This window comes from Osmerus mordax, chromosome 11 (genome assembly GCF_038355195.1).
Source record: "Osmerus mordax isolate fOsmMor3 chromosome 11, fOsmMor3.pri, whole genome shotgun sequence".
In the NCBI taxonomy this organism is placed as follows: Eukaryota; Metazoa; Chordata; class Actinopteri; order Osmeriformes; family Osmeridae; genus Osmerus; species Osmerus mordax.
This window is the reverse complement of record NC_090060.1, coordinates 3,380,770-3,443,836: the sequence shown is the minus strand read 5'-3', so window position 1 is coordinate 3,443,836 and position 63,067 is coordinate 3,380,770. Positions and strand designations below refer to the sequence as shown.

The 63,067-nt window shown below is 44.7% G+C and overlaps 2 protein-coding genes across 4 annotated transcripts in view; one reads left to right on the top strand and one right to left on the bottom strand.

Moving 5' to 3' along the window:
* Positions 1-3,699: 3,699 nt before the first annotated feature.
* Positions 3,700-50,121, top strand: gdpd5b (glycerophosphodiester phosphodiesterase domain containing 5b). 3 transcript variants are annotated; one of them, XR_010877799.1, is made up of 17 exons: positions 3,700-4,001; positions 19,474-19,648; positions 35,843-35,946; positions 37,920-38,013; positions 38,275-38,334; positions 38,531-38,629; positions 38,965-39,058; positions 40,450-40,595; positions 41,869-41,951; positions 43,434-43,584; positions 44,070-44,291; positions 44,434-44,591; positions 44,753-44,900; positions 45,349-45,431; positions 47,569-47,681; positions 47,957-48,241; positions 48,472-50,121. XR_010877799.1 is itself a non-coding variant. In XM_067246780.1 (16 exons), exons 2-16 carry the CDS (start codon positions 19,532-19,534, stop codon positions 48,555-48,557), a joined length of 1,746 nt encoding a protein of 581 aa, XP_067102881.1. In that variant the 5' UTR covers positions 3,700-4,001; positions 19,474-19,531; the 3' UTR covers positions 48,558-50,121. The 3 variants fall into 3 exon arrangements, 2 of the variants coding, with proteins under 2 accessions (XP_067102881.1, XP_067102880.1); XM_067246780.1 differs by lacking the exon at positions 47,957-48,241 and having other exon boundaries at positions 44,765-44,900; XM_067246779.1 differs by lacking the exon at positions 47,957-48,241.
* Positions 50,122-62,769: 12,648 nt separating this feature from the next.
* hspa13 (heat shock protein 70 family, member 13) overlaps positions 62,770-63,067 on the bottom strand; it is a 4,884-nt gene continuing 4,586 nt past the window's right edge. Inside the window, exon 5 of the mRNA XM_067246135.1 lies at positions 62,770-63,067. This exon is cut by the window's right edge and continues 1,689 nt beyond it. The gene's annotated coding sequence lies outside the window, so the exon portion shown is untranslated.

Below are 63,067 nucleotides of genomic sequence, written 5' to 3'. Positions count from 1 at the left end.
CCACCTAATCCCACCTGCTCAACCCCTTCACCTCAGGCTCTGTTTGTCATTCAGCAGGAGCTCAACATGGACATTTCTCAGCACCTGTAAAGAATGGGCTCGGCATGGGTCAAATTGTCTCCAATGGGAATTATCAAACAGGTGGTTTGGTTTACGTCTTCTTTAAACAAATGTTGTTTGTGTGAAGTGTGAATAGCTTCTAGATGAAGACGAAGAAGAAATGTGAATGTCTTGGTTTTCATCTGGAAGGTTCTTTGATGGTACTAGAGCTCTTTCATTAGCCTACACAGGGTTAAACAGCAGCATGTTATAGCATAGTTTACTAATTAGTCTGATTTTATTTATTGATCTGAAGTTGTACATTTCCATTTTTAACAAGTGCTTTAATGCCTTTAAACTGGCACCTGGGCCAAAAGTATTACCTGAGCCAAAATAACTGTTAAACGTTCACATGGACTCTGTGTTGCATTAGTTTTTCCCTACTGTTTTGTCAAACACAGACATCTGGCAGTATTTCAGGGATGGAGTTTTAAGAAGAATCCTTTTGATACTGCCCAATGTTTGATGAATTCAGCTACAGCTTCTGTCTGCACAAAGAGCAACATAAGGGATCCATTGAGATGGATTGGGTTGCCATGCCCGTGATGCAAGACCTTAGTGAGGTTTCAACTCTCCTGATGTAACCTCAACAAACGCAACAAAAAGAATTGGGTGTAGAGTTACATTCTCAATCAAGAACATATAGCCAACAGCAGTTTGGTTTACAGTGTCAGATGGCTTGAAGCTGTCACATCAAACTTATTTTGACTTCCTTATTCTTTTATTAAGTTTTGCACCTCTTGTGCTCCACAGGATGTGCTGAGCTGGCAAGTCACATTCCTTTTAGACTGATGAGTGGAGGAATCCCACTTGAAATGGCATGCCCTCTGGTGTTCTATGCAGGTCATCTTCTCCTGGGACAACAAAGTTAGTGTCTTACATTGTACGTATTTTACTGTGGGAAAACATTTGCACTATTTTAATTGAGGTCAGAATCTAGCTACAGTAGCTCATTAAAATCATTTTAATGAGGTTTGGTTTTATTAATATAATCTTTGGAACTGATCTAATTTGGCTGCGCTAATCTTTACAGTAATTATAATATAATTAAGCACAGTTCTTAAAGTAGAACAGATGATTCATCTTTTTCATCCACTGGCACACATCTTCAAAAGAGGAATTCAAAAGACTAAACTTTCTGAATGATTCCTTGCTCTAACTACGTGACATTGTAGGCCTACAACCACTAGATGGTGAGATTATCTTACAAAAACACATGGGACGTGACACTGAAAGGTTCTTGAGCGTGGAGGGATAATCAACATTTATCAATATATGGATATACTGTATGATGCATAGTTTCTATGGTTTAACATGGTTGCTTATTCATCATCAGAATTACAGTTGGCTATATTGACTCCTTAGCTATTACTTGTGATATGATAAGATTTACGTTAAACTTATATGAGTACTTATAGGATACTGTTGCCCACATTTCCCAAGTATACTGTATACAACAACATGACTGTATCTCTTTGTTGTCTGGACAGTTAAACAACCCAGTTTAACCTGTGTCCTCATTACACTCTGACTCTTTTCATTCCACTGGCCCAGTTCAACTCCTGCCCCCCTCCTGACCCTGGAGTCCTCACAAGCTGTTACCCCCTCCTGTGTACCTATAGAGTTAGGTGGCTGAGTGGTGAGGGAATCGGGCTAGTAATCCAAAGGTTGCCAGTTCGATTCCCGGTCAAGCCAACTGACGTTGTGTCCTTGGGCAAGGCACTTCACCCTACTTGCCTCGGGGGAATGTCCCTGTACTTACTGTAAGTCGCTCTGGATAAGAGCGTCTGCTAAATGACTAAATGTAAATGTAAATGTAAAATGTATATGTGTGTGTGTGCTTGTGTGTGCGTGACTGTGAATGCTCGTGTATGCACACACACACACACATATAGTCCTATAATCACACATGTGTGTGATTATATGACATAAGAGTCAAGCTCAATTGCAACCCACCCCCAAGCCCCTACCACCAGTATCAGACCCCTGGTTTTGCCACCTCCCCAGCACCACCCCTCTCCCTCCCTGCTGGTTGGCCTTTTTGAGAGGGAGCTTCAGACTGAAGAAACCAGCTGGTGGGGATGACTAATGCCTGACTGAGGCGAGAGGGAGCAGGAGGTCTGCTTCAGTTCCATCAGACATGAAATGTCACAGGAAGTTCAATCTTCTGAACATGGTGACTCCACAGTTCCTTTCCCCTCCATGCTGAGTGCACGGGAGTCGAGTCTCTGTGTTTGAAATGCAAATAGATTCCGCTGGCATGCTTAATTTCATGGAGGAATTAATTGGGTTTCTATTATTCATATTCCATTACTTCTTCCGGTTGTTCATTCTCTGCCTAATTGTAAATTAAACCACATAAATGAACAGATGAATGCATCGACAGGCCTATCCTTTAGTGCTACGAACACCAAATCCAGTGCCAAGCATAGGATACACGGTGGATCCATTTAATGAATCAAATACAATTCAAGATTCAACCCACGTCAGATTGAATTTCTGACAGACTAAAATAGAAATCTCTGCAGTTTCCTTAGAGATAAAAGTAACTTGATATTGCTTTTTTCACCCAGTCTCCTCCCACCTTACATCCTGTCATTCTAACCACCATCAGACAGGTGACAACAATGAATCAGAATAAAATGCAACAATCTTCATCGAATTAACTGTGAATGTAAATTGCTTTCCACATCCAAGCATTATTAAGTAAAATATTGTATTTGATTCAGAACATTTTGGGTGCTTTGTCTAGGGCCTACTACTTGTAGAGTGCAATATTGCATGAGACAGTTTCTGGAACGAGAGTTGATTTAAAACTGCTGTGCACCAATGAGATTGTTTGTCACTTTTTAATGTCCCTTTTTCACTTTCATTGCTATCACAATGACCAATTAAAACTTCATATGCTTATTGATTACCACTATCATCAACAGTATATTTCACATAATACAGTAAGTGACTATGAACATATTTTACATAATTAATAAAGGAGCTCGGCAGCTGGTCAGAACAGGACATATAAGAGGATGGCTGTGGAAACCATGGCTACTGGATTCTGATTATAATGCTTTTCAAACAAGTGCCAGAGCTCAACACAGTAGGACTCATTAAGCCACAAAAATTCTGGTTTAATGATGAAAGGGGTTGAGAGGTTCCACCCCACTCATTCAAAAACAATTGGATCAATCAGGGTCAGTGTGTTTACGCAAAAACGTAGCCTATAGAGGTTACAAACAATTCGATAGCCAGGCTTTCTTGTGCAGTGTCTTGGGGGCCATAAGGTGTAAATAAGTCTTTGTGTGGAGTGTATGAAGGTAGCCTACAGGGTGCATTGATTTTCACATTGCATACCATTGTCTATTTCAGTCAAATATTTTGACAATGACAATTTTGAAAATGTCTATTGAGCCCCAAAGCTTACTTTTACCAGAATCAAGCAATAATTAAGGTATGGAACAAGTTTTGACCGTGGGTTCACGCTCTCCTCTATACCCTGGTACCTTAGTGCAGGTCTGCAGGAGAGCAGGCGATAAAAGAACGAACTCCGCCCACTAGTCCATTCCGTTGAATTACTTGCCCGGTGTTCACGGAGAAGGCATGCTCTTGCCACAGACAGGAATGAAACGGTGGTGGAATATTTACTGAGAATGTGTGGTAGACGGATACTAGCCCTAATGTGCAATACGCCCTCATCGTAGAACTTAAAATAATATTCGCTTTTTTCTACAAGTTTGCAGAGCAAATTTTATTTGGTCTTTAGTGTTTGTCAAACCTTTGTTGCCGACCCACCTAACTAGGCCACCTACTGACATCTGACCGTCCCCATGTGTCGCTTAACGGCTTTTTTACGGACTCTGACTCACACCCTGAAACAGTTTCGCTGCGAACGACTCAAATAGAAGGTAAGTTTTGTCAAATAGATTATCGTGCTGTACCAGTAGGCTACAGCTTAAATCTAGCTGGTTGTTGTTTGACTTTACACACGAATAGCATCAATCACAATAGCCAATATCGTTTCATGTTGGCAACAAAAAAAACAAGACATTTGTTCAACCAATATTGTAGGCTACGAGGAACTATTGCCTAATTAGGAATGCCATTAATATATATTTGTAACTTTACTCATTTAAAATGAATGTAGCCTATTGGACTAGGTCAAGTATTGTTTCTTTTGAAGAGCCGCTTCACCGGTTGTCTCTCGTGCATGGTCATTCATTAAATATTTAACTGAAGTAACGGGAACGCCCGACATTGAAGAAATGACTCAAGTAGGCTATTTCAATTACAAATGAACAAGTAGCCTAATACATACCTGTTTCGACTTCTAACTGGTTTTATTCTCACACCAGTTCAATGGGAATGGATAGTCTATGGGTGTTATCCTCAATAGTTTACGGATCACCACATTTGGCGTTCAAAATTAATGAATGTAGATTCAATATGACAGTCACTATGAAGTTAAAATAGATCACAACGTATATAGTTCAGTAAACTACACCCACAACAGTAATCCGTATACTTTTATCCTGTGTTTCTGTTTACCCACTCATTCACGCTCACCTTCACACACCTGGATAAGGATGGATGCTCCTTGACTATGAGTTGACTCATAGTTTGTTTGACCCCAGGTGATTGCCTTTATTTTCGTACATATTCTTCAGTCGATACTGACACACATATTTCATAATGTAATATTTGAATACATTGATTAAAACAAGATAATCTTTGCTACAATATATGATTAACTTGACATGACACTATGAGTACAATTAGTTCATGTGCGGGGTGTTTTGCTTAACATATTACATTAATAGTAACCGGCCCTTCTTGGCTAACATAATTGCTCTTTAGGCCAAACACAGTCAGAGGAATGTTTATCCCCACACAATGTGCCTGACAACAGCCAAGATCTGCTGTCTACATCTATCTAAAATAAGACATATCGCTACGGCAACCAAGTATTTCCCTCAATTCAGCTGAGATTGTTGGTATTATCCTGTGGGAGCGGAAGATGGTGAGAAACAACCTATTATTATGGTCTATCCCGGGTGACTAAAGGCAACCCACCCACTATCCACATTGCATCCTCCCTCAGGACACCCAGCCCCTATGATTCTTGTTCTGATGACTAATGTCAGTCACAGCATGCCAAGTCACGCCTCTTTGTCTATCACTAGACTAGAGAGCAAATAACATGATAGGGGCTCTGATCACTGTAGTTAATGTACTGCATGTAGATGTGTGTGTGTGTGGGGGGGGGGGGTGTCCAACAATATTAGATCAAAAAAGGAGTGACTGGAATGTAAGGTTTTTGTAATGGGCATGCTGTATTGAGTTATAAGGCCATATTGTTTGTTGGTTCGCTTTGGGGACATTCCTGTGTGAACTCTGTGTTGTTTCTGCGAGGGAAGGGAAGTGTGCCTGTCTCAACTTATTAGTTCTGTTAAGTTCTCCATTGTACTAATAACGTTTAGTTAAAATGTTTGGAACATCAGTGGCATTGGCATGTTACTTGGGCTCAGTAGTTGGAGGGGAACATCAGCTCTGTTCACAGCTCAGCACAGCAGGGGAGCTAGGCTGTTATGTCACAGTCCCTCCCCTTCCTGGACTAATAACAGCAGTTATTCAGAATCAGGGAGACTTGTTTTGGTTTCAGTCGGAGTAGTATAGTAGAAGTGTGTCAGTATTCTCACATGGTGATTCACACATCCATCAGCATTTTTAGATACTCTGTCAGTGTGAAATGCTTGTTCTTTTAAAATAAGAACATGTTTCTTTCATCTGTGAAGTCTGTTGGGTTCTATCTCTTTGTTTGAGGTTAAAGAGGGGAAAACTAAGAGACACTCAGGCCTAATCCCAATGTCCCCCCTTAAACCCTGAACCCTCACAGACTTACTTGACAGACTAAGTACAAGAGGCTGCAAGGGCAAAAAATGCTATGAATAGGAATGGGACAGCACTTTGCGGCATCATCGTAATGTTGTTGGATAAAATCTGATTAAAGCATATTTGGAATTGATCATCATAGGACAAACTACACACAGTTCTGGCAATATGAACAATCAGTGAGCTTTGTTTTTAAACTTGCATATTAAACTTTTATTTGTAACTATGTTTACGTCAGGGTTGGTTGCTCCTTCCATGCTTGTTTGTTTACCGTTCTTCTTCTTTCTTGTCTTATGAGGAAGGTTTTTCTCTCACTTACAGGCTTCCCCTGGTAACCCTCGTGTTTCACGTCACAACACTGAATTGTGGGCAATTCCCTCAGACAAATTCTGCAGAAATGCGGACTTACGAAAAGGGTGCATAAAGGGCTCAAAATGTCTTCGCAACAGCCTTCGCGTGTGTCTGACCTTGATTCAGCCCCAGCTTGGTACACACGCATGCCTGTGCACGCGCACACACACACATACACGCACATGCACACACACCGCAGTCACCTGCATTAAGAGGACATAACTCAGTGTGATGTCAACAGACACAGATGGCTACCTAGCATCCATTGCCCAAGAACACCGATGGCACCTGGACACAATCTCTTTCTCTCCTCAGATAAGTAAAGGACTTAAGGACAGCATATTGAGTTAAGGCCCCGTCTGCTTTTGTTAGTTCGCTTCAAAAGCAATGGCTTACCCTTCTGTCTGCATGCCACGGATGCTTTTGTCAGCTTTTTCCTTTTCAGGTCACAGTATCAGCCCCTGTGATCCAACCCCAGACATTTTACATTCCCCTAACCTACCGAGCAGGCAGACCAGGAAAAGATGGACAGTATAGTGGTTTTAAGACTTCTGGCACTGTTGAGCAGCATGAGACAATGAGAACATTGTGAAGTAGAGTAGGCTCATTTTTATGAGGGTGGAGTGTAGGAAATAATAGTGTGCAACATGAGATGGGTGAAAGTACTTTGTTCAGAGGACCGGGTTTGAGGGGAGGGGGCGTCTTTTTTCCCTTTCACCTGAGAAGCGTATTCATGAGTTTTTTTCAGTGGTTCTTTTCAAGGTTGGTTACATATTTGGGTCAGTGAGTCAGTTGTGTAGGGTTCTTGGTAGTTCTTACCTGCTGGAGTATGTTAAATTTGGGGTTGGGCGTCAGGATTTAGTGAAGGTGTGAATAGTTTTTGATTAATATTTAATATAATAAAGTTTTGTGTAACAAATCCCCCCGCCCCCCGGTCAGACACGGGCCAACCGACCCCCACAAATTGCTTTCTAATCTGTGGGAAACACTGTATCCTGAGATCGCCACAAAAGCACTGAAAACCCTGCTTCCATTTCCAACATCCTTTGTGAAGCGGGATTTTCTGCCGTGACAGAAATCAAACAAAATCACGGAATAAACTGGATAGGAATGCACTTCGGGTGTCACGACCGATCGAAAGCTAGCTATACAATATAACGATGGAAAACCAGGCTATGAAACGTAAGATGGTGCTGAAAAATTGAGACAAAAAGACATCACAGTCACTAGACAAAGTTTTACCAATTGAAAAACGGCTATGTTTATTTTACATTAAGCTCCAAAAACTATTTTTTCGCGCTCGCATTAGGTGTGGAAGTCGCTAACTAAGATAACATCAAAGCCAGAATGTGCATGCATTAGCAGGGCAGCTGTGGTGGCGTAGGCATATACGGGGGCCGGTTCTGGTGGGCCAGTTTGGATCAAAGTCCAGGGCCTATCTTTCCTCCCAGTCCGTCCCTGCCGGTCCGTGGTGCAAAAAAGGTTGGGGCCCGCTGATCTACAGGATACCCCTCTCTTGGTTAGTGCTAATTGTTTTAACCCTTGTGTTATCTTCGGGTCATTCTGACCCATCAGTCATTCTGACCCATCAGTCATTGTGACCCACCGTCGTATTGCGACAACTTTACCGCATACAAAAACAAAGTGAAGCATTTTCTTTTAACCGTTGGGCTGTCTCAGACCCCCCACATTGCGAAGGTTAAAAGAAAATTATTTTTATTTGTTTTTGTATTGGGTAAAATTGGGTAAACACAACGATGGTTCGTTATGAACCTTTGGGTCATGTGACCCGAAGGCAGCACGAGGGTTAATAATCTCAGTCCCACAACGACTAGCTCAACAGCGCAAATACAGGGAAAACAAAGCTGACTGATTTATTAGCTAACTGGTTTGGTAGCTATTTACTGGAGCTGGCAAACACATTCTGGGTTTTGGAGAACTGGATTATCTCCTACAGAAGAGCACATCCTAGCAGCAGGCATAATACAATTTTCCTCACCTGGAGAAGCCATCTGTCCTGCGCCTTGCTCCCAGATGAGGACCTGACTCCCGGGCCCGGGCCGGTAAATTAGTTTTACAGCTATGCTAACTGCTAGACTACCAATATGTGGGAATCGCAGGAACTAACCAGTCAAAGGGCGTACAAAAATACAGGGTGTTATCACAGTGTGGAAATATATCTAGCAACTTGTTACCACCCTGGCCTTTGCCTATGGCGTTTCTGGAACTGTCTTGCCGTTTTAGGTAGCTAGCCTAAGAAGTGAACAGCTTCTATACTGATGTTCTATCATAGGTAATCACGCACGGGTTTGTGATGTGACATTAGTTACTTAATGACATTTGTGACTGTAGCTAGCTAGTTAGCCACTGTCAGCTCCACAAAAATGTGCACAATGTCTTAACTGGGCAACAGAACCTTCCACCCGATGCAATCAAAGCTTTAGGGACCAAGACGAACATTTTGACACCAACATTGGGTATGCAGTGCAAACATTTACGGAGTTTTAAGGATGGGGAAAATAATCAATAAATAATCTTATATGAGAGAATATAGGTTGTGCCTCACCAATGGCAACACACCCATTGAGCCAAAATCTGTCTACCCCTTGTCAGTTTCATCCCCAAACTTCACGGTCCATTATTTTATAATAAGCCAGTATAGAAACAATTATATGGCAGAGTGGTGCGAGATGACTATTAAAATGTGTTTCTTGCTGTGCGCTGTAAGACTGTCACTAATATGTTATAAAAGCCAACCACAGGGAGCTTCATCTTCCCAGGAAATGTCCTACTGTATAACAAAACTGAAACAGCAGTCAATCTTCAAAAGTTATCATCCCCAGACAGAAGAAAAAAAAGAAAGGGTTTTCTTGCAAAGCACAGGCGTAATTTCCCACATGGCCTACACCTGCCGTCAGTTCAAAGACACCAGATACCAGGCAGACAGGAGCCAGTCTACAGGCCAGCCAGACTGTGTTTAAACAGAACTGCTTCTGGCCAAGCGCACCAGCCAAGCATGGATATTAGACTAAGCCTGACAGCTCAGGCATGATGCCGGCCTCAGACAAGCCGTCAGCCATCCTCTTCAAAGCAAGTTAAGCACAATAGACCATTACTCAAGCGTTCTTGGAAATGAACATAGTAGTAGCCATTACACTTTCTTGAATTCTCCAGGGGACACACTCTAAACTTCAAGAAAATACTTGGTGTTCAGTTTCACAGTGTGAAGTGTTATATACGGACAGTTGAAATTGTTGTGTGTGTGGGCGACTTGGCAACTGGTAATCCCAGTCCTGGCCTTCCCTGTCGCCACGTTGGCTAAATGGCCTCCCCTGCTGTCTTTGATGATCACCTCACCGAGGCCAGACATTCCACAGTGAGCCATAGCACCCACCCTCCTAGCTCCCTCACCCTGTCTCTGTGGAATCCTAAATCACAGGCTTTCCACACCGCAACGGTGTTGAGACGTCTGTGAATATACGTCGCACCCACACAACAACAGAGGGGACATCTCAGCGTGTCACCCAGACGTTGTGACTCACTGCAGCGGGTCATCCTTTGGCAAGCTGTTCAAAATGCTTTCGCTTGTTGGGTTTACTCTGGTTTGTTTGGAGACAGACCAGCGATAGCTAAACCCAGCAAGTGCTGGCTTTTGAATTGATTTAGAAAGCATATGCTATTATTCCGATACATTGCCTCTATGTCTTGTGTTTGGGATACTTCTACTTGTCAGTGTACAAAATGCCATTGATAATGCTATGTTGCAATGCATTGCATTGAAAATGATTGCTTGGAAATACAATTTGCGTGCCTTAGCAGTAAGGATGTTCATGATAGATTGCTTGGCTCCACCCCAGGGGAGGCCACAGCCTTCCCCGAAGCTACAAATGTACAGTATTCCTAAAATCTATTCCCAAGGCTTCTATTCCTGTATTTGTATCTGCTGACTTAGTCACTCTCCTCAGCTTGAATCAAGACCTCTCGACCTGTGAAAGGAGACCGAGGTGTATCTCCTCCTTGGAGATTCACCCGTTCCACGGTGAAAAATGAGATGGCTATCGCTTCCCGACACCTGACCCACTTCTATTCTCCTGGCACATCTAGTGTTCCATCACGGCTCCAATGAGTGGGTGACAGCCTCCTTCTTTAATCTCTTTGTTTCATTCATTTAAAATGAAATGAATGACTATAGCACCCCCCACCCCTCTCACGCTCTGTAAAATGAAAACCTGAAATGATCACTATTTAGATGTATCAGTATGCTTACCCATTTTGTCTGTGCAATGAACTGTTTGGCAGTTTATTGAATTTTTTTACAGGACATAATTCATGAGTATTGTAGTAATAGCCACCATGATGGGAAACTCTTGGTTTTGTTTTACTAAACATCTACTGGTAAAATGCGTACATGATCACTGTTAGTTTAGGTACTAAGAGTTTGTCTGTACACACTTATTCCTTGTGCAGTTATTACCTTTTGATGCTAAATAGAAAATAAATTGATTGCATTCACCTCAAATCCTGGCAATAACCTATACCAAAACACTTATAAACTACTGTTTATGTAACTTATTTAATAATAATTTATTGTAGTAATATTCTAACGGTTACATGGTCTGGCTTTGCTTGTGGTATCTATGGTTTTGTCAGTACAGGTGTGGGGGGATAATAGACACAGCCTCTGAGCAATGTCGTTCAATGTGGAATCCAGCTGGATTTAGTGGTGAGCAATGTTGGGTAACTGTGTCCAAAACAACTCGGTCTCTGCTATTATTAACCCCCACCCCTCTGTGAACTTTGCTTTCACATGCTTGCATTGAATGTAGTGTAGGTGTGTGTATCGTATGTGTGTTTTCAGTCCCCTTTTGCCTTCTTCCTTTTCAGAATGTAAATAGATTAACTTGTGGATAGTTTTATCATACTGTCGTTTCATAATCCACATTCTTAAGATATGTTTCCATCAGGGGAGTGTTTAAAAAAAAAATATATATATATAAAAAAAAATCTAGAAAGGTTATGCTGAAATGAATCTGCAGTCAGTGCAAAATTCTTCATTTGGTTCTTTCCGTTTATTTTTATGGACCCACAAAGTGAACTCCTCCCTCTGCTGAGCTTTGAAGAATGTTCTCTTGGCTCCTGAGTGTTTGTGTGGATAATATTTGTGGAGAAGCCTCGATGATTAGTAGCCCTCTCCTAGATCTTTGCTAGCTCTCTAGCTTTCCACTAGATGTTAAAAGGTCATAACGGAGAGTTGCTTTATTGCCCCTGGGGCTGCAAGCCTTGCTGAAATTTATCTGCTGTCGAGCCTGTTCCTCTCACTTCAGTCTGTCACCCACAAGGACATGCTACTGTATTTGGCTTGTCAGTTTTTGGCTCCAGTCTGGGTCCACCACATAGTTGGTAATATGTATTTATCACTTCCATTGCTATAACAGCAGAACTTAAGGGGTTTGTTGCAAAAGGGTTGAAACACTAGATTCATTTCTTTTAACCGTTTAGCCATTCTCTTTCTCTTTCCATCAAACTATATGTAAAGGGTTTGTTAGCCATCTAATGCTAGCTGTTTGCCATAAATGTATTTCCTGATTGCAATAAAATAAGACTCATCAAAGGCCAGGTGAAATGTGTGTTGGCATTTTTGGAGGCCCTGTGTAAGCATTTTAACAGCACCTCTCCTAACAAGGTCAGAAGGTTCGGCTGCCTGCATTTCTCAATAAGTTGCTGTTGGACACTGGGCACCTTTGCAGCATTTCACCTCTGTGATTTAGATTAAAGAATTCACAAAAGCAGGTGACCTTTAACAAGATAGCTTCAGGTCTTGATTCACGGATTCTGAATGATTCCCTTCATACATTTATTCAGAATGGCCCTTCTCGTCCAAAAGAATAGTAAGGTATTGAGGTATTTTAGGGGCAAACTATATATTGTGTTAAATACAGTGCTTGAAGTGGGGAAAAAAGGTGCCGGTACTCTCTTGCATTGGCAAATCATTATGAAATTTGAGATTTCTACAGTGAAAAACAAAACTTGAAAATATTGCTGGTACAACAACAATTTATTGTTATTTATTAACAACATAAATGCATAGCCGCGGGAACATATATTATCAGGGGGGTGCTGGGGGGTGGCTTAATGTTGCGGGGCGGCAGGGACGGACTGGGAGTAAAAATAGGTCCTGGACTTCAGATCCAGACTGGCCCACCAGAACCGGCCCTCGTATACGCCACCACAGCTGCCCTGCTAATGCATGCATAGTCTGTGTTTGTTGTGATTGCTAGTTCGGGAGTTCGATACTTAATGCTTGCGCGCATAAAAAAAAAAGCGCAACTTTTTTGGCCTTTAGTTGAGCGCAAAATAGTTTTGAGCTATGTGTAAAATAAACATTGCCGTTTTTTAATTGGTAAAACCTTGTCCGGCACCTTTTCTTGCCTACCGGTACGCAAGAAAAGGTGCCGGTATGCTTACCGGCCCACTTCGAGCACTGGTTAAATACATTGTAACACATTACATAGTAGATTGTGTCAACTCACTACTTGTGACTTACGCTATAGTGATTTATGTGTATTTTTTGTGTTTGTGGCCTCTGAGAGATGCCCCGTCCATACCAATACATAAACCATTAAACTTCAGGGCGCATGAGATTTTTTAATTGTTTTTTTGTGGCCCATTTTAAGAATAAAAAAAGAACTCTGGCTATGCCCCCTTTTCTGTGGCACAAATATTATGCCCCTCCTCTTTAATAATCAATTAGTGGCTGGCTAATGATTGGATGTGGGAGGTCCATCACCCACCGTTGTCCTAACAAGAGAAAATCAATGTCTTATATCGATCATTCAGTCATCTATTTCCCAAGGCTTCTCGCTGCGTAATAAATACTAGCTCCAGGTACCAGGGCACAAGCATCACTTTAAAGCCAACTAGAGATCAGTATCGCTTTCTCAGCAGCAGTTCCTTAACGCCCTGGTTGGATATCCCTTGCTACCAATCACTCAATGTATGAGCTCTGCTACAGCTCACAGCTGCATTAGCCCACCAAAGTAAACTAAAGTCTTGACCTTAGCGTTAATGTATGGAGAATTCACATCCAAAGACAAACGTTGCATTCAATATGGGGTCATCCAACCAACTTCGTTTCAGTAGCAGAGTCATCTCCAGTTTGCTATGGTGATGAGGTAAGGACGTGTCGACTCAACCAGAATCATCTCCAGTTTGCTATGGTGATGAGGTAAGGATGTGTCGACTCAACCAGAGGAATGGGCTCAGCTGTGTCTCTCACCATTGTTTAGCTGACTGAGTGACTTTCAGAGGGTGTTTTTGTGTTTAGGGAGAGGACAATAGCGGGTTATGTTTAGCAGCCCTGGACAGGGTATACAGGGAGCATACTGGGATGGCCCTTCTGCTGTCTGTCTGCGTGTAGAATCACACGCCACAGAATTTCAGCTGTCTGAGTTTTATGACTGGTGTCTAGTGGAAGCGGTGCGTTGGAGTTGTTATGGGGTGGGAGGGATTCTTCTACAGTACAAATGGTTTTCCTTGTTGGACTATCACAATTCCATTCAAGGGTACATGGCTTTGTAAAGATGCTCACATTGTTTATAAGCCTTCAGTTACTGATGTAATCCACAGCCCACTTGTGTAGAGAATGCTCCATTGAGTATCTTACAAGGCCGTAATCATAATACATATTGGGGGGAACACATCCCCCCCCAATATACAAATCTGGTCAAAATGTCCCCCACAATATATTGATATAAAAATATAAATGTGCTACGCTACGACAGGCAACCACGCACGCTGTCCGAAATTATTTAAAAAAAATTCCCCCCCCAATGTTGACTCCATGGCTACGGCCTTGGTATCTTAAACCTTGTACGGTAAGGAACATTATCTCCTCTACTAGCCAATCCACACTTCAAACCCTGCTGAAGTGGACCAATGTTTGGTTTGAGTGAGCAGACATCATCAGCCCCCCATGCTTACATGACGTACCTCAAATGTTCAAGATCCCATTTTCATTATCTGTGGACTTTCAGAGGTTCAGTGATGGACAATGAATTAACATTTGGGAAACCTAAAAAATCCCAGTAAGCAATACCTCCCCTCTGACATTAATAACAGTGCTGCTTGGCTAAGCCATTGCCTCTTATAGGTGATTGGTTGATGACAAAATAACAGGAGCTTAAATATAAATGCCTCCCATATCACTTAATACAGCACTGTAGTGTGTGCTTCACCAGGCAGTGCTTTGGGAGTGTGAAATATACACTCAATATTCCACCCACTGCCCATGAAGTTCTGTTAAACTCGCACTGTAAGGTTTAGGCACACACACACACACACACACACACACACACACACACACACACACACACACACACTCTTCTCAGCTGGGTTGGAAGTAGGAGTGGAGCAGCAGGCCGTCCAATATGTTATTTGGCTCATAAAAATGTGGTTCCTGGTGAGGAAGATTAAGCAAGAGGGATAAGGTGCTGCGTTAGCATGTTTGGTGAGGTGACGGTTAGTAGGGGCAGGTGGCGCACACACACACACATACACGTTCACTCTTGACTGGGGGAAAAAAAGCCATTTGAATCAAGCTGTTGATGAGTCATGGAAGAGGGTCAGATGACAGAAGAGGTGTCACAGCTGACATGACACAACCGTCCCCACAGCCCCGGTGATGCATCGTCAACACTGAGCTGGCTTTAACAATGATGATCTGATTACTAAGCTTGCTGGTCGTTCTAATGGGCTTTCATCAGGCTTATTTGTTAAGGCAGATCTTGCACAGTCAACTGTAGGGTTGAGTCCCTGAGTCAGGCCTCTATGGAGATGCATGGCTTTGGTGTTCATGGCACTTGCTGTATGAAAAATGGGGACCAGGGGGTGGCTTCTGATTTGGTTCCATTAAAAGACTAGCAAGGAGTGTTTACAGAAGTGAACTAACAATGTTTTACCCTCATAGTTTAGCAATCGGTGCTACACTTTTAAACAAAATCCCACTCAAAAAGGATTTCTGTCTCAGCACTTTACTGTAGGTTCAGCTCATTTCTGGAGTGTATATTTTCTTAGCTAATAGCCTTGGGAGAGGTCTCCTTAACCGTCCAGCCTCCACCCTGAACCCAGAGACCTGGGAGACCTCTGGTCAGGCAGACGGCCCGTGCTTTGTGGACTCAGCCTCCGCCTCCACGCACTGGTTCTGAGAAGCGCCCCCTTCTCTGAGAAACTGCTGAAGCATTTCCTACCCTGCAGACTGTTTTTCTCTCCGTCTCTTTGATTGGAGGAAATGAGGCAGCAGAATAGGAGTTGCCGACCATTTTGGGACCTTCCTACCCCAAGTCTGTCTCCCTTGATATTAAGACAGACTTCAGTGAATCGTGTGCTGCCCTGTGACAAATATTTTGGCATCCACAGGTTTTGTAGCACAAGAGCAAGGCTAGTTTTGGCAGCCGTGAATAACTAGTGGCTCTTGTTGGCCCACGCGTCTTATGGTGGCTAACTTCAGTTTTTCATGGTCATCGTTACATGATATTCAGGAAATCTGTGTGACTTCGGGTAGCTTTAAGCTGTAAGGGCATTTCGTTTCACAAGTTCATTTCTAAAACACATTAACCTGGATAAAAGTCTCTGGGCGGCTTCACAAATTCTGTCAACACTGTCTCAGTTACTCCCCATATTGTTCCTCACATATTAATGATCTGCAGTGTAACATTTGGGTTTGTGTGTTCAGTTCAGATGCAGTCTGCCAGGATTCTCTGGTAAATTTTGCCCATATTCAACCAGCACCTGAGGAGGAGAAGGGCTTTAACACTGAGGCTGTGAGACACACAAGGTTTACACCTCCAAGGTGTTAAACCAGCGGTGTCAAAACTCATCCCTCGCTATGGTAATGTGGGAGATAAAATGAAATTAATGTTTTGATGAGCATGTTTTGAAAAATCACCTTGATGTTTCCTTATGGAGGATATGGTCAATTGTGTAATAGTAATTAGGCTGTAAATGATTAATGAGTAGCTAGCCATCCTTTGTTGTTGTTGTTGTTGTCGTTATGAGACGTCTGCATGTCCAGACAAGAATGATTTGTCTGAGTTTACACATCAGCAGTTGTTAATCCCTAACGTTCCATGACCTTCTGCTCAGTCATAAAAGTTGCAACATTCGTACAAAAAGTTACTTTATTGACCTCAGGGGTCATTGTAGCATTTGTATATGGTGGTACTTTTTTTTATTAGTTGACCACTGACGGTTCCCTTAGTAAATTTGGTCGGAAAGCCTTTTGTTGGCTGAGAACACCTGTTTGGGAAACAGTATTTCAATTAAACAAATGGTAAACTGGAAAAACAACTTTGTTGCCTTTAGGAAAACTCATTCCTTCCATTGAACAACTGCTATTGCGCAATCAGTTGAATCTCTCTGGCTGTGTTTTGTGGAATCCTGACTACTTTTTCCTGTTTATAAAGAAAGTGCGTAATGTAACTGTTCCAAGGAAAAGCCTGCATCATTTAAAGGCCCCGTAAGTAAGTTTTGCAAAACTAGCCATTTTGGCTTGAGTTTGAAAGTATTCAAACCAAAATATACCACCCCCTCCATTCCAAGCCACTCACCCAAAACACATAAACCTGCTGCCTGACTACTGCAGGGAGATGGGTAGGTAGACAGACAAGTAGCCCTTCCAATCATTGCATATGGTCCGAATGCCGTCCAATCATTTTGTTCAGTCAAAACTAACTGATTTGTATTTATTACAGTCCTGTGACGCCCACAGATATCAGATTTATATAAATGTTATACTATCAACCCTTTAGATGTATTGGTTGCTATCAGGATGTGACCTTTATTTCAGCAGATATGACAGTGCTTTTCAACAACATTACCTACCCTGCCTTTAACCTGTTATTGCGCAATCAATTGAATCTCTCTGGCGGTGTTTTCTGGAATCCTGACTCCTTTCTCCGTTTCTAGAGGAAGCGTTTTAAGTTACTATTGCAAAAAAAAGCCTGCATCATTTAACAAGACTGTGAATCAGTCCTAATGACCTGAAATGGCTTTAAAATGTATTCCTGATTTCCTTTTTAGACACAATCATTCTTACTGTATGATCCTGCCCAGGGAGAAACTCCATATCAGTATTACGTGCAGGAGGATAGTAGCCCAGAATTGCACAGGAAGACAGGATCTGGTTAATTATGCAGTGTCTTTTTCTCTCTAGACCTTGACCTTACTGTATAAAACCTTCTCTGGATACTGATCTTTGGACTAGCAAAGATCCAGGGATGGGGGGGGGGGGGGGGGGGGCTGGCTTTATTCATGAAGCAATTAAACTGTACACAGTCAACATCCTCATATGAGGTAGAGATGTGCCACAGGCATTCTCCAGTTAAGGTGTGATTGGAGAGCTGTACCACGGAGGAATTACTGTTCCAGCTAGGGGTTTCAGTGGCGGGGCTGTGCCAGAGGTCTAAACCCAGACTCCCAATGAGGTGTGACAGGGTCCCTGGGAGCAGCCCCACCCTCCTCACAGGAGACTCTCTAATGACAGGAAGCATAGCCCCCCCGCAAAGATGCAACATGCGGCCAGTCTGATTGCTGCCTGATGAGGGTATTTAACGTTTAAATATGCTCAGCCTGTTTCCTCACTAAAACAATCCCAAAGGCTACTGCTTTGAGGAAAATACAGTAAGAGATTTAGTCCAAAATCAATGTCAGTATGACGCCCCAAGAAGACCATGTTGCGCTGTTATAAACTGTGTAGCCTCAAGTATCAGTCAAGTAATCACCTTGTGTGTTTGAGCATTTACTTCCTTCATACATTTTTATCAGTGTCTAGTTATCCATGCTCCAATTACCCCATGGTGGGCTCACAGTCGGTTACAGTAATCCGTTAGGTAATCAACCTGCCATATCTCGCTGAAAACCCACCAGGCGCTGCGTGCTACACCACGTCCCCGGAGTCACGTGACACACTTGTGATCAAAGACGGCGGGCTTCTAACGTCATTATCGCTCTTAGGTTTGATTGGAAAGAATGCGGCTCGCCGGTGTGCAAGGCCTCGCTGCGTCCCTGAGTGCCGTAGCTGTGATGGGGCCATCTTCAAGCCCAAGCCAGCCTGTATCCGCTAGGCACCATATGCGCATCCTTGAGGCATGCCGCTGACAATTAATAGGCTGACAGGAGTCCACCTGGGGCCATGTCGACCTAGACGGCTGCTGACCAAGGAAGTTTCATCCCCAAGCGTGTGACAGCGACTTGTTTTTAAATAAGATGTTCAATAGAATCTCTCTGCGTTGTCCTTTTCGATTGTGACTTGATTTGATTTTCTCCAACCTTGAGAGATATTGATGAAGGTAACATGACGGCCGGAGACAGTTGTCACTGGAGACGGACGCAGGGAATCTGAATGTGCTTCTTTGTGTGGTTTCAAAGCTAAGGTGCTTGTACGGTGTCTGGTCTTAACATGTCTGAAAGCCTTTGTCACCTTGTCTTTGTATGCTTTGAATTTGGTCAACACATTTTACAGCTGAAGAGGATAATAGATAACCTATGAGGCTTGAAATCTTAAATCAAGAGATTCTGGATATCTGCAGGAAATGCTCCCTCTCTTTGCAACCTTATTCATATTCCCTTTTCATTGCACACAACTGCTCTGCTCAGTAGCCTCTTTTATGTTGACAAGATTCACCAGACAGTGTTTCCCCTACCATCATATTAGGGGGGCTCCCCGCCCCCCCCCCCTTTTAGATAAAAAAATCAACAACAAAAAAAGAAAAAAAGAAAAAAATATATATATATATGTTGCCTGATCACAAAATATGTCATTTAAGGTTACCTTTCCTATAAAACAGGTCTATAGCTTGCTCTTTTATTAAACAAACTAAATGGCCTTATGTTATTTCTTATTTACACGACGGCGTGTCATTTACATTTAGTCATTTAGCAGACGCTCTTATCCAGCTCTTACAGTAGGTACAGGGACATTCCCCCCGAGGCAAGTAGGGTGAGTCCCCCCCCCCCCCCCCAAAGCTGTAAACCTAGGGGAAACACTGCCAGAATATCCCAAGTGCGCATTAGTTCTGTGTTTGCTATGTTTACTTATGATGTTGTAGACACACTGCTAACTGTGTTCCCTGTGCCTCCCAGGATCCCAGCGGTTAATGGGATGTTAGTGGCGTGGAGGCGGGGCCAGGACTGACGGAGCATGGTGAAGCACCAACCCCTGCAGGTCTACGAGCGTCAACTGTGTTTGTCATGTCTAACTGGGATCTACGGATGCCGCTGGAAACGCTACCAGCGGTCACATGATGACACCACCAAGGTGAGCTGGGCAGGTTTTTATACCGGTCCCCTTTTTTTTCCCTGTAGGGAAAACGTTTGGGATCAGGTTAAGGTTTTCTCTTGGGAGATAAAACCATGTGCCTTGTGTTTTAGAAGGTGGCCTGGGGTTGTGTGAGGAGTCAAGCGAAGGCTTGAACCGTGAGCAGCATGTCGAGGGTGTGATCTGAAATTCGTGCTCAGGCCAACGCAGGGGGTTACTTGTGGACGTTTTTGTTTTGCACAACACGTCTGGAAAGTATTGATTGGGACGGGAACATGATCTTACGGTATCAGCCATTGCTTGGCTTATACCATACACCTCTGCTCCAGTCCACTCTACCTCTTAATGCACTCACCCAATTCATTTCACTAGCAGAGTGGAGGGGGACATTACGTTTTCACACAGTATGGTTTTCATAGGGATTTATTTGCCCTTTAGCCATCTGTTTCGCTTCAGATTTTGGGCTGCTGTCATTTAACAGAGGATATTGACCACATCGCAGCAACCACACAGCTGAATATCTTTCATTACCTAATGTATCATATGAGCCTCAATGATGGGATTTCCTGCTTTTGATGATAACCCACCCTCTCCAACGGAAATGGTATTAAAACATGTCTGGATGCCCTCTAGGTCAAACAGACATAATTTCAAATATAGCTGCAAGCAGCGATGCGGGGTCCTCCGCATCCTCCGGGAATCGGGCTAGTAATCCGAAGGTTGCCAGTTCGATTCCCGGTCATGCCAACTGACGTTGTGTCCTTTGGCAAGGCACTTCACCCTACTTGCCTCCGGGAGATGTCCCTGTACTTACTGTAAGTCGCTCTGGATAAGAGCGTCTGCTAAATTACTAAATGGAAATGGAAAATGGAAAAATATTATAAACACACTGTAGAAGATCAAGAGTTGGACAACAAGAGAGCAAAACTACTTCATGTTTGGCCAACAACAATAGGCTGAATGGGGATTTGAACTCATGTGCATAAGGTTACAAGTCAGTCTCTCTATCCTGTCTGCTACGCACCAACTGTGGAGATTTTATAAAAAGAAAGGACAGAGTATTAGCTTTGGTCAGCTTTGGGACAAAGGTGAAGAAACGGTTGACATTTCAAGGTAAAATTGCGAATGGTACTTCAGAGTGATGTCATCTTGAACCCTATTAGGTTTGAAAAACCATCACTCAAAATATAATTGATTTATTTACACAAAGATATTGAGGCAATGTGGACATTTACATAAATTCACCTCTTTCAGCCATTTAGATTGCATTTCTTATTCCATGTCACCTTATATAAAGACATGTATTCTACACATCTGTTACAAATTTCAAGTCAATTGCGTCTATGGTTCATGAGGAGAAGGGTTTGAAGGTTGTACCAAATTTGGACAGTACAGATAAATCTATCATGGCGGACCTGAGTTTTTTTTGTTCCCCATGAGAAATAAGGCAAGTATACCAATTTACAGGCATTTTGGAGTAATTGGGCGCTGGGGAAATCACATAGACTTTGGGCGTGGTTTATAGCGCCACCTATGGGCGTACATGGGTCACTAGCCGTCTGGGAGTAGTGATTGACCTTGTTGTATCATTGGGCCAAATTTGAACAAATCGGGTCAAGGACTTTTTGAGCTATTGAGCCATTTAGCGTAGAAGAGGAAAAATAATAAGAATACTAACAAAAACAATAGGTTTCCTCCTACCGGAGGAACCCTAATGATTTGTAATGAAAATAGATCCTCTAGCCCAGTGGTTCTCAACCCTGTCCTCAGGGACCCCCTGCCCTGCATGTTTGAGATGTTTCCCTGCTTTCACTTGATTCAAATAAATGGCTCGTTATCGAGCTCTGTAGAAGCCTGGTAACGAACATACATTTGAAACAGGTGTGTTGGAGACAAGAAAAATCAAAAACATGCAGGACAAGGGGTCCCACAGGACCAGGGTTGAGAACCACCGCTCTAGCCAATAGGAGCTCAGCCTTAGGAAACCATATTTTCCATTGGTCTGTGCTAGCTCACTCATGACTGTGGCACTGTTTAGGAGTTTATATCACAAGGTTCTGATGTGGTTACATATGTGCAGTTGGCTGAGTGTACGTGTGCTCACTGTAAACTCTCCACAATGATTTATAAAGAGCAATCTAATATACAACCTTGCCAAACTATCCATTAAATTGATAACCTTGAGTTGTAGCAGTGTCTGACGTAGCAGTGCTCCGTCCAATGTCCTGTTGGCTCTTAAGCACTGATGACAATTGATTTGCAATTAAGCCCTTGCAGGCTCAAATTCATCTATTTGTGGCTGTTGTTTGAAAGCCTCGATATCTACCAGATGTCTACTAAAATCATCCAGCCTGTGACTGAGATTGAAAGTTCATTATTGTCCATCAAGTATGTAATAAAGGCTTATGGGCTTTAACCTAGTATATGAGGAATTGTTCAGACTCGGCTATAGAAATGTCTGTTTGCAAACACAACATAGTTCAGTTCCTCAAGGGTGTGACCAGCGTTACCTCGGGCTTGCATCATTCCACGAGCCACGCGATGCAAATGAACACAACTAAGTGCCAGTTAAGTGTCAGTGTTTCTATTAATAGAAACAAGGGGGCATGTTTAACGAGCCAGGCATGGTGTCTACAGGAAGAGTTTATCAAGGTATTGAGGCCTGTTTGCCTTCCGGAATGTTCTTTGTGCGTGTTGTTGGAGGGGGTCAGAGAGGATGATCAGGCTGGACGGAGGCCAACCAAAAATGTAGCGCATAAAGATACGGGTTTTTCATCCTCATCCTGAAAGGAAATCGGATTCCTGTGCTCTGGTTTCCTGTTGTGCTCTTGTCTTTTCGCCTGGTAGATGGGGTACCGCCTCGTCAGCATTTCTTGGCCGTCAGCGATGGCCCCTGGAGATGTGTAGCTCTTGACCCGCTGGGAGTAACTGCCAGTCAGCTGTCCATGCGCACACTGATGCCGGATGTAGTCAACCTCCCATGGTGCATTGCTGCGGCCCCAGCCAATCTCCTCTGCCAAAATGTGACTACTGGCTTACTCTCTAATCTCCAATGGTTTTGGTTGTGCCAGCTAGAAGGATACATTTAGGTACTGTGGTCACAGAATTACGTCAATGTCAGGGCATAACAACGTCACATGAATTTAGCTCCTCATGAGCCAGTTTCTGCAGCCTCAGCAATCCTAGAGCAAATACACAGGTCATGCGGTACACTGACAAAACAAATCTTGCCTTCACTCCCATAGTCAAGGTAATATTAAAGACCGTAGTTGGGTGTGCTTTGCCTTCGGCAAGGGCACAACCTTTGTTCTCTTACATAGTTGGGTGTGCTCAAGCCTTCGGCGAGAGCACAACCTTTGTTCTCTCACATATATATTATAATTTTTATTTCTTTTTGCCCCCCTAAAACTCAGTCAATATTTGGCCTACATAGACAACGTAGGTGTCAAAAGTTTCGTCTTGGTAGCGATTGAGTTGCTTCTATTGGAATTTACGTTCCGTTGCATGGTTTAAGCTTAAGTTAAGTTTTTGTGGCGAAAAGTGAAGCTAACGGTGGCTAATTTGCTAGCCACAGTCACTGACGTTACTAACGTCACTGCGTCACTAACGTCACGAAAACACGCGTGACTACCTTTGCCAGAACATTCGTTTAGCATCTGTTAACTTGGGGGATAGCTAGGCTAACTATAGCTTTACTGCAAGGCAGCTGCAGAAACGCCACAAGAAAAGAGGCCAGGGTGATAACTATTTACTCATTTTACTTTGTGATATGACACACAATTGTGATGTGTAATGTACAATATAAGCTGATATTATTAAGGAAGTACATCTACTTTCGGAAACAGTAGTCTACTATTTCACTGAAGTATTAGCATCATGACATTAGCCTGTGTTGCCCGGGCAACACATACTACAGTGGTCTATGATGTATCTGTTTTCAATCGTTAAAATAAACATTCCTCACATATACATTTTCGTTGTAGGATTTATTCTGACATTAGTAAACGATTTGTTGGTGAAATTACCATTACCTGTGGTTTCAAACCAGTGTAGCTCACTGCAACGCTGTAGCTTACGCGAGACACACTACAAAAACATCTAGCTACAGTACCACAGCTGTTTAGGAAGTCAAACGGCGACAGAAAATGTTCGGCACTCCCCTTACTTAAATCAAAAGTCTATCTAACTACTAACCTGAACTTCATTGCCACAGCCTAAACGTTGTCAATCTGTTCATGAAAATAATTAATTTCAGCCTAAACCGTACAACGGAACGTTAAATCCAATTCAACCAACGCAATCGCTACCAAGACCAACACAGCAGTAGTCTAGTACTGTACCGTAGTACAATTTACCGGGGCAGCTTCTCCACACAGGGCTATATCGCATTTTGCGTTGTTACTGACAATGATAGCTACCAGTGAGCTTTTTATGAATGAGCAATTTTCCACTAAATAAATGTCAAGCTTATTTACGTTTTGGGGGGCATATTTTCAGTTAGCAGATGGTACCGTTGGAATCGCGATTCCATCTTCTACTGCCGGGTAACGTCGTAGAATAATCTTCAAAGGGGTTGTTTATTCATGAATGAATGCAATATGAGTAGGCTAAATGCCTGAAAATATCACGAGAAGGGAAAACCTTAAAATGACGTTTAAATCATAGAGATTAGGTCAATTTTTACACCGGTCTGCACTAATGTCACGAAAACACGCGTGACTACCTTTGGCAGAACATTCGTTTCGCATCTGTTAACTTGGGGGATAGCTAGGCTAACTATAGCTTTACTGCAAGGCAGCTGCAGAAACGCCACAAGAAAAGAGGCCAGGGTGATAACTATTTACTCATTTTACTTTGTGATATGACACACAATTGTGATGTGTAATGTACAATATAAGCTGATATTATTAAGGAAGTACATCTACTTTCGGAAACAGTAGTCTACTATTTCACTGAAGTATTAGCATCATGACATTAGCCTGTGTTGCCCGGGCAACACATACTACAGTGGTCTATGATGTATCTGTTTTCAATCGTTAAAATAAACATTCCTCACATATACATTTTCGTTGTAGGATTTATTATGACATTAGATTACAAGTAAACGATTTGTGGGTGAAATTATCATTACCTGTGGTTTCAATCCAGTGTATCACTGCAACGCTGTAGCCTACGCGAGACACTACAAAAACATCTACACAGCTGTAGGAAGTCAAACGGCGACAGAACATGTTCGGCACTCCCCTTATATCGCATTTTGCGTTGTTACTGACAATGATCGCTACCAGTGAGCTTTTTATGAATGAGCGATTTTCCACTAAGTAAATGTCAAGCTTATTTACGTTTTTGGGGGCATATTTTCAGTTAGCAGATGGTACTGTTTGAATCGCGATTCTATCTTCTGCCGGTAACGTCGTAGAATAATCTTCAAAGGGGGTTCTTTATTATGAATGAATGCAATATGAGTAGGCTAAATTCCTGAAAATATCACGAGAAGGGAAAACTTAAAAGGACGTTCAAGTCATAGAGATTAGGTCCATTTTTACACCGGTCTGCCAAATGTATTCGTTTTGATTCAGCCTGTCAGCTGCCTCTTGCAGGGGAAATGAGAAGACATCATATTTCATTCTACACTTCACTCGTATTTTGAGTTGTAAATGAGCAGCAAAAAAAGATGCTTTTAAATCTATGTAATCTTTATAAATAATAAGTAGGCCCGATGCATTTTTATATAAAATATACAGACCCCTGTGGAACCGACGCAAGCAAGCACACCCTACAATTTCCCCAGAAATTGTATCCTCTCTAGTTTTATTTATATTATTATTTTTTATTTTTGCCCCCCTAAAACTCAGTCAATATTTGGCCTACATAGACAACGTAGGTGTCAAAAGTTTCGTCTTGGTAGCGATTGAGTTGCTTCTATTGGAATTTACGTTCCGTACGTACAATTTACCGGGGCTTCTCCACACAGGGCTATATCGCATTTTGCGTTGTTACTGACAATGATCGCTACCAGTGAGCTTTTATGAATGAGCGATTTTCCACTAAATAAATGTCAAGCTTATTTACGTTTTGGGGGCCATATTTTCAGTTAGCAGATGGTACTGTTTGAATCGCGATTCCATCTTCTACTGCCGGTAACGTCGTAGAATAATCTTCAAAGGGGGTTCTTTATTAATGAATGAATGCAATGAGTAGGCTAAATGCTTGAAAATATCACGAGAAAGGAAAAACATAAAAGGACGTTTAAGTCAGAGATTAGGTAAATTTTTACACCGGTCTGCCAAATGTATTCGTTTTGATTCAACGATGAGGCTGCCTCTTGCAGGGGAAATGAGAAGACATCATATTTCATTCTACACTTCACTCGTATTTTGAGTTGTAAATGAGCAGCAAAAAAAAGATGCTTTTAAATCTATGTGATCTTTATAAATAATAAGTAGGCCCTATGCATTTTTATATAAAATATACAGACCCCTGTGCAACCGACGCAAGCAAGCACACCCTACAATTTCCCCAGAAATTGTACCCTCTCTAGTTTATATTGATTTGATGTGACACAGCATTAAAATAAGTGAATAATTTCATGAATGTCCCCATTAACTGATACCAGTAACTGAGATAAAACGGGTGAATGATTGAACAAAAAAGGTGATTCATTCCATTTAAAAAAAGATGTAAAATCAACCAGTGTGAAACTATCTAACTAAATGAATTTGGTGCATCAGAGGAAAGAGAACTTCAGAGGCTCCCCAGACTCTTGTCAACTGGTGTTTTACTTCAGTCAGGCTGGCAGTGGGCCACAGCTTCAGTGAGTTGGCTTCTGCAGGGAAGGACTGGCATGCAGCCGGAAGTACTATTCCTACATTTCCCTTGAACCCTTATCCATAACGCATAACATAATTCTGCATAGGTCAACATTACAAGCATTGTTGAATCTAATTGGACACAGGTACCAGGTTTGTGTGTCATTGGACCATTATTGTCACTTGAACAGACTTTTCTTCATGTCTGAAAACCTCATGTTTCTGCATCTTTTAATAATCCAAGTGCACAATCTGTTTTACCAATCAGGGACGGGCATCGGTTACATGTGACGATGGTGTCACTGGCTCCAGTGAGCCAGGAGAAACCCAAGGTCTCACGCTGAAATAGAACTCTCATAATCCACAGAACAGGAGGCCTCCTTCTCTCCTCATCTTTGTGTGCTCTGCTGAACAGCACAGCGAGTGACACGGGTTGTTTAAGAAAAGTGTATGAATAAAAAGTCTATACATTTAAAAGAAGGCCAGCCACGTCATTCACTGCAAGTTGATCTTGCCTCAGTAATAATTGAAAGTGTTTCCATTTAGCCAGTCTTTACCTGACACAAAGGCTCCAAATTTAGGGTCATGTATGGCTTTGGCCTGTTTAAATGTGCGCACATGCATGTTGAGTGAGTGTGCTTTTTCTCTGACCTATATTGGATGGGGCTCAAAATGAGAACAGAGAGTGTTTAGCAAGCAAGATGGGGAAAAGGATGCAGTCTTCTGGCTTTGCACTTTCCTGTTTCCCCAACAGACTGAAAGGTCATCAGGCTTTGACACCTCGACAAAAAACGCTTTCCACAGGCCGTTCATCCCACCAACGTAACCCAGACTGAAGGTTAACAAGGAGGATTTTGTTTTCCTCCGAGACTGGAGGCTAGGAGGTATGCTTCAGCACACATGATGAGCAGGTGGAGACCAGAGGCAGAAGGTGCAGGCGCACATCTAGACACTCAGGCAGAGGAAGTGTGTGTGTGTGTCCGTGTGTGTGTGAGAGAGACGGCGTGTCTTTGTGAATTAATCCCATCTGATGTGCGATGAGAAGCCGCTAGCTGGAGAGATGAGGGGGCGGTGGTTGTTGTAATCACAACTGACCAAGAGCTTTGATTCTTGGTTCATTAAAAGGATGATGAGGTGTGGAGAGTCGTGTTAGTGAAGTGGATTATTTGACAACACCAGTTGATGGTTATGTGAAGTTAATGGGATTTATTGGACCCCTCATTAAATGTGCATATTTGTATACAAACAATTCTTCATTTGAAGTCATGAAGTTGGTGCCATTTAGTTGTATGGTTATTTCCAACTGCCAAAGACGATTTGACACATTTGTTTATTTACCTGTCCATGTGATTTTAAATGGTCCTGGATGCCAGACAGGAGTCTGGGTGGAGGGGGGTTGTTGTTATCTTCCAGATCTTTCCCTCGCCAAGGTAAAGGGAAATGACTATTCAGTCTGTCAGTTCTAATCCCTCCTCATCTGTCTGCACCCAGAGTTCCCGACAGGAGGGACTTTGTCTACATACAATAATTGCCCACCATTTTGAGGAAGAATAATTCCATGTAGACATGTTATTAAAGTCTGTGGCTCCCGCCAACAAAACAAACAACAGAAGGTCAGCATTTGCTTCCAAGTTGGTTGTTTTCAAAGTTAGGATTTATTAAGAAGTTGTTTTATCATGCAGCATATAGCCATAGCCAGTTACTTTTTTTTTGGTGTGGGGTGTGTGTTTTTAAAGTGGGTTATTTGAAATTGTGCTGAAAATTAAGTTTCCATTTTAGTTGGGTTGCTTCCTTTTTGAATAAATCATAGCTTCGGAGACTAAATTACATTGTGAAGATCCTGATGGGAAATCAAGTTTGGCATAAAAAAAATATTTGTATCACATTTGCGTCCAAGTAACTCATGTAATTGTTTGTTCAAGGTTTCAAGAGACTGGTTTTCATGACGCTGTGATTTCTCAAAGGACATGTTCTTGTGTGTTTTAGTCAGCAGGCTAACCAAGGTCTTTCATGTTTACTTGACCTGTCGAACTCTCAAGATATGGGTGAGTGCCCAAGGACTGCATACTTCCAACATCTCAAATAACAAGACTTTTGAAGTACAAAAGAGTTGAATGTCCAAAGCTGCAGAACCCTGCATAACCGTGTAGTCTCAACGTAATTTAAACCTTCGACATAATGAAGCATCTACATATTGATTAAAGCCGAAAACATAGGTCAGCTAAGTAATGTGCTTCATTTGGACTATACATTTCTTTACTCAACCTTGAATATTCACCCTAAAAGTGTTCAAGGGTATGACTGTATCCTACAGTACATAAGATGCAAGCAAGTAAATGCAAGCACGTTTTCTTCTTTGGTCAAGACAGCCTGGTGTAGCTAGGTGTTAACCTGGACAGCTGGTTCTACAGAAGGGAGTGACCTGGCAGCCCTCGAACCCTGGACCTCCGCCAACATTGTTGGTCTGCTGGATAAACAAACAAACGATTGGCCCCTCCCTTCCCAGAGGAGAGATGGATTACAGGGGGGGGGGGGGGGGGGGGGGGGCTGGCTTCACCAGCTGTTACCTTGTGTTGTGTACCTCACTTTCTCCATTGCTGTCGCTCTGGATTTGTCATATTCATTTTCATATTCTGACACATCCCGCTTGGAGTCTTAGCACTTCAGGGGGGTATTCCAGAAAGCAGGTCATGTGACATACCCGGGTAAGTTAACTCCCCAGCTGACACCAAGCGTTGTAGCAACATTGCCAGTAGGTTGCTGCAACATTGTGAATCAGCTGGTGGGTTAACTTACCTGGTTATGTTGCATAACCTGCTTTCTGGAATACCCCCCATGACTATTAAAACAGTGTTGTTAAATTATTTGAGCTCACGCGTATTGCACGCACACATTTACAAGTGTGCCTTCAGGACTCGTGGCATCATATTTGTGTAAATCTTTATTTCACCCTCCCCATATCTTGTATGTGCAGCTTTGCTGTTCCAAATGGAAGGAATTAAATTGTGAAACTAGAACAGATTGATTATTGAGTTGGTCTTTGAAGGACTTGTACAGGTGGGTGGAATGCTCAAATTTTATCATTCTTTAATGTAGCAAAGTGCAATGTTAAGTAGAGGTAGACAAGCTTACTTGATACATGCTTGCTTGTAAAAATGCATAACTTCAAATCTAATTGTTTGCAATTAGCACGATTCTTCAATCCCTTTCGGGCACGGCTTCACACACACACTCTACTGGGTATGCTTTGATATTTAGTCAATGCTCCCTGAACAAAGGCATGCCCCTTTATACAGTATGTCCACACGCATTTAGTTCAAGAGGAATTCCCACGTCCTTTATTGCACGCTTGATTTGAAACACCAAGCCCTTAGCATAGAACAATGCTTTTCCCTCTGCTTAGCTACCACAAGCCACAGTGACATAAGTAGGGCAGGGACCCCTCCACTGTGTGTGTGTACACTGTAGGCTCTAGTAGAACCACATTTAAATATTCATGGATATTTAATGATTAGTCTGTGGGGGGTAGAGGGTTCTCAAGGTCATCTGAAGTTTGTGCAAAGCTGTACATTTGTGCTAAGCCACTTATTTTTGCCCGGTTATGTATATAGTGTGTTAGCCTAGCAAGACTAGCTCATACAAAAAGGGCTAAGTGCTTGATCAATGTCTCCCCTATGCAGCTGTCTTAATGAGGCTATGGGCTAGTCTAGTCCATATTAGCATGGTCTCTTAACAAACAGCTGAAAGGACTGCTTGCAGTCATGGTTTTCATACAGGGAGGTGGCATCCCCTCATCCAATCATACCTGGCTGAATCAATGGAGACAGCAGACAGAGAGTATTGGAAGAAGAGCTGTTAGCCATGGAAAAGGCCTTTTTGTCGTTTTGAGAATGCTGCTCAACATACGATTGTGCTTAGAATTATTTGCATTGATTTGAACCATTTTGTATTGGTCATCATCTTACTGATGAAGGTGGGTTTAAAAACACAGATGCCAAACTGAAATCCCATGCATGGCAGGGGTGGATTCCCATGGACTACGTAACTCCTCTTTTGGGGGGGATTTGGATGATTCCAAATTTATTTTTGAGAAGAATTACCTCTTGATCCTTTTCATCCGTCTATTTTTAGTCTGTTCTGTTGGTCTTCAGGGCTTAGCTATGAGGTTTTCCATTCTTCCCTCTAGCCCCCTCTGGTACAGCAGTTTTCATTTCACCCTGGTGGAAGAAATGATTTTCCATATCCCACTTCCACTTGGAGAACACACAGCTGCCCAAGAACTGTCCTTGTTCAGCCTGTAAAACTCTCAAAGCTTTTGTTAAGTCAACCCTACCCCCCTACAATGCCATTTCCTCATACTTATGCATTGGAAATGAGGTGTTTTGGCAGGAAAGCAGCTTTGAAGGCTACAGTACGGCATCAGCACATACCTCAAGCCAACCCTCCCCCCCCAAAAAAAAAACTGCTTAAACCTGTACAAGATGCATTTCGTCATCACCAAGCAGGCAGAATCACGCCAGACTCCCCTGACTGATTAACTCTCAAACAGGAATGGCAGGAAGGAATGAGTGCATCACAAGATGTCTCATCTCCCTCTAAACCTGTGATCCCCTCGTCTTATACATCATGCTGGGAGGCAGAGCAGGGCGTTGATTGATAGGTCAGCTGTATACTTAAAGCACACAACCTCTGGGCCTGCCACAGTCATCATCCATCTTTATCCTCCAACCAGAGGGACTCACCTGACAGGTGAACAATGTCCTCTCTCATGGTTCCCAAGGTCTCCCTCATGGTGCTGGTAATCATTAAGCACCATGGGAGCCACAGCCAGAACAGGCTAATCGATGAGCAGAGCTGCTAGCCTCTCGCTGGCCTGCACCCCTAGTCCAGGACCGTTGAAAGATTCAAGGAGATTTGTGTGGCGTCGTAGGTCATCGCTTCATCCCACCTGCTGTCCTGCCCGTTATGTTTGTTATTGCATTCGCATTCCTTCATCCAATTATGTTGTCTGTTTGAACGTGTCCATGTATGTTTGTTGCCGCTCCCGAAAAGGGGGGTGTGACTTTCTATGAGAACATGGAAATACAATGTTATTTTGCTGCTGCCCAGCAACAAAAACGGAGATTGCCAAAGTATCAGAAAAGTCTGGTTATTTGTTGCTAGATAAGATTTTATTTTCACTAAATTGGCAACACTGCATTTGGCGCGGTGATGTCACAGACTGTTTCAGTTCAGTGGCTGGACCTGAAGTATAAAATTTACTGTTTTATGAGTTGATGCAACTTGTTATTGCCTATATGGGTCATGTTTATTCATTGTGCTGTAGGGTTGTGTTTAATTCTCTTTGAACTATTTGCTGCTCAAAATGCGTCAGTCCTGGGGTGCGTCAGAGGTTTTGGGTCATACAGTGAGGGATTTTTTGTTGTTGTTGATCCCCTGCTGATTTTTTACGTTTGCCCATTGATAAGGAAATGATCAGTCTATCATTTATATAGTAGGTTTATTTGAACAGTGAGAGACAGAATAACAACAAAATCCAGAAAAACGCATGTCAAAATAAATGCACCAATTGTCACCTTCTCACCAAGCTGCTTGGCGATGGTCTTGTAACCCATTCCAGCCTTGTGTAGGTTTACAATCTTGTCCCTGACATCCTTGGACAGCTCTTTGGTCTTGGCCATGGTGGAGAGTTTGGAATGATTGATTGCTTCTGTGGACAGGTGTCTTTTATACAGGTAACAAACTGAGATTTATGATTTTTTTTTACTTAAAGGGAGTGCTCCTAATCTCAGTTTGTTACCTGTATAAAAGACACCTGGGAGCCAGAACTCTTTCTGACTGAGAGGGGGTCAAATACTTATTTCACTCAAATGCAAATCAATTTATAACAATTTTGACAGCGTTTTCTGGATTATTTTGTTGTTATTCTGTCTCTCACTGTTTAAATAAACCTACCATTAAAATTATAGACTGATAATTTCTTTGTCAGTGGGCAACGTACAAAATCAGCAGGGGATCAAAACATTTTACAATTATAATTGTAACAATAATCCAATTTAAAAATGATTTATTAATGATCTGATCTGTGGGACAGTCAATCCATACAGCAGCACAATTTCAACAAAGTAACAAATGACAGCAAAGTAGCAAGGCTTAGCAGTTGATATGTTTCGATACTTATAACAGCTTGGAGGACGTACTGTGCGTTTCATAAATCAGACCACACAGGAGGAGAGAATTTAATTAAATGAGCCCTCTGTGGAGCACTCAACATTAAGCCGAAAGGGAATTAAAAATGCCTAGCTTCATCGGTGATTGTTTCATGTAGCTGCGGATTACAATGTCAAAAGAAGGCTTTCTTTTATGATGGCTGTGATCATATAAACATAAACTACCATTTAGTTTAAACACATCACAATTTGTCCTGACTAAACACATTTAATTTCAACAAATCCAATTTCTATGAATATGTAAATGCAAATGAGGACCAGAACGATAAAGTTCAGTGCATCAAGAGACTCTTCCATCTTCCCTGCCAGCACATGCTTAAGCCCAAATCTCCCAACCCACTGAAACCCTCTGCGTAATCCACAGACCCACATGTGGCTCTTTGCTCCCCAGTTAAAGCTGCTCTCTAGCTGCTCTGCATGATCACATAACCCCACCCTCTTATCCTCCCTACCCATTACTGGCATCACACTCACCGTACCCCATTATCACAGCTCACCCAAAATGAATCCATCAGCATGAATATTCATGCCACTTTGTTAGGAGTTTCACATTATTACTGAATGCTCACTGCTCCTATCTCTACATAGAGAGGAGGAGGAGTGTGTGTGTGTGGGGGGGGGGGTATATAAGTACTGTAGCATACAGGAAATGTACAACTCACAGATTGAGTTTGAGTTTTGGTGTGTTTGTATACTGGATAAGGAGTATGTGTGTTCAGAGGAGTTGTCTGATGTCCTAGCCGCTAGGCTACACCTCACAAGACACAAGTTCAGCAGGCTCATTTTTATGCCGGTGCGCAAATCCCGATGACAAGCATCTTTGGTAGTCAGTGAAGACTCCAATCTCTCAGGGCTAAGGGTTATCAATTCATGTGGGTTTAACATTTCCGGTCAAGGCTTAAGACTTGCGGTTTTAAGCTAAATGTTTTGCTGAATAGGTATAAAAATTGTCAGGAAAACGTTTTCTGTGTGTATGTTTGTCTGTTAATAGAGCTTGACAACTGACTTGGTTCATTTGCTATTAAGTTAATGAAAGTTATTACTTCTTAATGAGGACACTTGTCTACATAGGTCAGCATCTTAATGGAAGTTCTTCTGCTGAGCATGAAATTTACCCTAATTAGGGTTCCTGCGGTAGGAGGGAACCTACTGTTTTTGTTAGTTCTCCATGAAATGGCTCAATAGCTCAAAGTCCTTGACCCGATTTTTTCAAATTTGGCCCAATGATACACCAGGTCACTTACTAGTCCCAGACCGCTATTGGCCCACGTACGCCCATAGGTGGCGCTATAAGCCACGCCCGAAGTCTGTGATTTCTCCTGTGCTCCATTTCTCCAAAATGCCTGGATTTATATACTTGCCTCATTTCTCATGGGGAACAAAAAAGCCTCAAGGACCCATAAGGTCTGCCATGATAGATTTTGCTGTACAGTGAAAATTAGGGTAAACCTACAAAACTGCTCTCCCCCTGATCCGTAAGTCCAACTGTCTTCAAACTTGGTATGTGTGGAATACAATCCTCCTATAGGGTGAAACGGAATACAATGCAAAATGGCTGAAAGGGGTGTATTTATGTAAATGTCCACATTGCCTCAATATCTTTGTGTCAATAAATCAAATATAATTTTGACTGATGGTTTTTCAAACCTAATATGGTTCAAGAAGACATCACTCTGAAGTACCATAAACAATTTCACCTTGGTATGTCAAAATATGATTGAATTACAGCTGTTTAAACTTAGGCCGAATCCAACAATGCTTGCCACAGGAGAAACGGCTTACTTTGTTATACAGTAACTGACCATGCTATTACCCATTGCTGAGATTAGTTCAATGGGCTGAGATGGTATACTGCTAAGTGCAAGGTCATGGGTTCAAACCCTGCCACAGCTATTGGGCCTGTCACAAGTGTGATTATTTTTCAAACCTTAAGGCTCCGTCACACCTTAACGTTCTGGTTAACGTTCTCTGAAAGTTCTAATCGTAAAATTTCGAGCGTTCTAGGGCAAGGTGGACACATCTAGCGTGTGATTATAACGCATGACTAGCGTGGGACTGACGCATGAGGAGCGTGTAACAGCGACCAAGTAAGACACCCCTGAAAACTATTATCGTGTCACTGGGTCGCGACGACGTGTGACGAAAGCAAACGATGAAAACAAAGTTTGCTTTTCGCAAACGATGAATAACAACCAAGTAACGCTAGGGTAACGACTGATTAACGATAGCCAAACGCGTGCAACGTTAGTCAAACGTTATCCAGCGTTTAAAATTAAACGTTGAAGAACGCTCGTCTCCATGAGAACTTTTGTGCATGTTCAAAACTTTTTTTTTTGGTCCAGCGTTCTCCGACGATTACCAGCGTCACCAGCGTCCACACAACACTCTTCTGGTGCTATACCAGCGCTCTACCAGCGACCATGGACGATTACCAACGTTTCTTCTAACGTCATAGAACGTTGACCAGAACGTTATGGTGTGACGGGGCCTTTACAGGAATCCAGATTACATTATTCTGTAGTACCATGCGCAATTTCACCTTGATATGTCAAAAGATGACTGAATTACAGCTGCTTAAACTTTGTCCCAAAGCTAATACTCTGCCCTTTCTATTCATAACATCTCAACAGTTGATGTGTAGCAGAGAGGATAGAGAGGCTGACCTGCAACCGAATGCTCGAGTTTGAATCTCAATTCAGCCTGTTGTGGTTTGCCAACCATGAATTGATGTTGCTCTCTTGTTGTCCAACTCTTGACCTTCTGTCTACAATGCACATTTTCATGATATTTTGCCATTTTGAGGAGGAACCCGAATCGCTGCTTGCAGCTATATTTAGAACATGTTTTTACTGTACATGGTGTTCTTGTTTTAATAACTTAAATAATGTACGCTGTTTGCAATGTTTGCCTATACTGCATTGGAGTGTAGGAAATGTCATTTACAAAAAAAAACACATTTAGTCTTGATCGATGATTAATGTAAATGACTAATGATTTGTTGGTGAAATGTAGTGTGAAGGTCCCATTTGCAGAATCGCTCAGCTTAATTGCAAACCTGACATTGGGTTTGGAATAAAATGGGAGAATTAAGTCTTAAGTTTGTAATTGTTTGAAACCTTCTGTCCAAACTGAACGGTGTGTGTTGTCTTCTACAGTGGGAGCTCCTGTGGTCCCTCATCCTCCTCTTCACCTTCTCTCTCCTCCTCGTCTGGTTCTACTTCTGGTGGGAAGCTCACAACGACTACAATGAGTTCAACTGGTGAGACGCCTCCTGACATCCAGTCTCAATCTGAAATACTTCTCTGCTAGTAGTTTCAATGAATAGTTCATGAGGGTGCTGTTCCCTCGGATGTTGTACCGTCCTTATCCAGAGTTCCCAATGCTGTCATCTTTCATCCACAGTTTCCACGAAAAACGTTTCAGCAAGCACAAGGTTCCCTTTCTAAATTGATTTCAGACTAATTCCTTCAGTTGTTCATTGACGCATCTGAACATGGAGCATAAGCACATATTTGTACTGTCTTTAAGATGGGTGGGATACAATTGTGTACCTTATGACTTCAACCATACCACACCATTTCTTCTCCGTCCAGTGTAATTATGTAATGTTCTATGTGATGTTTTACAGTGGTGTTTAATTAGATCACATCCTACTGTATACTGTATGTACTGTAGTCCGCCTCCATAATGTAATAATGAGTGATGTCAATCACATAGTTCATGGTCGAGATACAATCGAGATACCTTTGTTCTTGTCATGGTGTGGTGAGTTAATCCTGTCACCACAATAATACATTGAGCTGCATTTGCTGTCAATCCACTCTGACACACTGTCAGGTCAGTGTGTAACTGACTGTCGGTTCTGACAGCAAGGGAACACACACACACAGACGCATCTGTGTTTCTTGTACAAGGTGCAATTTGCTCTGTCTGTCACCCAAGGTCATTCTGTCTCTCTCTCTCTCTCTCTCTCACGCACACCACCTCTCGTTGTCCTGCCCCTCCCCCTGCTCATCCCACGTCTACACAGTCATCTACCTTCTCCTCCTTTTCATTTTCCTTCTCTCCATTTTGCGCTTCATCCCTCGCCCTCCCCCTTTCTCGCCCCTCTTCCGTCGTCTTCCATCTTTTCCTCCTCTATCTCTCCGCCCCCAGGCCTCCCTTTTTTCCATATCTATCTCTCGTGCGGATTAGCAGCAGTTGGAAAGGTCCTGGTGTGTCACTCTAGTTTATTCAAAGGGGAGCCATCATGGCGTGGCTTTGCTGCGTCGTCAGTGGAATCACTGATAAGGCTGGGAATGTGATTAGCGGTGTGTGGGGTGGGGTGAGGGGCTTATTGCCCTTGCTTAACCCCAGCCCTAACCCCTGCTGCTCTACAGCTGTGACAGCACAGGCTCACTGAGACCCCCTGTCAAACTTCCCAGCTTGCCCCTACGTGTGTGTGTGTGTGTGTGTGTGTGTGAACGTATACGTACGCGTGTGAGACAGCAAGGTGACTGCAGGATACCTTCTGTTCTCCCTCTTTCCCGACACCCCCTTGGCGCTTTAAACTACCACAAGGAAAGGCCGTCCTTTCAGAACGAGACATCAATCATTTGCTCACCGTTAACAGAACGATGACATCACCACCAAGTCCTTGTTTCTTGGCGACGGCCTCTATCACGCCTCTTTTGTTGTCTTTGACTCTGCTCCAGTCCTTTTATCAGAACAATAAAGACATACAATCCTGCCCAAGGGCGCCTGGCATGTGTCCCCTGTGGGATTTGAGAATGGCAGCATTAACTGTCTCACTGTTATTTATCTCCTTTGCCTGTTTCTGCACCCATTTGAAATCTCTGGGGTTTGTACTAAGATATTGCTGGGGGCTGGAGGCTTTGTTTGTTTTATAGTACCAATTAAATAACACTGATCTGCTGTCACTGATCTGCTCCTAACCAGGGTGAGGGGGAAATGCACAATTTAAGGCCTTGCATTTTCATATTCAGGCGACGCGTACTGTACCCATTCTGTCTACCACAAAACTCTTCCGGTCTACTTTCTCCCTAGTCCTATCAGAGCACACTACTTCTCTATTAACTCTCATGTACCGGCACACGCTCCGATGAGACGAGCACCACTTCTCTCTGCTGCTGGTTATGATGCCACAAGTTGCTCTCCTCTTCTGCTGTGAGACAGTATTGTGTAACTCGGGTGTCTTTCTCTCTCTCTGTCTGTCCTCCCTCTCTCGTCCAGGTTCTTGTATAACCGCTCCGGGGAGTGGAGCGATGGGACGGTGCCCATCTTGGCCACCACAGCCGCAGGCTTCACCTACATTACATTTTTAACGGTGAGTCATGACGCCTTAACCGTTCACTGTGAGACGGTCCTGATACCGAGGGGACCGGGCCCTGGCCTGTTACGGTTAACCTGGCAGGGTTCTAAACTACACTGGCAGCTGGCATATCTGTGCCAGGGTGAGCTAGCACAGGGTGTGCTAGCACAGGGTGAGCTGGGGTGGGATAGCTGTGGCAGATGTTGACCTGTTTTTGGAGAGAGCCGTTGAGGCCATTTTCGCCATGTGAGTGAATGTGTGTTTGTCCTCTTTCAGATTTTAGCTCTTTGCCACATAGCAGTTGGGCAACAGCTGAACCTGCACTGGCTCCATAAGGTACGGTAACGTCAACCATGTGTTCCTCAGTAGCCAATGGAACTCTTTCTGAACCCCTCATGTACTCCTGTGTGCTTGTGAAAGACATGCCCAGAGGTGTTGAAATTTGTTCAAACGGAAGGTTTGGCACCAAAGGGATGTGATGCAGCGTGTGTGACGGCCTGCATCACCCAGCCTTTCCCCCTCCCCCAAACAGATAGGAGTGATTGCTGCACTTCTCACCACCATCATCGGGATCATATCTGTCAATCAAACATGGGGCCAGGAATGGGATATCATCCCCATATCTCTTCAGGTTAGTAGGACTGTGCACATACAGCTGCTCCTTACAACTCATACACAGTAGAAAATCAAGCTTCACTATCACAGAACCTGCTTCGATATCATAGAACGATAATAAAGCAGGAGCAATATTTGTATTATCAGATGGGGGGGGCTAGTTTGAGTGTGTGCAACATCATTACCGAGGAAGAATACATTTTGAAATATATATGTGAGAGAACAATGGTTGTGCTCTTGCCGAAAGCAAGCACACCCAATTAAGCACGTTCCTAATGCAATATCATCCGACTGCAAGCCTATGACTGTTGTTTGATGTGACTAACTGTGCCCTCCTGTTCCTGCGTTCAGGCCACTGGTCCTTTCCTCCACATAGGGGCCCTGCTGGCCATCACTGCTTTGGCCTGGTTGGTCGCTGGCCAGGTCGCCCGTGCTGAGAAAACGAGTAAGCCCACCTCACTTCAGACAAAAAACATCTCAGATTACTGGTGATGTTCCCAGAGCCAGCCTTTTTCAATGATCCCACGAGGCAACCTTGAGAATGAGAAAGCAAGTAGACCCTGTGTCACTGGCCGCCATTCTGGCACTCTCCACCTCACTCACCTTGATGTTGGAAGATTGAGCCAAAATGGCGCTGCGATTGCAGGCGTTGAATGATTTGACACCAAGTACATGAGGGTATGAGCTCACCCATGGAATTTAGGCATGGTCCTTCTGACATTCCTCTGGTGCCACGTGATGTGGTGGAGCCGGGAGGTTTGTAGCGCCAGCTTCAAGGGCTGTTGACGTAGCTTGTTAGGTACGTCTGAGTGACTCCATCTGCACTTTCCAAACTGCCATGGCATGCCAGTGACTGGATTTCACATCAGTGCTGTTTTTCCAGGCACCAAGCACTTACAGCTAGTGATTATTTAATGCGAGTTCTGTATGTTAGACAACATCAGATGCACATGTTTGCTTTGTTACAATTCAGTAGCTGTGGATTTGTTTCACTGATGCACAAATGCAGTATGTCCTGGCCTACTATCATTTAACCAGGTATGACTGCAGATGGATGCGTATTGTCCATAGAAGTGAGCTTTCCATATGCGCATTCGTTTTGCATAATAGCAGAAGCAGGCTCTGCCGTCTTGGTTTATTCTGAGGTGAGATGCTCTCTGTCGCTGTAGCTCGACCCGTTAGCTGGAAAAAGGAGACCCAGTCTGAATACCAGAGAGGGGGGGGGGGGGGGAGAGAGGGGGGGGAAGGGGCGAGGTTTAAGGCCGTCAGCTCTCCTCCGGTAACCAGAGTTCATCTGACACAGTCAACCTAGCCAGAGCGCTGACCTTGAAATGAACACCAGTGTGTGTGTGTGTGTGTTTGTGGGTGTACTGTGGTCCACAACGTCATTCATCACCTGTACTCTCACTAAGGTGGGGAAGCTGTGCTGAAAGAGCTTGTCCTGTGGGCCTCCACCCACATGCAGTATCCCCACAGTATTCAACATACGAGTGGTATGAGCAAGGTTTGCTGGATGGATTTTCTCAGCTTGCATCAGGCACAATCAGTACATTTCTGTTGTCCCTGTCATGGTAAAATAGTCAGATTCATTGCATCATCAAACATGATGGCAATGTCATCTTATTTCTCGAGAGCCAATATGTAGGTTTTATGTCTCTGTAACGCATGTTTTCATCAGGTCCTCTCCCTTATATGTAATCATACTAAAGACAGTAGAACAGATCCTGCATCAGTAGCCCTACTGGGATATACTCAGTGAATGTGGACCCAGATAAAACCCATGTTGAGAGCTAGTTCAAGACCCATCCCTCCCCTCCCTAACTGTGTCTTCCACAGGGTTCCAGATTGGAGTCCTGCTTCTCTACCTGGGGGTGCTGCTGGGGCTCTACGTGGCCCCCCTCTCCATCACCTCCCCCTGCATCGTGGAGCGCTCCCGCCTCAAATCACGCCCCGACGTCATTGGCCACCAGGGAGCCCCCATGGTGAGTCAGCTGACCCAGCCCCGACCTACTGCAGAGCCGGCACCTCTGACGCTACGCTCATGTCCTTCCAGCTCACCACAGAGTTCGCTATCCTTCTCAGAGGGCGAGACAGAAAGTACAGTATGCACGGCCCACGTTGCACCTCTCCGTTCATTTTTCTCACTCCTCCTGCCCACTTTACTACCCTTGAGGCTATTCCACTGTAGAATATTAATGACCCAGACAACCTGGAAATAGACCAGGAATGGATAGCTCCATACAGTACATTGTCTGCTGGTATACGTCTAGGCTGCCAGGGAGAGCTACATGACACCACACATGGATTATGCGTCCTGAACACATCAGATGAATCTAAGGAGACCTTGAAGGCCCACTTGATATGATCTGAGAGCTTCCTTTTTGTTCTCTTTTGATTATGTTAACCATTTCTGTTTTTCGTTATTCTTATTGTATGATTTGAAGCTTATTTAATGATCTGCTGTCTACTTTTTCTACATGCTGAATTTGAGTAGCCATTGGCTAGGTTGTCACCAGAAGAATAAGTTCATTTTGATTGACAAGTTTTCATTAGCGATGAACTGTAGCCTGACTGACTACACGTGTCACGTCACATTTGACACAAAAACTGCTTTTTCCACAAACCGTCCCCACAGCACACTAACAAACTTGTACAAACGTGTAACAAAATGCACAGGCACACCTGAGCAGCTATGAGAAACGCACATCGAGGAGCACAGACACGCTTCTCTCTCCAGCTTGTCTGGGCTTGTCATATTGTCACTGGCACATCAGCAGCAAAAGAAGGAATTAGAAACCGTTTAGAATGGTGAGAAGTGGGGGTCCGGGGTTACGTGACAAACTCCATTTCCCAGCAGCACTCTGCACATTGATTTCCCACATTCCTCCACACCCTTCTCCAGCCTTCTGGTTGACCTACAATACCACTGGCTGCTATCGATTTGCCTCATAGATCCTTCCTGCTGTGTCTCTGCTGTGTGTTGATCAACCAGCAGTCTACTTGAGTGTGAGCTCATCACCAATGGCTTGAACTGGGCATCCGTAAACCGAGAAACCGAGATGACCTTGTTTTTGAATATAGCATCCTCAGCCTGACCTAAACAACGGGTGCAGTGTAATAGACACTCCATTGCTCCTTTGCTGAACCTCTCTCTCTCTGTCTCTATTTCTGTCTCTCTCTCTCTTCCTCTCTCTCTCTCCTTCTCCCCCTCTCTCCCCTACCCCTCTCTCTCTCTCTCTCTCTCTCTCTCTCTAGCTGGCTCCAGAGAACACGATCATGTCCTTTAGGAGGGCTCTGCAGATGAACGTTACTGGGCTGGAGTCTGACGTGGCCATCAGGTAAAATACACACACACACGCTTGTGTACATACATAAAACATGCCTTCTCATCTCTTACTTTCCCATCTGACAAACTATCTGCAACCTACATCTCTCGCCTCACCTGTCTACCTTGCGCTTGAACTGTATATACACACACGTGCGCTTGCACACACACGCACAGATGGAGAGACGGCTCGTTCAGCCGGATCAGTAGCCGCTCAGCGGGGAGGGAAGTCCAGTCAGTGCTGACTGATGCAGGAGGTCAATCCAGCCCTGTGGCCTATGCTGGGCCTTTTTGTCCAGGGTTACACCTACCCATCACCCGCTCGTTTCTGTACCGAGGCCTGACATGGCCAAGCGGCAGATGAAGAGATTAGGTGCTGGACGCTTCGACTTAACAGGAGATGACAGGATGAACTGAAATAGAAGAGTACTTTTTTGGATGTGTGTGTGTTTGTGTGTGGAAGGGTAGGGCAAGGGGAGGAGAGAGGGGGGGGTGCACTTGTGAGTGCATCCCCCCCGTGCATGTGGGCGTGGATGATTTATGTAAATTGTGTGTGTGTGTGTGTGTTTTGACTAGCTGAGGCGGCATGCGTTTTAAGTGTGGTAGTTTGCATCCTGTTGTGTGAGTGTGTGTTTCTGCAGTATGTGTGTGTAAAGTATGCGCGTGGGCCTCCGCGCAGGTTGTATGTAAAAATGTATGTTTGTGTGTGAAGTATCTGTACGTGTTGTGTGCGTTTGCTTGCATGCATGCGCGCGCATGCATGGATTCAGTGTGTGTCTCCATTCCCTGTTTGTTCTCTCTGCGGCCCTAACTAAGACGGACAAGGGCGGGAGACATGAGCCTGTATGACTTGTGGTCCGAGCTGGGATCAGAACTGTCACTAAGTAATTAAACCTGATGACAAACAGAGGCAGCAGCCCAACCACAGATCAGCCACAGTCACGTGAGAGACACACACACACATCTCCACACGCACACACAAGTCCAAGTGCATGCACTTACTGTACAGTCAAATGTGCTAGTCCACACGCTTCCAGGGAAACGCACCCAGTAGTGCACACAAACAGATGTATAGGAGATTGACATGTTGAAGAATGAAGAATGCATGTCATTTGCATGAATTGGAATGGCAAATAGCTGGTCGTTTTGTTTCATGGTTAACAACTTGAGGGGACGGAAAAGCAGCAAAAATTATTTGGTATTCAAAGTAAAAGTGCAAAAACATACTGGAAGTAGCACAGAGTTTAGCCTCAAACCACTTGTCTTTTGCGCGTCAGTCGGACATGATTCAAATGTGTCTTCCTGTGGTGTTTAGTTGAACAATAGAACACTGATGGTAAGGAAAATGGCTTGTCTTTTGAATAAGGCCAAGTTATCCCTTGGGATGTAGTTACTTCTCCATTATGATTTGCCATTGAACTATGACCCGGAGTCCTTGGGGCGTCCTTGAGGCATTCTGGGATTTGTAGTTGACTCATTTCATCCTGTCCCCCAGCGCGGACGGGGTGCCTTTCCTGCTGCGAGACCGCACCCTGAGGAGAACGACAGACGTGGAGAAGGTCTTCCCTGACAGACAGATGGAGGATGCCTCCTTCTTTAACTGGACCGACCTGAGGGGCCTCAATGCTGGACAGTGGTTCCTCAAGGTAGTACCCCCCCACCCCTCACTGACACCCCCCCCACCACCACCCCCACCCCCGCAGAAGTGGAGAAATGGTATGCACCAGATGCTTCCAGAGGCTGTATGCTCGTTCAGTTTACATTAACGACGCAGTCCTCCGAAGGTTTGGCTCAGTTCCATTCCACTCAGCTAAATGGACATGTAGTTGATGAATTAGAGAAACAGTCCTGTGGTTTTCAAATAGGATTATATCACCTCATGGATTTCCAGGGAAACCAACCCCACCCCTTAAACACACAAGCCCCCAGTCAGCCAAAGATATACTGCTGTGTTACAATTCCCCTTCATCCACAAAATGACCAGGACAGACTTTGTTCCAGTACCCAATATCCCTCTCATTTTCCATCGCATCTCATTCGAACCAACATCCCAAGAAACAAAGTCTGACTGCTTTTCCAGAGTATTCACAGCGACTCATTTTGTGTGTGTGTGTGTGTGCGCGCCCTCCAGGAAGACCCATTCTGGACGGTGCATTCCCTGTCCCAGCGGGAGCTGAGGCAGGCGGCCAACCAGAGCATCTGCAGCCTGGAGCAGCTGCTGCGGCTGGCCGCCCCGCACAACACCACCGTGGTGTTCACCCTGAGGAGGCCCCCGCCCAAGCACCCCTGCCACCACAGCTGGATCAATGACACTCTGGAGGCCGTACGGCGGGCGGGGGTGCCCCAGAACCTGGTGAGAACTGGCCACACTGTGCCCCCGGACTAAGATTTGTGTCCTAGTTTGAATGCTGTAGCCTTGATGAGGATTAGAGTTTGATAAGGGGATGATGGGGATGTCCCGCATATAGTATTCTTATAAAGTTGTGTGTGCGCAGGTGATGTGGACCCCAGATGAGGATCGGGGCGTGGTGAGGAGGGAGGCTCCGGGTCTGCTGCAGACGTCCATGGAGAAGCTCCCTCCTTCAGACCTCCAGCAGCAGGGCATCAGCCGACTGCTGCTCCGCTACAACCAGGCCAGCGCCCGGGACATAAGGTGGTCGCACACGCGCAATCACTAATCTACACATACCTTGAAGATGGATGTGATGAGAGCTAAGGGTTGTGTGCTATTGCGTGTTTGAGCATCAGGGAGTGTTTGCTTGTGTGTATGTGCGTGTCAGACGTGTTTAACTGTATGTGCTCTCTGCCAAGCAGGGATTTCTCTAGGAGCAACATCAGTGTGAGCCTGTACACGGTCAATGAGCCCTGGCTCTACTCTGTGCTGTGGTGTAGTGGGGTCTCCTCTGTCTCCTCTGAAGCCCCACACATCCTCAAAAAGGTGCCTTACCCCATCTGGCTAATGGTAAGACACACACACACACACACACACAAACACACACCTGTACACAACAACACACCCCACGCTTGCTTTACATACACATAAAAACCCAGCCACACACATACATGGTTGTAAACATGCACAGAGGGCCTTCCCATGCCCCTCTCTGTGATGGCATAATGGGCACTAGCAGGGAGCTCCCAGGCTGGGGTGAGAGTGTGGCTAGCATGGCATCTGCCAGCCCCGCCTGCTCGCAACTTCAAACGGAGAGAGAGACTCACACCGAGTTCCATATGACGGAGCTCATGTACATTTTGCGCCCACTCAGTTGGCACGCGTGATCAAAACACATTTAGTCCGACATCCTACCTAGTTATATAGTATCCACTGTTACTTCATTTTCATGCTCTGTTTGTTTTGTGGACGTCGACATCTAGTGGTATAGGCTGATTTATTGTCCGTGTCGTTCCAGAGTCCAGATGAATATTGCCTGATCTGGGTGGCAGCCGACCTCATCTCCTTCGCGGTAGTTATAGGAATATTTGTATTCCAAAAGTAAGTGAGCGTTTTCAATATTATTGCTTAACAGAAAGGATTTTGTGTGTTGAACGATAAAAGGCATCAGGGAGGAGGAATGTAGACAGAAGAGCACAAGACTATGAAATATGCTCTCGCTCTCTTGCTCTCTCTTTCTCCTTCCCTTTCTTATCTAGTTCTCTCTCTTTCTCTCTGTTAATTACTGGTAATTACTGCCACAGTGCCTCTAGGCACCCTTCACATACATTTCAATCAGCGTCTCAGCTAAACTCGCACACCCTTCAGCCTCACACACACACACGCACAGCTGTGTTTTACTCCTCTGGTGCTGAATTACACACCAACACAACCACAGTTATGTACTACAAACACATAATTAGCACATGACATTGCATACATAGTAACGTTATTCAGTGACTGGTTTCCTGATAAAGGCTGTAGTTGTTGACTTTAGTTTCACGTTTGAAGGCCTTTTTTAATTTGTGTGCAGCTCCAGCTTGTTCAGAGTTGCTGATAGCCTCCTTTTAATGGCTGGCAAAAGTATTGTTGTTGAGTCTACTGGGAATACATGTTATTGTTAAATGGTTATTAACAAGTCATTTCCCAGCAAATGGGTGAAACCCTGACTGGAGGGAGGGGTGATACATCAGTTGTACTCTGGTTTAGTCATTGGAAACCTGCAGAATATGCTCCCAAGGGTTGTTGACCCAATCAAAGAAATAGCTTCTTAGTTTTCATTCAGTTTCATTCAGTTATTTTTTCAGTGCTGCTTATAAATATGAAACGATATATGGAAACAACAGAATTTAATCCTTTGAGTTCTGTCACAACTTTCTGTCCAAGCCTTATTTATCTCTCTGGATGTCGAGATCCCTGTGTGTCTAAGGCCTAATAGTGTGGGTTTGCTATGCTAAGCTAAATGCTAGCCGCTACCAGCTTCTAATATGACCTCTATTGTCTCCGCCTTCTTTTGTCCTTTTTTTTCCTCCTCCTACTTTCTTCCTCTTCCTCTCTGCTCTGCCTGATGTGCATGCTCCTCCTCCTCTCTGCTGCATTCTGGCATCTCTCAGCTATCACATGATCAGGTAACTAGGTCACCTCTGCTGACCCCTCAATGCTCCTTCTTTTCAGCGGATCTCACTTTCTCTCCGTCTCTCCTACCTTCATTTCTTCTTCCGGAGCAATTCTTCGCTCTCTGTCCTTTTAGCATCTCCACCAATTTATTTCTAGCCATCTCCAGATTCTTTCTTTCTATCTCCCTCACTCTCTCTCTGTCTCTATCTCACTTGGTCTCTCTTTCTGTCTCTCTCTATCTCTATCTCTCTCTCTCCTTTCTGCCACTCACTCACCTGTACCGTTGTCAACTACTCTGCTGCCACTACTTATCCCCTCTAGAGGGGCTAAAAACATAGCAAGCCATCTACCCCCTGCATCTTGGCATACATCTTTACACCACGCATCACAACAAGCAGTGCTTTTACCCACACAGCTAAAAGTGACTGGGCCATTACTCACTTGCTAAAGATTTACAGTTCATCTTATAAAATGAACGGCTTGCAAGTCTTTAGTAAATTAGGGAATGCTTGTTGACGTAGAAACAACTGAGTTTGTATTTATTTTGTTGGATTCGGACAAGCTTCTCGTTTGCCGTTTTCTTTAAGTGCCTGGGCACATTATCATTTGTAGACAGACAATATTACAAATGCGTTACAGTACAGTCATCAGGGAATCCCTTTATTGAAGCCCGGAAGCTTCCATCAACGGATGTCTGTGTAATTTGTGATGCAAAGGTTCCAATCTCTTTCAGTCTGTTCTTTATAGATTCCTGTCTCCGAAGGTATGAACTGACATGTTGTCAGATTACAAAATCAAATACAATCAATGTGAATTGCAAATATTTGTTGTCAGGACGTCAAAGCTGCCAGCATCATTTCAATTTACCCCTAAATTTCTGTCTGTTAAATGTGCTCATTCATACCAATAAAACTAGAATCTCATAAATTGACTGACTCCATGTGAAAATTAGAACAAAACGACCGACCTAGTGTAGCTCCACATTGTCGACCCCGTAATTTGTGATCGTAGGCAGCAGTAACCCTGGTTACGCCTCGCTGTCCCAGCATGACTCTTGACCTCCGGTGTGGTTCGCCTGCAGGTGGAGGATGAGTGGCATGCGCAGCTACAACCCTGAACAGATCATGCTGAGTGCTGCCGTGAGGAGGGCCAGCAGAGATGTCAACATCATGAAAGAAAAGCTCATCTTCTCTGGTAAGGCGAGATGGATGGACCGCGTGAAGTCGTCCATCCGTGTCCGTTTCTCCTGTCCTCACGTGTTTGTTGTGGTGTGTCTGTGGTTGCAATATAATCCGACACGGCATTCTGTCCTGTCTCGGTGCTAAATAAGTTTGCTGGCTTGATAGGTGCATATCTAATGGAGATGGACGAGTGGGAACCGTTTCAGAGTGTCTGGACGCTGTCTGTGTATGATCCGATCCCAGCATGCATCTCTCTGAGCATTTGTGAATGTCCTCCTCCCTTACAAGGTCGGCCGCAGTAGCAGCCTCATCCTGTGTGTGCGACCACCACCTCCACCTCCTCTCCACCTCCTCTCCATCTGTCCATCTTCCTCCGGCGACAAGCGCTTCGCTCCATCCCTTCATGCCTCCATCCCTCCCCTCCCCAGTCTCTGTCCGCCCCGCTGCCCTCCTCCCTCCTTCCCTCTGCCTTCCCTTCCGTCACCCGTCAGAACCCTTCGTCGTGTGTGAGGGGGTCAGGGCTTGTAGACAGCCCAGTCTGGTTCTCCAGCCAGTTGTGCTGGGGGATGAAAGGTGAGTCAGACGAAGGGTATTCACTGATCAATGATCAGTACAAAAAACCTTCACGAAAGTGTAGGCTTAATTTAAAATCCGGAAGCTTCTATGGTCATGTTTTGACTGAGTTGCACTGTTGTAGTGCCAAGCTGTTGATGTGGTGTACTGATTTATTTACTGCCAAGAGAGAGCATATGTGGATGGAAAGATTGTGCTAACTGAATTCCCTTTCATCTGGTGCCCCCCAGAGGTGAGCAATGGAGTGAGCAGTGCTGAGGAGTACATGGAAAACGGCTATGATGACTACTACACCAACCAAGGCATCTCTCACTGACTCAAACTCACCCAATGGGAATCTACTGACAGACACACTGCTCTACTGTAGCAGGAGGGAACCGAAAACTAGGAGGGGGAGGAACCGATCTCCAAGTAACTTGATTGTAAGATAGTTTTGGTTCTCATTCAGTGCATCCACATCGTTTTCAGTCTATTGCTCTGTGCTACTGATTCATTGAGAGACTGCTGTATCTCTGCTGAAAACCTGGTCACCACCCATCCATTCCTTAGTGTGCATTCTGTAAATAAGTATTGCTTTCACTTGTCATATGTGGGACCACAAGCACTTTTTATTGCTGAACTGATTAGCCAAAATATGTGGACTCCACTCCATCTTCTAGTTGTTTTGGAAGCCCATCAGTTTCCCATGCTTGCTTCTTCAAAGAAATGTCTTAATCTTATAAGCTCTACTGGTGGTTCTGATCTTTTGGTGGTTTCTCAGATCTGTCACTTTATGGTATGCACTGCAGACAGTCATATGGCAAAATGCTATTCAACTTATTTTGTATTTCTTGAACCAATATTTCAGCATGAATCTTGATGTGTAGCGTGTGCCTGCCTTGTTTTGGCACACCAGTGCAGTAAACTAACTTTATATTTAAAAAAATAAGAACAAAAACACAAACTGTTTACAGAGGTCTTGCCTTCTCCTCAGAGTGAAATATTTACAAGCTGTAACAATTATTTTAACAGACATGGAACATTTCCTTCATGCATGTAGTAACAATATCAAGTGACCTGTGAGCTGAGCTCTTGTGTCGGGTTGGTAAAATGTCTACAGGATGACTTGTGAAGTTATTCTTTTTGAGTTTGTGAATGTATTTTTTTAAAGAATGTGTATAATGTATTGTGCGTATTACGACTGTGTAGACATTTTACTAGAAGTGTGCAGTTGGCGTGTTCGTGTGCTTACAGGTAACTGCACAAAATGGTTGTTTTTAGATGCTATGGACGATTGAGACATTTGATTTGAAACGTGATCGTGATGCATAATAGCAATAGTGGTGAAGTGATCAAAGTCAAGTAATAATCTCTGTTCTTTGCTGAACATCTTCATAATTCAAATGTATCTTTGTGGTTTTAGAAAACAAAAAATGCTTCATCTCATATCTACTGTTTTAAAGGGTAACAAGATATTAATAAATAAAGTGGAGTTTCTTGACTGTGAAAGTTGCTATAAGCTGTTAAGGTAGGCTATATTACAATGGTTCCCATTGGTATTATTGTGCCTCAGAAGTGAACATTAAAATGCTTCTGGTACCAAAGTTCTTTCCTGGTATTGTGTTTATTATGTAAAGTTTGACCTGAATCCCATAGTGACCTTGAAGGTTGTTTTTTTAGTAATGCCAGTCTGTATTTATGAGTGTCCTTTATTGTACTACATATTTATTTTGGATGCTTTGTGTTGTCTTGCAAATTACATATGTATGGGAAAATAAATGTTAGTTTGAATGGGTTGATTATGATTTGATTTTGAGTTGTATTTTCTGTTCCAGCAATTTGCTCTGCATAGTAGAAAGAGCTGAAAACATGAGGGTTTAGGTTGGTTGAGGGGCAGTTCTATGGGCATATGTGAAGCCCTCTGTGACATGCTTGCGTGTAAAAAGGGCTATACAAATACATTTGATTTGATTTGAAAACATTCTCAGGAATGGAATTGTATTTACCTGAAAATCGGGTCATTCAAACAGTTTCAACATTAACATAGAAAATGTCTTTAGTACAAGATTGCTGATTTTAAATACAGTACAAAAAAATATCTGGTTGAATGTTGTTAAATTACAACAAAAACATCCAAATGTATTCCATAAATCTTTTAGGATATGCAATATGACAACAGTAGCCAGGGTATATAGTATTTCTATCGTTTGTTTGCTATCAAAGGATTCCAATGTAATTTTGGAATGCATGAGCGACTAAATTGTTTTAGGCCAAAGGACAGCTACTGGTTTATCTTCATCTCCACAGGGTAAAAGGGCATCTTCAGCAGGTTCTCGCTGTCCTGGAACGTTAGCAGACCTCTCTGCAGGGAGTCGTGGATCTTCTGCCATGACTCCAGTTCAGAGCGCCAGAGCCGTGCTCGTGCCCGGATGAGCTGGGAAACCTCACTCTTGCTGCCCTTGGCCAGGCTGATGCTGCCCTGCAGATGAAGAACACGTCCAGGCCAATGAACAGGGCGTTGAGAGCAATGAACCCCCCCCCCCCCGGGCTGCCTTAGTGAGGGCGAGGGGCGTCCCTTTAGCGGCCTGTCCCAGGTCAGCAATCGCATCCCCAGTCTTTAGAGGTTTTAAACCTGAGGTACAATCGATCAAGGAGTCGACTCCTTTTCCAATGGCACCAAGAGTCCCCACGATCTTCCCTGCTCCCATGGCCACATCCCTCTTCCTCACCATGGAAACCTTTGTGGCCTTCCTTGTGGCCACACTTTCCAGGCACCCCTGGAGGTTCTGCATGTCATCCATAAAACTCTGGAACAACTCGTTGGCTTTCTTCTAATGAGTGGCGTTGACGCCCATCTCTGTGGCTGTGGTGACCAAGCTGTTGACCCCACTGGTGACCCCCATGCCCACGCCAGCAAAGGGTGAGACCCAGGGAGACGCCTGCTGTGACGGGGATCAGAGCCAGACCCACGATGGACAGGACCCCTCCAATCGCCCCCACAGAGCTGCCTGCCACAGTGGAGATCTGGGACCCACGCTTCATGTTGTCTAGCTGGATGGCGCTCCCCTCCAGGTCAGTCAGAAACTGCAACATTCTGGGCTCGCTCTGGATGAAGAGTTTGATTAAGTTTTCAGCTTCCTCCTGGAACAGGAAAACCAGTCTGAAGTTCTGGTTGGTCCTGAGAGAGTCAGAAAGCTACCGTGAGCCCAGATATAAAATAGAAGTGGGAGTTCTGCTCACCTGACATCAATGAGGTATGTGAGATGGATGAGCATATTCAGCACGGATGCATCACATCCCCAAGCACGACATTTTCCTTTTTCTTTCTCAGCTGACTGATGAAGAAAACAAAACATGAACCCGTTGAAGTCTGAATAAAACATAGTAGACCTACAGCAACAATAAAACAGGTTACAAATGCATGTCAGCAGCAGGTCTTACCTAGATTTACTCTCAATCTCTGATATTGACATCAATCTGAATTGGGAAAAAGGAAGTTAAGATTATGTCATAATATAAGAATAATAAAGATGTAATGTAGCACTGCATCCTGATCCAGCAAGCTGGGGCTACAGTAACAGACTATGACGATCTCTCTTACTTGTCACAGAGTCACAGTGTCTGACCTGTACTGACACAGCACCTCAGTAAGCTCCTCTCTGAAATACAAGACTTCGTTAGAATAGCTACAGTAAATATGACATCATGTTTATATTGGTGTTTGTTTTATGATAGATGAGAGTTAGATTCCCTGATATGTGTTGAAAATGCTTTGGCAATATTGTTTAACCTGAACATTTATGCTAATAATACAAATTGAATTTTAATTTAGTGAGGCACGTTTCTGGCTAAAGCGTCTGTCATCTGGCACGAGTTCCCAATAAAGAACTGTGTTGTAAATTTAAACAATTATCCTGTGTTTTGAGCATGTTTGTCAGTTTACATTTGCTACCAGGATTTGTCTAATTCAATCGCTTTCTGAGTAAGTTTCTGAGAGTGACCTTTCAGCCACCCTCATAAAAGCCTGTAAGAAAAAGTTTCGTTGTCCTTACTTCACCAAGGTGACCACAACTCTGGAGGCGTTCGGTGCCGTTTCTGCTGATAATAAACAATGTTATCAACAGGCGTTACAATCCGGTGGCGTTTATGTTTGTATGAATATCATAATCACACCAATGAAAATGTGGGTCGATGGTCCTGCAGACCCATGATGTAAGACAGCAGCAGGAGTGAGATTCTGCGGGGGAGTGAGAATTCGGTCCAACACCGGCCCAAGGCATAAGCGAACTAAGCAGCTGCTTAGGGCCCCCATGGCCACAAGAGGGCCCCCAAGAGCACTTGAAATTACAGTTTATTATTTTAGTTAATGTACCGTTTTTCTTCGATTAAACGCCACACCAAAAATACGGTAGGAGCAGCATGTCCTGAAATACTTAGTACTGTAGCAGTCATTTTAATGAACATTCTCTTGTGTTGCACTAGTAGGGGCCCACTAGTGCACTTCTAGCTAAATACGTTTCAAATATCACATCAACATACCTTACTTAGCAAATGACTCACGCTAGCTAGAGACTTAGAAGGGAAGCTTACGAAAAAATAGCCAGAAAACGAATAGCAGTCTAGCCTATTGCTAACGCCTGTCTAGATTATCTATTGAAAGAACTGGAGAGAAGCAGGTGCTCTTGCGTTAGCAAACTAAACTAGTTTACATGGTTACAGTACAGTAGTTAGTCTAGGTGTTTTCGCTATCTAACTGTTCTTGCATTCCTTGCAAATCAGCGTTAATAATTGTGGCAGCATAATGAAGGGGTTTAACCACTGATTGAAACACACACAAATGTGTAAAATAATGCTTTGTTAGCAACAACAAAGGTTTTATGTGACAGCATTCTTCAGGTAAAGTGGGACATCTAGTAATGCTTTGTTTATGCTATAAAAGTAATTTAATTCGACAGTTCTCACATTTTTTATACCAATGCATCACACTGCACTTAAGTTCCCAACTAAAGAACAACTTTCACAGTCATTGACCCAGCGCTTTCAAACTTGTAGGCGTGACCACTAACGCTAGTCCAACGAAATGCTAACGCATCATGACTAGCTAGCTACCACATAGACAGCAGATCACTAAGGTTTACATCTTGCCACACCCTTGCACTGTTGCATTGTTGTATATAAACTAATTATTATTAATATTAGCGATAGGCTGACAGACGATGACTGTCCCACTTTACCACACAAGCTGTCCCACATTACCTGAAAATGCTGCCTGAGTGAGAGAGGGGATCATGTTATGTTTGAAAGTGTGTAGCTCCTAAACTACTGTGTATTCCCATTTCATTCCAACATGAACATTTTCCTAAGCCCTAAAACCATTTACAGAAGTCTACTGGAGCCTCTGAAATCACCCTATTGCCTCCTAATGTGTAAAGGACTCTAAACAGACCGGGTGTAAAGAGCGCCATCTGCTGTTTGATGACGTTTACTGTATTATGACGTAATTCATCAAATAAACTATAAAAGGCCGTTCTGATCACTGCTCTCATTTCTTATTGAATATTTTCTTGGACAAGGATTTGGATCTCTACGACGCTTTTACCTTGACGAATTCGTATTGGAACACAGCAATATTGTAATGTAAGTAAATGTTCAGATTGTTTTGCACCTAGGAGATATGGGGACTTTTTAAAGTTGTAAGGTTTCAATTTAAAAGACGATGTTCGCTGGTAGATATGAAGGTAGTTTATACATGAATCTGAAAAAGTTATTGTAGCCTATTCTCTGGGTTATAGTAAATAGCGCTATCTTCAAATTGTGCTGTCTGCTGTTTGATGACGTTTGCTGTATTATGACATAATTCATCAAATAAACTACAAAAGGCCGTTCTGATCACTGTGCTCAAGTTTTACGTGATTTTCTTGGACAAGGATTTGGATCTTTGCTACGCTTTCACCTCGACAAATTCGTATAGGAACACAGAAATATTTTTGTAAGTAAATGTTCTGATTGTTTTGCACCTTACAAGTTGTAACAACTTTTTCAGTAAGGTTTAAATTTCCAAGACAATGTTCTCATGTATATATGTAGGTAGATATTAGATTATTCTGAAAAAGTAATTATATTCTCTGTGTTCTTTGAAAAAGTCTGTCTTTTCAGGGGTCAGGTGTGAAAGCCTCTCTCTCAAATCGGACAGCAGCAAGTGTGACCTGAGGCAGTCTCTGAGGAAGAGACATGGAAAAAGATAAGAAAGACTCATCTCAGCCTAGGGTGAACGAGGGAAGAGAGGGGAGTCTGTCTGGAGACAAGGGGACCTTCATCAGGGTGTTGACCGTGAGGCCTCTAAGTTTGGAGGACATGGACCTGGTCGAGCCCTCGGATCTGCCCCCTCCTTCAGTACCCGCCACTGGGTCAAAAGACCAGCTGGAAGCCCTGGATGTTGCGTCCACTTCCCAGGGCGTCAGTGGAGTGGAGAGAATGCCCCCCAGCACAGCCAGCAGCAGCACCATGTCTGGCAGCCAGAGGGCGATGAAGACGGCCTGCTCCTCAGCCCTGTCGAGCCACACCAAGCTGCCCATCTCTGTGATCAGTGCGGTGTTGCAGCTGATCAACAACAGGCTGCCAGACATGCTGCCTCGCTTGGACGCCAGCCGAGATGTTCCAGGCGCCCAGACCTGCAGCAGATCAGCTGCTGGGCTGCTATCCCAGGAGATGCTGACCAAAGTGTCCGCCATGCTGCAGGCTGACACAGAAAGCCAGGTGGCGCTCAGCAGACAGAGTGGAACTCCCTCTCCGGATCTGCAGGTGGAGGCCAAGGCCAGTCTGGGCTCTGTGGCAGCTGAGGTGATCGTGCCGGTCATCGGCAACATCCTAGCAGCCAGGGCCGCAATCCAAGAAGAAGCTCAAGGGCCTGTTACCTTTTCCTCTGTGAGCTACTTCCTCTCTGCTGTCTGTGCCGACGTGCAGACTCTACCGCTGCTGAGGAGGTCATGGAGCAGCAGTCGGTCTTCTGGAAGGTCCCTCGGAGAGCTCCTGACCACCATGCCGAGGACCAACGTTGTCCAGGCTGTGGAGCAGAAGCTGGAGGAGCAGTTTGGGCCGTGTAGGAAGGAGGGCTCGTCCACATCGCCATCCAGCCAATCAAGAACTGAGGATTTGGTCATGATCCCTTATATGGGGAGCAGTGGCTCTGGACATTCCCTGGCCAGTGACCTGGTCGATGGGATCATTGAATCCGTGAAGAGTGCTGTTGAGTTGCTGGACAGCCAGTCTTCATCATCCAGAGCAGGGAACAGCTCCTCCCTCACAGGATGGGACGCATTGGATGTTTCCTCTGTAGCCAAGAAGATGGTGTGCAAGGCAGCAGCCAAACTGGCCCCCCTGGTGAGCTCTTCCAGGATGGAAGATGTGACGGCGGACGAGAGCGTCTCTTTGATGAACGAGACGTCTCTGGAAAGTTTGCCCCCGTCTCTCATCAGGCTTCTGTTGATCCGGTCTGTCGACACGGTGACAGCAGCCTGCAGAGCCATAAGTAGTGAGTTCTGCTATCGGGAGAGCGTGAAGAACGAAGGCTTGACCAAACTCCAGCAGCTGGCCAACGAACAGATGTTGGCCTGTCTAAACAAGGGCGTAGAGGAAGTGGAAATCGATGAGCTCGTCGAAGGCATCTCAGCCATCCTGGATCATTCGCTGATCCTAAGGCGTCCGGAGATGTCCTTCTCCCACATCTACCGCTCCTTGTTTGTTGACTCCCTCCTGCCAGGGAGTGGACACAGAACCACCGAGGTCCTGGAGACCTTGATTTTTTTATGTCCTGAGGGCCCACTCACAGCTGGGCAGAGCCTGGCTCATGACACGCGAGTGGGAACGATCATAAAAGAGTACGCAACCAAAGGGAAAGATGTGTTCCAGCAGGCCTTGAGGAGAGCAACACAGAAGCTCTCTCGCCAGCCGGCGAACCCTCGTGGCTCACCCCATGCAGCCAATCCAGAGAGCTCAGAGCGTCCATCTCTGCTGGTCTCCTCTGAGAACTGTGAGAACCTGCTTGGTGCTATCCTAGACGATCTCCATGAGGTGGTTGAGCAGCACAGGGCCTCAGCAAAGACGAGATATGGTGGCATGAAGTTCTGGGAGCAGGTCCACTCCTCCAGCCAGCAGCTTTATGACAGCACACTGAGGACCCTGCAGAAAGCTGCAGACAAGCTGTCGGCTCTTCAAGAACGTGTATCTGAGATCATCCCTCCGAAGGCGTCCATCTCTTGGACCAAGAGGACCCTTGGGGTGATTCTCAGTGCCATGAGAGCAGAAGTAGCAGCTTCAGAGTGCTCCACTGCTGAACTGAAGAGGAGTGAGGACGGCCTCCTGACCTGTGCCCTTTTGGACTCCATACTGGAGAATCTCAGCCAGTTATGTGAGGACGAAGAGGGTCCAACAGACTCTATCGCCGCCGTAGGACTGGACTCCGCCGGATTGGACGAGCTCCAGATCAAGACCGCCTCAGAGAGTCTGCTGGCCAACGTCCGTCGGGTCCGCCGGCAGACAGCCACCACCGGCCTGCATCTTCAGAGCCCCGTGGGCTCCACCAGAAGCACGTCAGAGCTGATGCTGCCAGAAAGCCCCCCGATGCCCTCCAGACAGGAGCTCATCCACAGCTATGCTAAGAACTCGGTTAAGAGTCAGCTGCAGAAGAGCCTTGAGCTGAACCTTCCCTCGACCTCCAGCCTGGCCTGCCAGGAGACCCTGGACCGCACGGTCAGGATCCTGACGGAGAGAGTGATGGACACTCTGTGTGAGTCTGCTGCTGCAGCTCCGTGTCCTGGGGAAGATCTCGGTGAGCTCAGCCCTCCAGCGGTCATCATGGATGCTGGGACAGCGTCGACCTCTGCAGGAGAGACGAGAAAGGCTAAGAAGGGCTTGAAGTGGTGGAGCCTGCCGAAGAAAGCCAAGCTCTTCAAGAACAAGGTGGGTTATTTATGTAATAGAGCTTATAGAGCAGAGATTATAGTATATCGTATGAGTACAGAATGAACCATGGGTTGGTTATTCATGTGATGGAGCATATATAGAATGAAGAGGCAGTGTTGGGACTGAGTGGCTGTTGTGGTTCTAAATCCTGATGCTTTGGTGGACTGAGAGGTGTTGTCATATAGTTTCCATAGATTCCAGCATGTTCTGTGTTTTCCCCTGCAGTTTCTGAAGAGAAAGACGGAGCCCAAGAAGCCCTCAGCCCAGGAGGAGCTTCCCCCCAGCCCTCACATCACACCTGGTGAGCGACCACCACTGCTTGTCATCCTTAATTAATCACAAAGTGATCCTGTAGATTTGTCTAATTACTCTGACAAAGCCTAACTTCAAATTCACCAATTTAAAATGTTGTCTTGTCACAGGGGCTAAGTGTGGTTCGCCTGCCAATCTGGAGCTGTCGAAGGACCACGAGACCAAGAAGGAGCCCCCTAGACGTCCTCTACACGTACGAATGTTCCGTGCGCTTCGCAAGTCCATCGCCAAGACATTCAAGATGTCTGGGAGCCAGTAGGACGGCCTACTGATACGTTTAAGTAGAGATAGTGAGAATGGGTGCTCCTCGGGGTCAAATTACTGGGACAAGACTGACTGAGTCCAGTCTTAGTCTTAAACCTGGAGGTCTGGTGTGTCTGTGCCTCAGTGCAAACCTGGAGGTCTGGTGTGTCTGTGCCTCAGTACAAACCTGGAGGTCTGGTGTGTCTGTGCCTCAGTACAAACCTGGAGGTCTGGTGTGTCTGTGCCTCAGTACAAACCTGGAGGTCTGGTGTGTCTGTGCCTCAGTACAAACCTGGAGGTCTGGTGTGTCTGTGCCTCAGTACAAACCTGGAGGTCTGGTTTGTCTGTGCCTCAGTACAAACCTGGAGGTCTGGTTTGTCTGTGCCTCAGTACAAACCTGGAGGTCTGGTTTGTCTGTGCCTCAGTACAAACCTGGAGGTCTGGTTTGTCTGTGCCTCAGTACAAACCTGGACGTCTGTTTTGTCTGTGCCTCAGTGCAAACCTGGAGGTCTGGTTTGTCTGTGCCTCAGTACAAACCTGGACGTCTGTTTTGTCTGTGCCTCAGTACAAACCTGGAGGTCTGGTTTGTCTGTGCCTCAGTACAAACCTGGAGATCTGGTGTGTCTGTGCCTCAGTACAAACCTGGAGGTCTGGTGTGTCTGTGCCTCAGTATAAACCTGGAGGTCTGGTGTGTCTGTGCCTCAGAGACTGGGAGGCTGGCTCCAGCTCTGACCCCCACACCACTTTCTCTGGCCTACCTGTTTTGGTGAGGTCCATCAGCAGAGCCGCTACAGAGGAAAACAAAGAGTTGAACCTTTGATGAAAGCCTGTGTAGTGAGCCTGCATAGCTAGCCTGTGTTGATGAAAGCCTGTGTAGCAAGCCTGCATAGCTAGCCAGGGTGGATGAAAGCCTGTGTAGCTGCCAAACCGGCAAAACTTTGTACCATCGGACTTGGTTGTGGGCAGGCACGTGCACAGACATTTTGGGGGGCAGGTGCTCAAACCCAAAAAAAGTGCACCCATTGGCACGTGCACAGATAGACCTCCAGTGGTGCTCAAGCACCTGCCCTTTTGCCCTGGATGACAAAAGTGCCCCTTCTGCTGGAGCCCTATTTTTTCTTCATTCATCAATATTTTACTCTGTCATCAATTCCCCCCAAATGTGTTTTGATATCTGAGGGGGCATTTATTTGAGTTCTTGTGAGAATTTCGCCCCGACATGCTCCGCGGCGCTCTCAAGCCCCCGCCGCGCCCCTCCCTCCTCCTCCTCCACTGAGTGCTCACTGCTCATGCAGTGCTGAGCGCCAGGCCAAACGTCTGCAGCCTACTTCTTCTCTGACCTGCAGCATCAGACAAACGGGTAATGACGGTGTTTGTGCAATCCCCCAACGTTGTTTGGTGATGAATTAACCACATTAGCGCTGCTGAAAACATTACATCGCAACTGGTCCGACGTTTCCTAAAAGATAAACCTGCCTGCCTGCCTCTCTGCCTTCCTCTTTGCCTGCCTGCCTCTCTGCCTGCCTCTCTGCCTGCCTGCCTCTCTGCCTGCCTGCCTCTCTGCCTGCCTGCCTCTCTGCCTTCCTCTTTGCCTGCCTGCCTCTCTGCCTGCCTCTCTGCCTGCTTGCCTCTGCCTGCCTACCTCTCTGCCTGCCTGCCTCTCTGCCTGCCTTTCTGCCTTCTTGCCTCTGCCTGCCTACCTCTCTGTCTGCCTGCCTCTCTGCCTGCCTTTCTGCCTGCCTGTGCCTGCCTACCTCTCTGTCTGCCTGCCTCTCTGCCTGCCTTTCTGCCTGCCTGTGCCTGCCTTTCTGCCTTTCTCTCTGCCGACCTGCCTCTCTGCCTGCCTGCCTTTCTGCCTGCTTCTCTGCCTGCCTTTCTGCCTGCCTCTCTGCCTGCCTCTCTGCCTGCCTGCCTTTCTGCCTGCTTCTCTGCCTGCCTTTCTGCCTGCTTCTCTGCCTGTCTCTCTGCCTGCCTCTCTGCCTTTCTGCCTGCCTTTCTGCCTGCCTTAGACACATTTACATTTATTCATTTAGCAGACGCTTTTATCCAAAGCGACTTCCAAGAGAGAGCTTTACAAAGTGCATAGGTCACTGATCATAACAACAAGATAGCCAAAAAACATCGCGAGTAGCCAAAACATGAAGCACACATTGTGAACAACCAAAGTAAGTGCCAAAGGGAAGAACCATAAGAGCATGTAGACACACCCTCCCCTCCCCCTTAGACACACCCTCCCCCTTAGACACACCCTCCCCCTTAGACACACCCTCCCCTCCCCCTTAGACACACCCTCCTCTCCACCTTAGACACACCCTCCTCTCCACCTTAGACACACCCTCCTCTCCTCTCCCCCTTAGACACACCCTCCTCTCCTCTCCCCCTTAGACACACCCTCCCCTCCCCCTTAGACACACCCTCCCCTCCCCCTTAGACACACCCTCCTCTCCCCCTTAGACACACCCTCCTCTCCTCTCCCCCTTAGACACACCCTCCTCTCCTCTCCCCCTTAGACACACCCTCCTCTCCTCTCCCCCTTAGACACACCCACCTCTCCCCGCCCTCTTAAACACACCCTCCTCTCCCCTCCCTCTTAAACACATCCTCCCCTCCCCCTTAGACACACCCTCCCCCTTAGACACACCCTCCTCTCCCCCGTAGACGCACCCTCCTCTCCTCTCCCCCGTAGACGCACCCTCCTCTCCTCTCCCCCTTAGACACACCCACCTCTCCCCGCCCTCTTAGACACACCCTCCCCCTTAGACACACCCTCCCCCTTAGACACACCCTCCTCTCCCGCTTAGACACACCCTCCTCTCCCCCGTAGACGCACCCTCCCCTCCCTCTAATAAACATCCCTGCCTGCCTGCCTATCTTTTAGGAAATGTCGGACCAGTTGCGACGTAATGTTTTCAGCGGCGCTAATGTTGTGGTCAATTCATCACCAAACAACGTTGGGGGATTGCACAAACACCGTCATTACCTGTTTGTCTGATGCTGCGGGTCAGAGAAGAAGTAGGCTGCAGACGTTTGGCCTGGCGCTCAGCACTGCATGAGCAGTGAGCACTCAGTGGAGGAGGAGGGAGGGGCACGGCGGGGGCTTGTGAGCGCCGCGGAGCATGTTGGGGCGAAATTCTCACAAGAACTCAAATAAATGCCCCATCAGATATCAAAACACATTTGGGGGGAATTGATGAGAGAGTAATTTTTATTCTTAAATATTGATGAATGAAGAAAAAATTGGGCTCCAGCAGAAGGGGCACTTTTGTCATCCAGGGCAAAAGGGCAGGTGCTTGAGCACCACTAGGGGTCTATCTGTGCATGTGCCTGCCTGGAGGATTTGGGGATAGAACTCTCTCTCTACCCTCTGAGCCACAGCCGCCCATCCCGGCACCCACAACACTTTACATTATGCCTCTCATTCACCCATTCATACACACCCACAGCGACGGAGCTGCCATGCAAGGCTAGCCTGTTCATCGGGAGCAGCTTGGGGTCCAGTGTCTTGCTCAAGGAAACTTGGACACATGGCCTGGAGGCTCTCCAGGAGGCTGATGTGGGATGTTTGTTCTGGTTTCCTGCCTCTCGGTTCTTCTACCCTGCAGGTCTCCTGGCCCACTTTCTCCCGGACAACGTAAGGACCGTTGCCAAGGAGCCAGAAATGTACTTTCAGCAGTAAGGGCGAGGACTCTGAGTTTCTCACCTGGCTGGAACTCGCTGGGCTGAGTGGATATCAGGAGAAGACCATCACAGAGACTCACTACCATCCGGAACACTCTACTGTATCTGATCCTTGTCAATAAACTAGTTATATTGCAGTTGGAGTGTAACGGTCCTGTTTGTTTTCCTAACAAAGCTATAACACAGGGAGGTGCGCGTTGACTTAGAGAAGAAAAGGTTCTAAGATTCTGATGTACTTACGTGTGTGTTGTGTTGTGGTTGGACACAATGCTATAGAATTAACAGGTACATCAAAAGACAGATATGCACATTCACCATAAGGAGAGACAGACACCAGGGTCATCAGCAGCATCTTTATTTCTTCATCCTAATGAAGCTTGTGATACAGTACACACGTTGTTGTGGAGACTATGTTCTCTGGTCAGTAATTGTTAGAAGCCACTGTGGTGCATCCGATTAAAATGCCTGAGATGATGTACAGATCCGAAGTTGATAATTATTGTACAGTTGAGAGGAATGGTGTTGGTTATATTTGCTTTTGTGTGTGCGTGTGTGTTTGTGTGTGGTTCTGCAAAGAAACAGAATACAACAGATACTTAGCAATCATACAATAATAGGCATCTCAAAATATAATGCTAGTGACTACCTCACATTAATAACATCAATATTCTCACAAGCAATATTAATAACATTACTGCAGTGACACTACTTTCTACATTATTCACATAGACATTCCAGCTGCTACTGATGTGCAAACACTCATTGCTTTAGTCAACACCAACCAATAATGGCTTTAGAATAGGCCTATGAGTCATCAGATCATTATTCTGTAACCACATTATCAGGGTTCCCACGGTACCTGGAAACCATGGAATGTATTTTTTCATTTTCCAGGTTTGGAAAAGTCATGGACACTGAGCAAAAGTGAACACTTACATGGAAATTGAAACAGTTGTCCTGGAAATTTTTATTGGATGATGTGTAAAATAGTAATCAAATTAAACTAATGAGCACAGAATTAAGATGAGTTTACTTTACTTCAGATAGAAATGGATGATCCCTATGGGGTTCCATTTTATGGGGTTCCATTTGTGCCAAAAAAGTTGATGCTTTTGTACAATACGTCTGGCAGGCATTCGAAAATTGTCCGGGATTTTGTCTCGTCGGATATTATTTTTCTGGGTCTTTCACAAACTATTACGCCCTTACAAGTTTTGGAAAGGGTATCTCCCGTACGTTCCACCTACTTGCACGAGCTCTGACTGTAGAGAGAACTGTCATTTTATTTTAATAAAATCTGTTAATAAACAAAAAAATAAAATGTAAGACATCAAGTTCACATACAGAGATTTCTCATGAAAATCTTTTTAATCATTGACATGAAAGAAATGTAACACAGCCATACAATAAATCAAAACAATGTAAGTATCTTCGCAGTAGCAAGAAGACCCTGGCCTCGACAGCAGTGCGCACGGGCCAAGCATGCGCCCTTAAAATAGCATCTGAAAAATGCGCCATAAACTTTAGACTACGTTTTTCCTGGTCTGTGGCGGAATTGTTTTTCTGAAACTGCAAAATAGCACCAGGGAAACTTTGCGCCGGAACATGCCTCATTTTTTCTCTGAATCGCCCTGGGGAGCGCAAGGTCATTCC

What these genes read in the sequence shown, in the direction of transcription:
- gdpd5b (XM_067246779.1), top strand. Translation starts at nt 19,532, where the DNA reads ATGGTGAAGCACCAACCCCTGCAGGTCTACGAGCGTCAACTGTGTTTG. An exon ending in GCCAGCGCCCGGGACATAAG is followed by an intron (nt 44,592 to 44,752) that starts GTGGTCGCACAC and finishes TCTGCCAAGCAG; the next exon opens with GGATTTCTCTAGGAGCAACA. An exon ending in AGAAAAGCTCATCTTCTCTG is followed by an intron (nt 47,682 to 48,471) that starts GTAAGGCGAGAT and finishes GGTGCCCCCCAG; the next exon opens with AGGTGAGCAATGGAGTGAGC.